The sequence below is a fragment of the Carex rostrata genome, chromosome 12 (assembly GCF_964058835.1).
Source record: "Carex rostrata chromosome 12, lpCarRost1.2, whole genome shotgun sequence".
In the NCBI taxonomy this organism is placed as follows: domain Eukaryota; kingdom Viridiplantae; phylum Streptophyta; class Magnoliopsida; order Poales; family Cyperaceae; genus Carex; species Carex rostrata.
Window position 1 is genome coordinate 4709463 of NC_135929.1, and position 70768 is coordinate 4780230.

At 34.9% G+C, this 70768-nt stretch overlaps 7 protein-coding genes across 10 annotated transcripts; 2 read left to right on the plus strand and 5 right to left on the minus strand.

The window, feature by feature from the left end:
- Positions 1–1886: 1886 nt before the first annotated feature.
- On the plus strand, positions 1887–5426 carry LOC144563494 (YebC-like protein). 2 transcript variants are annotated; one of them, XM_078312977.1, is made up of 7 exons: positions 1887–2070; positions 2160–2290; positions 2402–2463; positions 2899–3055; positions 3337–3623; positions 4831–4951; positions 5079–5426. In XM_078312977.1, exons 1-7 carry the CDS (start codon positions 1989–1991, stop codon positions 5169–5171), a joined length of 933 nt encoding a protein of 310 aa, XP_078169103.1. In that variant the 5' UTR covers positions 1887–1988; the 3' UTR covers positions 5172–5426. The 2 variants fall into 2 exon arrangements, with proteins under 2 accessions (XP_078169103.1, XP_078169104.1); XM_078312978.1 differs by having other exon boundaries at positions 1912–2070; positions 2168–2290.
- Positions 5427–6074: 648 nt separating this feature from the next.
- STT3A (staurosporin and temperature sensitive 3-like A) lies at positions 6075–14644 on the minus strand. Of its 2 annotated transcripts, XM_078312049.1 has the most exons (23): positions 14334–14644; positions 14148–14210; positions 13777–13832; positions 13592–13663; positions 13229–13334; positions 12931–12981; positions 12700–12795; positions 12469–12528; positions 12269–12382; positions 11837–11923; positions 11505–11608; positions 10663–10758; positions 10126–10246; positions 9893–9973; positions 9632–9781; positions 9028–9279; positions 8465–8608; positions 7782–7968; positions 7161–7258; positions 6965–7044; positions 6778–6865; positions 6468–6557; positions 6075–6377 (listed from the first exon to the last, which is right to left on the minus strand). In XM_078312049.1, exons 1-23 carry the CDS (start codon positions 14448–14450, stop codon positions 6318–6320), a joined length of 2373 nt encoding a protein of 790 aa, XP_078168175.1. In that variant the 5' UTR covers positions 14451–14644; the 3' UTR covers positions 6075–6317. The 2 variants fall into 2 exon arrangements, with proteins under 2 accessions (XP_078168175.1, XP_078168176.1); XM_078312050.1 differs by lacking the exon at positions 13777–13832 and having other exon boundaries at positions 14334–14522.
- A 3239-nt stretch (positions 14645–17883) lies between these two features.
- Positions 17884–26442, minus strand: LOC144562777 (nuclear pore complex Nup85-like protein). Of its 2 annotated transcripts, none has more exons than XM_078312051.1 (19): positions 26079–26442; positions 25376–25539; positions 25008–25107; positions 24268–24378; positions 23659–23742; positions 23504–23575; positions 23094–23150; positions 22892–23011; positions 22219–22419; positions 21701–21808; positions 21440–21477; positions 21005–21161; positions 20566–20667; positions 19947–20003; positions 19290–19436; positions 18937–19007; positions 18758–18845; positions 18596–18652; positions 17884–18271 (listed from the first exon to the last, which is right to left on the minus strand). In XM_078312051.1, the coding sequence occupies exons 1-19, from the start codon at positions 26307–26309 to the stop codon at positions 18077–18079; spliced, it is 2160 nt and encodes a 719-aa protein (XP_078168177.1). In that variant the 5' UTR covers positions 26310–26442; the 3' UTR covers positions 17884–18076. The 2 variants fall into 2 exon arrangements, 1 of the variants encoding a protein (XP_078168177.1); XR_013514205.1 differs by having other exon boundaries at positions 18140–18271; positions 18505–18652.
- A 4521-nt stretch (positions 26443–30963) lies between these two features.
- On the minus strand, positions 30964–33405 carry LOC144563146 (nuclear pore complex protein NUP35-like). The gene is made up of 3 exons (XM_078312553.1): positions 32687–33405; positions 32290–32401; positions 30964–31522 (listed from the first exon to the last, which is right to left on the minus strand). Exons 1-3 carry the CDS (start codon positions 33202–33204, stop codon positions 31232–31234), a joined length of 921 nt encoding a protein of 306 aa, XP_078168679.1. The 5' UTR covers positions 33205–33405; the 3' UTR covers positions 30964–31231.
- Positions 33406–34790: 1385 nt separating this feature from the next.
- Positions 34791–37441, minus strand: LOC144563144 (Peptidyl-tRNA hydrolase II (PTH2) family protein). Its single transcript, XM_078312552.1, has 7 exons — positions 37336–37441; positions 36905–37169; positions 36745–36781; positions 36204–36281; positions 35873–35945; positions 35547–35586; positions 34791–35305 (listed from the first exon to the last, which is right to left on the minus strand). The coding sequence occupies exons 1-7, from the start codon at positions 37399–37401 to the stop codon at positions 35256–35258; spliced, it is 609 nt and encodes a 202-aa protein (XP_078168678.1). The 5' UTR covers positions 37402–37441; the 3' UTR covers positions 34791–35255.
- Positions 37442–40176: 2735 nt separating this feature from the next.
- On the minus strand, positions 40177–41853 carry LOC144563217 (chalcone synthase). The gene is made up of 3 exons (XM_078312648.1): positions 41587–41853; positions 40754–41446; positions 40177–40624 (listed from the first exon to the last, which is right to left on the minus strand). Exons 1-3 carry the CDS (start codon positions 41762–41764, stop codon positions 40317–40319), a joined length of 1179 nt encoding a protein of 392 aa, XP_078168774.1. The 5' UTR covers positions 41765–41853; the 3' UTR covers positions 40177–40316.
- A 14502-nt stretch (positions 41854–56355) lies between these two features.
- GATA9 (GATA transcription factor 9) lies at positions 56356–58462 on the plus strand. The gene is made up of 2 exons (XM_078312053.1): positions 56356–56746; positions 57448–58462. Exons 1-2 carry the CDS (start codon positions 56486–56488, stop codon positions 58249–58251), a joined length of 1065 nt encoding a protein of 354 aa, XP_078168179.1. The 5' UTR covers positions 56356–56485; the 3' UTR covers positions 58252–58462.
- The last annotated feature ends 12306 nt before the right edge of the window (positions 58463–70768 follow it).

The following is a 70768-nucleotide window of genomic DNA, read 5'->3' on the forward strand; positions in this document are numbered from 1 at the left end:
AATATACAAACATAATATATCATTATAATATAAATTAAAATATGCTTCAAAATATTGAATGTGAGATAAATTTAGAAAGTAAAATATTGGAGATGGTGATTTCATTATATGGTTCGAAAAATCCATGAATAGAATATTAATACCAATTTGTTTCAATCAGCGAAGAGCGCAATAAATTTCAATAATCTTTGCAGAAAGATAGATATATGGTAAACAAAGATATCAAGAAAGGAATTAATTAGCTTCAAAAATTTATAGGCAAAAGGTGAACATGACATTTGATTTCAATGATCTGTGCGAAAAGAACAACAAATTTCATTTAAAAAAAAATACTGCAAATGATTGCCTTTTCATAGTTATTAATATATGTTTTTATATTAAATAATTGTAAAAGAAATGGTATTATTATTGTATTGGGTATTTATACAGGTATCGGGTCGGGTTCAGTTATGGGTCAGATAATTAAATAAAATATGTACCCTACCCATTACAATATCAGTTCTGGTTGGGATATTAAATTATTAATTTTGTAACCGTACTTATATTTTTACGGTTATGTTTTTTAAACCATACCATATCCAAATTAATCAAATCTGAGTCGGTTCCAGTTCAGTTCCAGATCAGATCCAGATAATTAGGTAAAAGTAGCACCTCTAGAAAAAAAAAATCACATAAAGGATTATTTTATAGTTTCTTTGTTGACGAAAGAAAAGTTGTTAAGAGATACTTTTCTGAACAGGTCCATCTCCTACTAGCATTGTTATCATAATCGAAACACACATTAACTCGATAAAGTTTTGGGTCACCAATTTACATAGACAAACCGGTAGATCAATCAATTCAACCGTTAATTTTTAAAATTTAATATTAAGTTGTTATCTCTTACATTAATGCAATGTCAATTATATAAATAATTGACATTGCATTAATGTGAGAGATAACAATTTAATATTATGTTAGAACTTAATTTTAACAGCATTTATTATATAAATAATTCAATGATACTATTTATATTTTTTACCAATTTAAATTAGTGTGGACCAGGTTTTTGATCCTACCCGCGGAGTATTATAAATTTATTCCAATCTAGTATCGTACCCGTGCGTTGCAACGAACATTTGATAAGATAACAAAATAATATTCTCATACAAAATGACATATTTTCATAAAAAAAAATTGACCAATAAAAAGAATACTTATTCAATAATGAAGTTAAATTAGCTCAATCCAGGCACCTTGTTTCATTGTACTTTTAATTTAAATTCATTTTTCCTAAATTTCAAAAATCAAATAAATAATTAAATAGAACTTTCTATAATATAAACAAAGCCAAAGGGTAAAGCATACAAATTTTCCACATTTTGAATAATATAAACCTAACAATATAATTTTTAAAAAGAAACAATACTTGCTCCTGCTGCGAGGCTTGCATCTCCAAATGCTTATACAACTTTTCATGTACATACTTTAAAAATCCAAATTCCGTGAAGTGCATTGACATCTCGGCTCTTATAAACTTTGCATTGGTGTTAAGCCAAAGTGTTAGATTGAATTAAATATTAATATTTGACTACATGATAGACTTGATACTAAAGTTTAAATCTGTGAAGTTTCATTTAAAAACAAAGAACCAATTTGCTATATTAAAATTGTGAAGTAGGTAAGATGGTGAAAATTGTGCAAAAACAATGAACAAAGTTCTAAAGTTAAAATAAAAAATAAAAAAAATAATTAAATATGCATAAAATCATACAGTGAGTATGATATTTTATGATTTCAATGCATTTTTTTTTTCTTTCACATCGTGAGTATGATATTTTATGATTTCGGAGCAATAGTGATATGAATTCAATACATCTCCTACTGATCGCTCACCGGTCTAATATACTTTGCCACTTTTGCAGCTAAAATAGCGAGCAAGCGCATTGTGACAAACACCTTGCGCGCACGGTTTTGAATTGAGCTAATTTCCATTCAAGGGAAGCGTCATGGCTTCCTTCGCCAGAGCTTTTCGAGCGCTTATGCGTAGAATCTCTATCTCTTCTAGCAAAGACCCCTATGTTATCCAGCGTAAGCCCCCCTAAAAACCTCTGTGAGATTTTTCTTTTTTTTATCACTAAGGAGAGTCTAGTGCATATTAATTTCTCTCGATTCGTTAGGAATTCAGTTCCTTGGAGGGGATTTGCAAAGCTTCGGAGTAGGCACTCGTTACGTGCAAAGCGTGAGGCGATTTCGGGCATCTGAACCCGTTTACATGGGGAGGCGTTCTTGTAAGATCGCTGGTAGAAAGGTGCGATTTCGTTTTATGATCTTTTCTTTCTTGTTCGTTGACTACATAAGATGTTGTATGATCAAAATTGGTGTTTGCTTCTATCCAATGTATATTGTATTTTTTTTACAGGATGCTCAAAATCTGAAGAAGATGAAAAGGAATAGCAAAATAGGGAAAGAAATTGTCGCTGCGTAAGTTCACATGCTTTCTTCTATGATAATTTTAGTGCAGTTGTCTGAGGGTATGGAACATTTTGAAAATGAAGAAACTATATACTCCTCCTGAGTCTTCGGTACAACCAGTACTGGTGCTGTGTCCTGTGTGCATATTTACCATTTGATTTTATGGTTAACAAAATTGATCCATCTATGATCTATCCATCCTTTTTGGTTTTTGGTTTTGGTTCTTAATTTGCTCCTTAATCATTTAGGAGGGCGTATAATTGCTGCTGTAATCGGCTATCTTGGCATTAGATAGCTGAACTGAGGGATAATTGTGGTTTGTTTAGTAGTTTTGGTTTTACCATTATTTCCCCTGGCCTCCCAGACTCCCACAACTTTTTATCTGTAAATGGAGATGGTGTTAATATGTCACATTGAATTTGCTCTTGTCATATGCTGATGCAGTGTTAAAAAAGGGGGTCCAAATCCCTCATCAAACACCAATTTAGCTGCGATTTTAGAGAAGGCAAGAGCTCTTGACATACCAAAGGAAATTATCGAGCGAAACATCAAAAGGGCATCGGAAAAAGGTCAAGATACATTCATTGAGAAGGTTTATGAGGTTTGTTTTTGTTCAAAGCAAAATGTTATCTGACCATTATTCAATGTAGAAGCGATGGCCAAATGACCTACTTAAGTTTGCTTGAAGTAAAACCTACATATGTAAGATACCAAGTTATTTTGGTAACAAACGTTTGTGTTTACATGAATAATCGCAATTTAATAAATCGACTTCTTGCAAGAGGAATTTCTATATTAAGCTACCAGTCTGACAGGTTTTGCATTTGTATGAAGAACATTTCCTTATGATTTGGAAATACTAATCACTATTGTCTGCACCAGGTATATGGCTTTGGTGGTGTTGGGATGATAGTTGAGGTATTGACCGACAAAATTACCAGATCAGTGGCAGATATCAGAAACGTGGTAAAGAACAGCGGTGCCAAGCTTGCTGTTCCGGGTTCAATTATGTTCAAATTTAGGAGAGTCCGGGTCGTGAATATAAAACCTGGAGATGCTGATAAGGATCAGTTGCTTTCTGTTGCTTTAGATGCAGGCTCTGAAGATGTCATCGAACCAACAAATATTGAAGCTGATGAAGATGACAATGATGATGGAACTGAAGAGAGGTAAAACAATGCTAAAATTACTTTTTGCCATTTTCATCCAGTCTGATGGCGGTACATGACCTTTATAATTAGATTCAGGCAGAAACAATAACTAGGTGTTAAAATTGCTTATATGAACTTTGTGGCTAACTAAAATGCCCCCGGACTAGGTATTTAGCTTTGGTCTTAACATTTATCTATTCAAATTGATATTTAAGGTTTTTAAGCATCACTGTCCTGATTCCATTATAGTGATTTATCATTTACTGCTATGGGATACTTTGCTTGGGTTATTAATTCAAAGGAATTACGATGCCCAAGCTCAAAGTAGAGTTAAAACAAAACAGCACAGCTACAGAGTGGATAACCCTAACAAGTAAAAACATATCCATATGCACAGCTGATTATTCGGTACCAATTACAAATACAGATTTTGTACAAATGCCTTAATTTGAAGCCACATGCCAGTTTATACAGATACAGAATGGACATCTAAGCTTACTAATTCTGGATTGAACCAAATAATATATGGATATGGTAATAACAAAGACACAGATAGAAGATTACAATCTTTCTTTATATACAAGTACACATAACTTTGTAATTAGATTACAAGCATGCATTTATGCTTTCTAACTTGTATAACAGACATAAGTGCACAAAATATTAGTCTTGCAATAAAAAGAATGATAAATTGATCCGTTCAAGGGTTGATAGAGATATGGATATCTGTCATGAATTCTGGATTAAACCAAGTAATATATGGATACTCATATGGTCCATGCGATAACAAAGCAGACATAATGTTACTAGCTTTTTAGAAAACCACATATAACTTCTTGAGTTACAGAATTAGATTATAGGCACTAATTATTATTTGTTACTTGCATAACAGATGACAAGTGCACAAAATATTAGTTTTGCAACCAGAATTAATGATGAATTAGGTGTTTTTGATGGTTTGTACGATATCTGGTTATATCTGATCCCAATTAAAGGGCCATAATATATCCATATCCATTGTTGCATCTTTCGCCAAATTTTATATATTTATCCGTATTTATGAAAATTTTCATATGCACAACCATACGGATGCAGATGTGGATTTGGTACGGACAACATCCATTCTGTTTTCAGCCCTAATTCAAAGTGAAGAAAGGAATTACCTAATTAAACTGACTTGTCTTTTGCAATTTTAAAATAAAACTTTTTAATCTATCCCTGCTAGATACTATAAGATAGTAACTTCATCAGAGGGTTATGAGGATCTATTATCCAAGTTACGAGAAGAAGGAATTCCTTTCGAACAAGATAATGGCTATGAGTTGCTACCATTGGACCCAATTGAGGTACTTCCAAAAATTGTATTTTCGAGTTCTTCTAATCCTTCCTTCTGTTTTGATATCTTCCAGTGATACAAAATATTAGAGGGACTTGCTCTTTTTTTACATGACTTTTTCTTGTTGTATTTACCAGGTTGATGATGAGGCTATGGAGCTAAATAAGGATCTAATATCCAAGTTGCTAGAACTTGATGATGTTGATGCTGTCTACTCTGATCAAAAATGATTTCACAAGGCATATGACCAATATATGGTTACGTCAGATCAGATTGGGGTCAGGTTGAACGGGGACTGCAATTTATTTTCAGTTTTTCCATAATTCAAGAATAATTTGATAAAATAATTGGATTTTTTTTTTGACAAAAATTGGGGCATACCCCCACTGATTTCATTGAAATCACAAGCGAAAGGGCTGAGTACCAACCAGCCAGTACCTCACCCTGGATACAGGATAGAGTTTATTATATGATGTAACATGTTTTTAATTGGTTCATCTATGTTTTTTGTATATGTAAATTTACAACTGTATTTTTTTTTTAAATGATTGCCTCAAGTAAATGCAAAATGCGAGAAATGAAAAGAAAGGAGAAAACAAAGGTGTAATTACTCCCATACCACCAGGATGTTCTATTTCTGGTTCTGCAGCATGGCTGCATAGAAATTTTGCTAGGTACAAGGCGGGATGGTCTTTGGGTGGGAAATAGTGCAATTTTAGAACAGCAGAAATTTTGGTAATTTTGTCTACGTCTTTTCATTTTCAATAATATACATAATGGTGTACATTTCTCCTCTCCGTTTTTTTTAATCTTTCGCCCTTGATCTATCTGAAAAAATAATGTAATTTTAATGATTCTAATCGGTCATATTGGATACCATTACTTTCAAAGAGACTGTCATAGTTTCATATAATATACATAGATATTGACAAACTTTGACGATTTTGTCAAACATTATTCACTTTGGTTATAAGCATGGATGTAACACTTAATGGAGTGCTGTAGGCTGATTTCTTCAGTGCCAAAAACGAATAAACATATTATCAGCTGTCAATAGTATATTTTTGACTCTGATGGTTAAACTAGGCCGCCCAGCATTTGATGATCTCAATCGTCTCAGAAAGCCTTTACCATTAGTTCGTATAATTTCATTAACTGATCATCTAAGAATTGCATTCTCCTCGATACAAGAAAAAGAAATAAGGAGAGAGCATATGATCTCTCTCCCTGTTCAAAGGAAAAAAGCTTAAATGAGAGAAATAAACATTACAATATACTGAGACTACAAAATTTGAATCTCTAATCTAATATTTGTCTTGCAAAGATGAATCTATGTCTCAAGTCCATAACAATCCTATTGTTAAACTAATATATTATTAGTTCCATGGGTTCTTGCGAGTGATTCCACCTTGCTTTGAAGAACTTGATTTAGTACCCTACAAGCAAGCACAAATTTGCAAATCAAAATAAAGTAAAAGCCTCCGATGCCAATATAATATTATGTAATTTTTGTTATGTTGACATACCAATTTTGATTTCTTGGACTTCCCTCTGATCCTGTTCTTTTGAGGTTTTAATTTGTAGATGCGAACCATCCAATGATGAGTGGTAAAGACCTGTAATTAATATCAGTAGTAGAAAAAATTACCATAGATATTCCATGCAAGTAGCCTTTTTTTTGTAATTATATATTCTGTTGTACTTGTCATTTGTGGAAAATACTAACTCGAACTAATTTAAAATTAACATGTTTTCTTTATCTGACTCAAAAAACAATTTCAGTTGTTTTTTTAAGCCAAAATAGACTAAATAAATCATAGGTGGAAAGTTCTTTACCTCCTCAAAATGAGTTAGCTTGAAATGCTTCTTCCCTATTTCATATCTTCTAACTCTATCAAATCCCTTCCCATCTGTCTCTACAAACCTACTCAACGTATAGATTAATTAATAATTAATTAGAGTTCCAGATAAGATGATATACTGTATTGCAGCTGAAATAGTTAAAGGGAAGAGATTGTCTTACCGATAATAAGAGAGCTTATACATGAGGCAGTTAAGCATGGTCTGGGTAGCCTGTGCATCAACACGATAGTGTCCATCCCTCTATATTTAGAAGAAATCAAAGTTATAATATACCGGTTAAATAATTACAAAAAAGTTGGAGTAGATTCAGCAGAAAGAGTCAGTGTGAACCAGAATCATATACTTGGGGAACTCACAAGATAATCAGCTTCCTTTATGTGAGGAAAGACGCCACCACCAATGCGAACCATCCATAGAAACTTATTAATGTCATCACTAGGATATCCGACAAGACCTGAAATACAGAATTGTTTTCAATACATGACAGTTTTGAAGCCTTCTATGCAGGGCACCCCTGCTTGGATGCATTTACCAAAAAAAAAAAAAAAAAACCAACAACATATTCCATGTTTTGCAATAAAATATCTAACATTTCTTTGGATTTCAACAACAGAACCATTAGGTGAGCAATAAAAAGGGCATGCTCCAATAAATATTGACAAAACGCCCTTACATCTTTTCAAATCTCAAAATAGAACTACAATCAAATCAGCAAGAACATTCCTAAGTTACAGGCATTCCAGACTGCTGGGTCTAAATGCGGACATATACCAGGAATTAACAGTCGTGTTGATAGTTTACAGGTAATGTAGCAACTTTTTGCTTGATTTAACCTCAGTTTTGCCAGTAGGAGTCATTTTCAAATAACCCACATGATATGAGCGTTGTTGCAGAAAGGTTCAAGTATTGCGTATGAACTTCAAAACCGAACTGGAAACATGGATTTTGATTCCAAAAATGAAATGAAGAGTAATCACCTCCAAATACGACAAGTACATATTTGACATCCAAAGAATTAAAAATCTCCCATGCAGCCTTCTCTGGAGAAGACATAGCTGTACCAACTGTGGCAATATGTGTGTTATTCCAAGTGTTATTGTCAACTATGACAGTTCTATTAGCCATGGCTGTTGTTTGGTAACCATAATCCCACCAAGAAGCCACCTAAAACAACAACATATAATCTTTATAGTAAAAACGACAAATAAATATATATATATATACACGAGAGAACCATCTGTTGGCAGCAGGTCAATGCAACATGGTTTAAAACTTAAAATGTGGATTGAGGGACTAATTTTAGGTCTGTCGTGTCATTCTAAGATAACAGCACAGATAGAAGTTAGAATTTTGCAAACTATTTGGCTAAACATTCTGTTGGCAGGTACCTCAAGGATAATTCCATAAAATTTTCACAACAAATGTCAGGCATTTAATAAGAAGCGAACAGGGGGGGCGGGGGTGGGGCAAGGCCCATTTGCTATTTTCATGGTTCAGACCTTTATTACATAAGACTACACACTGCAATATTAATAACAGTGAGCAACTTCAATTATATATCTCAAACTAGGATGTTTAGTCTGTCATTGCATACAAATTGCTGGAACACAGTAAAAACTATTAATCAGCATTTCTGTGAAATCTTATTATATGGTTGTACCTTGTCATCAACTTCTGTGTTATGTCGCAACCATGCATAGGCTTCACGAAAATCATCAAATACATGCATCCCATCATGTGAGTGTGATGTCAGGACAATTGATGGGGCAGAGTATGCTTCTGCTGCGGCCCACACACAGTGAAGCTGCCAAATGTAGAAATTAGAATTTTTTTTTTTTTTCTCTCTGGTGTAATCATAATTACAAGGCAAAGAGGGTGCTTTGGGTAAACTGAGCCATGAATTCACTTATGAGGATTAAAAGAAGCAAATTTGCTGGAATCCAGAACAAATCAGGTTTAAATTTTATTAAAATGTGTTAGATTAATTGAAAATACATAATTTTAAAATTGAGGGTATCTTGCTCAAAATGGTGACAAAAAAAAGTGAGGTTTTATTGAGGATTATTAGGATGAAATGAAAATGTTTTTAGTTAAGGAGACTGGCGCAATATCTTCGAAACCAGATCCAAATAAGCGTGATTTCAGCTGAAATTGTAATGCTTGATTGCATGCTTGGCTTTAGAAAAAGTCAACATAAATTAATATTTTCAAATGTTTGCATACCACATATAAACCCCCCAGCACAATAAGAAGAAGAATTGAGACGAACGATGCCTCAAAAGGCAACACCAATGGCCACTTTTCCTTCTTGGCAGGTACTGGCTTGACAAGAGCATTCTCAGTGAGTTCCTTCTCCTTCTTTTGTTTCCTCCTTGCAACTTTTTCTTTCTTAACAACTTCAGATTTTGCTGTGGTATCACTTTTCACCACATTTTGATGTGGTACTGAGCTCTCAGTGGAGGTGCTATCCCCTAACTAAGGACATACAAAAGTAGAAAGATAATAACTACCAGATACAAAAATCACTAACCAGATATCTTTGGCCAGCACAAACCAGCATGCATCTCTTTGATCTTACAATAAATTTAGTAAAAAGAAAATTGAACCGAAACGAGACACCAACAAAAGAAAGCAATGAAAAATATAGGTATTATGCATAACATAATGGCATTGAAACAAAGAAAACCGTAAACCATAGCAAAATATCTTAATGTCCCCATGATTGTCTCATTTAAGCCAGAGAAAGCTAATTTGCACGGGTACTTAACCAACTTAACTATGCAAATCCATACTTAAAAAGAATAAATAAACTGGCAGAATAACAAACCTTTGCTGTGGCTGGAGTATTGGTATGAGAGTCCACAAAAAAGTTATTTATATGAAATTTAATCGATCTTGTTAATACACCAAATGCTTCTGATAGTGCAATTCCAGACATTATACAAGCAGCAGGTGCCAATACAAGCATAAGTCGAACCTGAAAATTAGCTAAAATACATTATTTGTGACGGAATGGATTAATGAATCAGAATCAGGTATCACAAAAGTTTTGTTCTCTTAATATAAACGGGGAGAACATTTCACTTACCATAACTCCAGAGAAATACACAGATGTAACCAAGTACAAGACTGCAAACGAGCTTGCATCAGACAATGGCAAGAAACATGCCTGAAATAAAGAAAATGAAGAATTATATATATATATATAAAGCCCACAAACATTTTTCTGGGAGCTTTGTGAAACCCTTTTTTTTCCCACATGAAATTATCTACTGACAAGGGGTTACTGCTAATGTTATGCAAAAAGGACGTTGTACTTACAACTATACCAGCCGGAACTAAAAAGGCAAGTACATTAATATCCATGAAATAAGAAGGCCATGTGGGAGGCTGATGCTCACTGACGCTGGCAATTATTGGAATGTACTTGCTTGCGTACGTTCTGTCACACAAAAATCAAGATTGTTATTCACCATTCTACCCTTCTAGGATAGTATAAACATGACGTATCGGTTCCATGTTGGTTAGGTAGCACAAAAGAAGAATGTAACACAGTGGTGTTTATTGCACAAGAATGTTGAAGATTAATTGCATAACTGAAGTTTAATTCGGGCCTAATTACTCTTAAGAACTGAGCAAGCAACTTGGAAAAAAACTCCAAAACCTGAGATCATCACATTGCCTCATTTACTTTTATTGATTAAGTAGTTACATCTAATTTATGGTCACAACCCTTTTAACAGAATACTTTTTGTGCCTTGTTTGGTACACTGGCAATGGTTTGCAGACTTCCTATTTCAGATGTTACAGCTTTCAAATTAATATAATAATAATAAGTCAGTTTAAGAAAGCACTTACGGGTCTAGAAGGCTCAAACTACGGCCGCTCCATCCTTTGGTAGGGCTGGAAGCTACCAATGCTATTAATATAGCTATTACAACAGCACAAACAGCTCTGGAAAATAATTTGCAAACAGTAAGTTAATAGAGACGGCAAAAAAGCTTTCTATACAAGTCAATATGCTTTGAAATGGAGCTGGCAATCGTTGACCCAACCCGATCTAACCAAGTTTAGGGAATTTTATATGTCAGTAAGTCAGTTCTCAATCAGGATCTTTCAAGTTAATGCGATCAGGCTGGCTTTCGATATTGAATCTTTTAAGATAAGATCAGTTAAACAAAACACTAATATTCCAATTATCTCGAGGTTTTCATTAAGAAATGCATATTAAAAGAAATCAATATGCAACCAAGTTTTTCAATTTTCAACATTACCAATGCTACTTCAGGTCAACCAAACAGTACATGATAATTATTGGTCAGGGTTATTGGTCTGGTCAAGGTCAGTATTATTGACCGGTTGGCCATAAGGGAGTGACCCCATCCTACTTTAAATGAAAGAAATGCCAACGTAACTAACCTAGCTCAACTGGATAGTGGTGGCAATGGGTTTGAACAGGTTCAGATTGAAACTGACATTCTTTGTTATAGAATAATTTTGGATCAAGTAGTACATGAATTGACCACTAATCCAATGGTCAGTCTAAACCCGACAGGTCAGCTCAGCAGTGCCTGGTCTACAAAACCACTTCTAGTTTCAAATTCCAATGGCATCGAATTGAATTTAAAATGCCCTTTTGTTTTCATTATTAGTACTTCCAAGTTAAAAAGTAGTATGTAAATAGGAAATCAAAAACATACACCCCCACGGTCAGAACAAGTGTGGTAGCCATTTTGAACAGCCTTGGTGTCAGAATTCCTTTAATATAGTACACAAGGGCCACCACATGAAGTATTATAAATACCTACGAAATCATACATGAAAATTATGATAATTTTTTTAAGAATAGTTTTCCATGCTAAAATCATAACATATATCAAGAACTATTAGCCATCCACACTGGAGTTTGGTTGGATTATATTTGTATGTAAATTAAGTGGTACAAAGAAGATCCAGGTATATGATATAGAGAACAGGTAAAAATAGCATTTAATGAAGCTAAATTGTGGGAAAAAAAAAAAAAAAAACAAACCAGGAAAGAGCCAAAGTGCTCTGAGGTCATCACTGCATTAAAACCAACCACAGGCACCAACGCTGCAAGCAATGTACCCAATACAACCTGGTGGATAAGAAAGGGTACATTTTATTCAAACTTTAATAGGAACAGCTCAAGTGTAATCCCTAACCAACAATCCTCAAAAGTGCCCTTGTTTCTCCCTCACTTATCTGGAGAGAAACACTACGGGAAAAACTTCAGGTATCCTTTGAAAAAATATGGGGGAGCTTAAAGGTATACTTTATCTATTTGCTGCAGGTATATGTGGTATATTTCGCTTTCTCAGGTAAAGCAAGTTTCTTTTCTCGTTTCAAAGGATGTATGGATTTTTCAGGCATTAAAAGAGTTCACATTGACTTCTGTTTTTTTATATTGAGACATCACCTGATTTTGATATATAGTACTTACAAGTGGTGCATAGGCAATGTATAGGCGAGAGGAATAGCGACCTGTCACAATGCACAATAGAACATGCATTGGAATAAGGTTGATAATGAATGTGTAGCCTCCCCAAGAGCATACCTACAATTAAGAAACTATAAAACTAAAGGCACTACTTTAAAAATTGCTTCATAGAAATGATTTTACAAGATGAAAGTGAGATGTACCATGTAGAAGTAAGCGAGAGAATTGAGTGTAGCATAAAAGAGAGATCCTGTGTTCAGTGTCTGCATATCATTTTCTTACAGATGTAAGTTGGTGACATTATAGATGAAAAGTTTATAATAATGGTACTGATAAAGATGGTGATGTAACATTGCTTTATAACAATTGGCAGAGACAGTGATCATAATATAATAAAACAAATGAAGATGAGAGTTTTGAGTTGGTAGTGTTACCTTTATGTAAAGATAAAATGTAAATATGAGAGCAAAAATCGCAACAGCTTCATTGTCATAACTGCCGGCCACAGAGCGTGAGATATACGAAGGAACCTGCATGTGAGGAATTCTTAAGAACCTATGTATGAACAGAAACTTCTAGATAATTCATAGAAGCTAGAAGCTGCTCTTTAAAAAGAGCATACAAAAATTAAAATCACAGTAAAAGAAATAAACATAGAGGACTACCATTGCCAGAATAACAGCAGCAGTAATTCCAGCTCCAGGACCCTTAACTTCCTGTAAAGCACAAGATATGTAAAATGACAAAAAAAAGCCATGGACAAATAAATGGAACTTTTTCTAATATAAGTCTACAGAAACTTAAAAACTACCATATAAATAACCCTGGAAAATGAGAAATACTGTTTCAACCAAAAGAAATGGAAGATATCTTCAATATGAAACTACCTCTTGCATTTCCAAAAAAATTGCCTAAAGTACCCCCTGCTTCTAAAGTTTAGATCTTTAACTATGAAATATATACCTTTGTCAAAAGGTAAGTGGCCCAAGAAGCAAAAGCTGAGAAGACGGGAGCTGTAAATACACAGACTGTCTCCACCGACAGAGGTATATTCAAAGAATTCGCTAGCCTAAATCCAAAGGAAATTAAAAATATGAGATATTTTTGCATTCATTATAATAAAGTAACTATAGACAGACTAGTACTGGACAGTACCAGTAAGAATTGATGGATAAAGGCCCTGTACTTATAAAAGGGCTCTTATGGCTTTTAGTTTCATTGTGGTAAAATTAGAGCTTTTCTCTAAAGATACATTTTGTACCAGACAGGTTTAGTATAGTAGTACATGCTGACCATTACTACACTAAAAACAGAGCCTGAACGTACCACCACATGGTACCGGCTGTCAATGTCAATCCTGGATAAACAGTACCACCGATCACACGTCCAAGAGGATACCTACAAAAAGATAAAAAAAAAAAAAGTACAGTGTACCAACTACCAAGTAAAATTTTGAGTAAAAAAATGAATAATGTACTGATCATGAAAATATGGTTAAGATAATAAGATACCATGTGCGGTCATCAAACCAGTTCCAGAATTCGTATATACCATTCTTCGACAGAAACTGAACCAGATAAAAAATTCAGTTACCACCAATACAATGCAACACAATGAAACTCTTTGGCAATTGATACAAAATCTAAACCAAATTGCAATAAAATATGCAACATGTTTTTTGCATTGAGATGAATTAATCATGTCACCATTGGTTTGTAACAAAGTCGAAAACAAAAGGGACTAAAATTTGTCCGCAAAATAATTATCACATTTACAAGATTAATACAAAATTATTAATCTAAATAGAAATTAGAAAAAAAAAAAAATAGACATCAAGCTCGAAGATTATTGAATTTCACATGATTAGTATAAGAGCTCAGACCTGAGTGACTCTGTAATTGAAGTAAGGATCGAACTCATGGATCACACTCTCGTACTTAATCACCTGAAAAGCAAAATAAAAAAATGAAATGAAAATAGTACATTAGATACCAAGTCAGCTCCTGCAATTAATACTAAGATCTACGATATAGGATCTGAAAGAACTCGACAGAAACGGAGATCGTACGGAAAAGAGGCGGATCGAGAAGGCGAGAACTCCGATCAAGAGAAGAATAAAGACGCTTAGAACACCTCCAAAGGCGTTTCTAAGGGATCCAGATCCCTCCACTTTAGACTTCGCCATTGTTGCAATGGAGAGAGACGGGGAGATGGAGAGGGAAGGAGAGGAGACGAGGCGAAGACTTGTGTATTTCTGATATTCTGTGCGGGGTAGGGGTTTTCGTAGGGTCTACAAATCTATTATTACGTTTTACTGGATGGTATGGTAAGAGACCACTTTTCCTTTATTGCGGTTCGACCCTGAAAGAAAGAATGAAAATGTTGAACTAATTCGAGTGCAATTTCTTTTCTGTATTTGTGAAAATCAGCATATTGTTGGATTGGTAACTTGATATAGTAAATATATTAAAGTTAATTTTAATAATTTTAGTGTTAAATTGTTTTCAAATCAATATCTGCAGTGTAGGCTTATAAAAGGAAAAAAACGCCTGCGTAAACAAAACTAGCTAGAGGTCAATTCTGAAAGAGTAAATTTTGTTTTGGATTGTTGTAGATAAGTTCAATCTCTCGAGCTGAGCAGTCAAGTAGTGATATGGAAATATCAACTATCGAAGGTGCTGACCAGTAAACGCAAAAGATTGTGTAGGCGCGAGTCTATGTGAATGAATATGACTGGTTGGATAAATGTCATTGCCTCAATGGTGGATGACATAGAAGAGGAGAAAACGAACCAATGACATGCGCGAAGGGTTGTGTTGGTCTGGTTGTGTTGGTCTCAACACTCATACTGCCGAAATTTTTATTTTTACCATCTTGAAAAAATTAAATCAAATAACCGCGATTCGATCAGAATTATATTTCTAACACGGTCGTAATTAGAGGTGCTACTTTTACCCGATTATCTTGATCCGATTAATTTGGATAGGGTATGGTTTAAAAAATATAACCGGTTAAATTATGGGTATGGTTACAAAATTAATAATTTAATATTCGACCCGGATCCGAACCGGAACCGATACTGTAATGGGTAGGATATGGATTTCATTTAATTATCTGACCCATAACAGAACCCGACCCGATACCTGTATAAATACCCGATAAAACATATATTAATAACTAGAGGAGGGTTCCAATGCCTCATTTTTTTTATACCTCATCATACCTCATATTTTATATCTTCATTTTCTTCATATTCAAAGTCTAAATTGTCGATCCGAACCGTTCAACATGATATTCATACTAAAATATGGTTAGGGATGAAATTTGATAATTTTTGAAATTTTTTTACTATTTTTTAAGATGAGTAGAAAAGCACTATTTTTTGAACGGTTCAAAAACAGTGATTTTGTACCTATCTTAAAAAATAGCAAACAAATTCCAAAAAATATAAAATTTCATCTCCATGCATATTTTAGTATAAATATTTTGTTGAACAATTCAGATCGACAATTTGAACTTTGAAAACGAAAATATAAAATATGAGGTATGATGAGGTATGAAAAAAATGAGGCATTGGAACCCTCCTCTAATAACTATTAATATATAAAGATACAACTTTGCATATTAATTTTTGCACAAGCTGTGGTGAGTCCAGTACTTTTTTGAATGTGAGAAAATAGAATGCAGTGATATATTCGCTATGTTTATACACATAGATGGATGCCAAATTTATTCCTTCCATAACAGCCGCATTAATTTTTTAAATAAAATTTATTACTATAAATACATCTTTCAATATTTGCCTTGATATCCTCTGCATAATAATGGAAATTTATTGCTCTGATATGTCATTTCTATAAATTATTAGTATTCCATTAATAGAATTTTTGAACTATAAAAAAAAAAATCGTCATCTTTAATATTTTACTTTTTAAAAATTATATCTCTTCTTCAATATTTTTTTTTCAAAAATTATTTTCTCTCCATCTTCCTAATTTTTTTGTGACATATAACCACTCCAGATCCGAAACCGCCCCATATCCGAACCGGACCCGATAATCTACAAACAAGTTATGGGTATATATCTACCCATAACCGAAAGACTGGACCAGAAATATCTACGGGTAGATAGGTATCCAGATCCGGACCCGACCCGAATTGAAACAGATAAGTGTATGGATCGAAATTTGGGCCCGAACACTTTTAGAATACGAGTCCAAATATAATAGTATCTGGACCCGACCCGACCCAACCCGACCCGATAGCACCTCTAGTTGTAATGTAAAATTGCAGATAAAAAATGAGTTTCCGCAACTTCACATTGAAGACACATTTCATGATCCAATCCAATGATTTTCTTGATCAATCAACGCTGAAAATCGAAGTTTTGAGAAAAGAATGAAATGTGTCGTCAATATGAAGCTACATACACTCAATTTATGTTTGCAATTTCACATTAAGATTGTGTTAAAAATAAAATTCTGATCAAATCATTATTATTTGATTTAACTTTTTTTAATAGTATATTTAAAAATTTCTGCTCATACTGCGTTGCAAAAAATTCGGAGCATATGTACTGTAAAATTTAATAAATATTTACAGGAGACTGTTTAAATAATTTCTGTTTCTTTATTGTATTCTAATATTTATTTGTGAGGCTTATTTAATAGGAAGCTCATATGAGTATCTATACTTTAGTATCCACATCGTATCCGTATCTTAACTGTCATAAATATTTGGGAAACTATAAAAGCTACAATATTGAATTTTAAGTATTTATATATATGCACGGTAGTGTGTATACTTATGCACGGAAGTATTTATAATAAGATGAATAATTTTTACGTAAATAATTGTATCTCCAACCAAATCTCTCAAAACGTACCCGTATTATAAAAATCTATGGAGGACCACTCAAACTACATGGGGGAGTCATACATATTTTTAGAGGTGATTTTTTTTTCCGTTCAATCTCGTTCATATTTTTGACATTTTGTAAGGAATTTTGCGAATCTAAAACCACAAACGTCTTCTACGCAATTTTATCTTTCAAATGAGATCAATAATGACGTACTTTCAAACTCATTGTCACGCAAATATTTATACCTCGTCATATAAATATTTATACATATACTTGTAAGTATTTTTTTACATATGACAATGGGTTGATCTGAAAGTATTAATATCAAGTATTGTAAACTAAAGTATTTATACTTATGAGATCAACTATTTTTTTTAGAGAAAGGTTGACACGAGAACAATTTGGAAATGTTGATGCAGAAATATGAAGTCCCTACTACATTAGAGGAAAGTTGACACAGAAACAATTGGAATACTGAAAAAGGAAATGATCATATCATATTACGCATACAAGTATTAATATCATATTTTGCAAGTGTTATATCATATGTTCTAAGTATTTATACTTATGAAAGTTGACACAAAGACTGGATACAAGGACTGGAAAAGAGGACTATATAATTAGTAGATCTCTACTTTTCTAAAATATTTTCATTCAAGCAAAGTTAAACTTAAAAAAAAAATAATAGAGGTTCTGTTGCAATGCTAGCTAAAATATTTTCATTCAGCCGGTCAGCCCCATAAAAATCCTTCGTACGTAAACAGTGACAACGTTTTGATTATAATTACTCAGAAAACGTAAAAATAGTGTTACACCTAGGGCAAAGATCTCAATTACAAAACTCACAAGGTTAACTGATATTTCATATAATTAAAAACACATGTACAATGGCCCAAACCCTCTGTAATGAAGGCAAACAAAAATCATAAATATAAATTAACCCAAAAAATTCATGACTCAAGGATAGCACGTCCTAGGTTTTTTGCCAGAGCCAGTCGGATAGCAGCAAGTGCATTAGGCTTAAGTTCACCTCCATAAAAGTCAGGTCGTGACTTGGCCATGGATAGCTCCTGCAACTTGCCTAGCAATAGATTTGTCTCTGACACGCCCAGAAGAGGCCCACTTTTCCACTCGAGTAACTTCACCTGATTTATAGAGAGTAAATCAAACTACTTGAGCCAAGAATAATATTTTTTGTATTATTATTAATTTATTATGAATATAAGCGTGGATATTTTAATAAAGCGAAGTATAAAAGGTGCAGTGCAGCAGTATATTATCAATATCTTTTACATTGATCAAGTTAATTTCTGTTCTCGTGTTATTTTTTAGGATTATTGTGAAAAAAGATATCAATTATTTCTCCCGTGTACTGTACCAGAAAAACAACAGGATGAACCCCTGGTCAGCCGGTACTGGCACAAAATGATGGGTACATAAAGAGGACTCATAATTCACACCAGACTTACCGAGTCATGCAGAAGAGGAAGCCAGAATCGCTGTGGTGTTGAAGGATTTTTCATAAGCTGGGGAAAAATAAAAGTTAAAATTAATTTTTTTTCATGCAGATCATGTGAGATTTCGTAATATATTGTAAGAAAAACCACAAAATATTAAGGACAATGAGGCACCTGAACGAGTAATTCGGTACTCTTTTTACCAGCTTCTGTTGTCCTTCCATGACCAACTTGTTGCAAAGATTTTTTAAAATCACGATATCTATATTAAAAAAAAACCATCAATTTAAAAGTTCACACCTTGAAGAGAATAAAAAACATATGAAAACGACTCGAAGGGAATGGGCGAATACTTGTGAAGAAATTCGAGACCTCCAGCAATGCCAACATCTGAACCGAGCAATTCCATTAAACCTTCCCATTGCTGTCAGTTATTAAATTATAAGTATATATTTATAGGAAGCAAAACAACTATTAATAATTCTTTTCAAGTGTTCACCAAATGACTAGTTACGCTCAAACGAATATAACAACTGATTGCAGTCTTCCCAAAGATGCGCCCAAAAGAAAGAAAAGGAAAAGGAACAAACACAATTTCTGTTGCAGGGATCTGAGGTGCTCTATGGTAAATCCTTCATACTAAATTAATTAGTGTTGAAGGGCATATATGGAACGGAGAATGAAAGTAAATGCAAAATAGCACCACCTTGAAGCTATCATCAGAGAATGGCTTGCTGATATTATCAAATAGCTTATGCGCAATTTGACTAAGCCGAGTTTTGTCGCGAGACTGCTGAAACCAGTAAATCCCCAGTCCTTTATGCCCGTGTTTCCATTGGTACATTCCTGCCATCTGCCAAATTATTACATAAATGTGCAAGAACAATAAATATAAGGTCAAACAATCTCATAATTGGTTTCTTTTAACAAGAAATCCCCAATTCTGATTCTCTCAAAGGAATTTTCGAGCTGGAAATAAGCAATGACCAAACAATCCCCATACACTTGTTCTCTACTGACAATATGGAGCTTTTGTCTACTTTTGTTCATACATAACTTGTTTATATCCAATATCGTATACACCATTTTTCATTTTGAGTATAGCTCTGGTGGTGTTTTTGGGCATTCATTATGAAGCCCTTTCTATTAAGGCCACACAAAAGTTGAGGTATGAATATATCCAAGGGCAAGTCAAAATCTAGTATAGGAAAAAACACCACTACAAGGTATTGATATGATATGCCCAGTATGGGAGTACCTAGTACGCTAGCACAGACCTTGGATGGGATTGAGGTGAACTCAAGTTTTTCCATAGGTATATGGGAAAAAAAGATACAAAGAAAGGCGGGAGAGAGAGGTGTACCTTCATAATGTGGGTGCTAATGTTTGCCAGTTCATATAAATGGCAAATTTCCAAAGTCTGGTACCAAAGCAAGAATGAGAATCAAGCATAGGAAGTAAACAACATTTCAGTATTTTAGTCTAGCTTATACATTTTCTGCTTATATCTTCTGGTATAGTAGCGTTCAATTAATATTTTTAAAAGAAAAGTGGTAAAGTATACCACCTGCTTTGTTTTATTTCATGAAGTAGAGCATTCAATTAATATTTTTGAAAAGAATAATAGTAAAGTATACCACCTGCTTCCTTTTATTTCATGAGGTAGCATTCAATTATATTCACAAGTTTCAGGTGAACCATAGATAACTTTAAAAATGGACAAATTTAACCCTCCCAAAAGACATGACGATCTTTCAAAATGCCAATACTGGTTAAAATGCCCTAATTATTTGTTGCTTCTATCTGATTTCACAGTGAATTTAGTTATAATATGCGAAGGCATTTTAGCCAATTAATTGTGCTTTTCTAACAGCATTTGGAAAGGTATAAAATAATTTTCTTATTAGTGCTTAGAATAAACTTTTGAAGGTCAAATTATATATATCACATGACTGTATTAAACAACAACAAAAAATAATTACCTTAAGGACGGTGCGATAATTTTGCACAGGTTGCTTTAGAAGTAAAATCTCCAAGAGACCTCGACCTTGGTTTAAGCATGTCGAGAGATAAGCCGGAGCAACCTTAAAGGCAAGTAATAGAATAAGGTCAGGTAGGAATTCTAAATACCGCCATACAAAAGTTGGAGCTTATTCACAACAACAACTGCTTAAACCAAGGTTCACTCGAGCAAAACTAACTAGGTAAATTTGGTTGGCTTGAATTATATTTCAAACGGAGGTGGAAAGATGTTATTTGAGAACACCTCAAAGATATGAGGTCTTGCTGCGCAACTAGCAACAAAGCATTGATGAGTGTCAAAAAGGAATAGAAGTGACTCCTGGCGTAATGATGAAAATAAGTAACAACAAATTGAATTGAAGAGGCACTCTTATTTGGTTTCGGGTTTGGGAAGCTTACTTGCCAAGTCAAAGGATGAGAAGCCAATGCTTGAGCATAAACAAGCATGTAGAGCTCTCCTATGCTAGCACCGCCCAATTGGTACCTCTCCTCATTCAACAATCCATCAGTATATTCACTATTGGCTGTCAGCAAGTCCACAGCATGTGCAACTATCCTAATGTATCAAAAAAATAAGAAAATTACACTTCCATAATAAAATTGAAACACTACTTTACCTATGAGTTGCCTAATGCGATACATGAGGATAAACCATCATTAATAGAAACCGAAACAAAAAAAACATTAACTAGACTTGAGCCTTCAATATTAATTAGTGATGTTTCTGCAAAGAGTAGGCATTTGCTATCAAATTTTCTTTTTTCATTTCTGGCCCCCTCTTTTTGGATGATGTTCTAGCCTTAATGGTAAGCTAATTGGGAGAAGGAAATTTACCATGGTCCAAATGCTTTCAAGCAATCTGCTAAGACAATCTAAAGAAAACAAAAACAAAAACAAAAAAAAGTTGAAATCAAAATCTTGAAATATTAAACATCAAAATGAAACTACATAACAAATCCCTGAAGATTCCAAAGGATGATTAACAAGAATTTGTTCATTAAACTCAAAAGGCTAGCGTGAATCCAACTGAATTCTCAAATATCCAATATAGATATAAGAATGTAAGAAAGATTGAAAGCTTGAGTTGAAGCTAACCTCTGGATTTTCAGAAAGAATACCGACTAGAAGGCCCGTCAGTCCATTATTAGCTGATGGTTTCAGATGCATGCATTTCTCTGCTAGGTTGCTCATCCCTTCTAATCCCTGATTAATTATTGTTTTCCAAATTAAAAAGAAAAAAATATTCTAGAATGGCTAGGAAGTTTTGTTGCTCAGCAACCTAAATCATGCAATGCAGCTTCAGTTTAACCCAATTACCCTCACTAATGCAATTAGACACCCTAGAAGGCTAGAAGCTATAGAAATTGAAAAAGAAAAAATGGACACATATGGGTAGCATGCAACGGATTGTAATGCTGAAAATTGTCCCATATTGAAAACTTGTATCCCCGAACAACAACATAGTCACTGCATATGCTGGTTCAGACTTGTATGAGGTCTGCCTGGTCCAGTATGGGAAATACACAATAGGCACAGATATTCCTTTGTTGATCCCATGTCCATAACTATTGTATAATAGAAAAAGACCAAGAAAAAAATATCCAGAAATTTACATTTGTTAGAGGCCTTATATAAAGAAGGTGGGAGATAAACAGTTCCAACCAATGGCATGTTGCATCTGCAATATGTTTTGCATCTCCAAGTAATATATGAAGCAAATTGATTAAGCCATCTCGGGTTTTATGGTGGCTGCAATGTACCCAAAAAGGACTTGCCTCGAGACCGCTCACCTTGCCCCGCCATTTTTCCAAGCCCTAGACATGAAATCAATTTTTGACCTTTTGTAAACTTTACGGGCAAGTGGTTTGAATTTAGGAAAATTAACAGAACTAAGAGATTTGCAGTACTCTTCTCCATTAGCATTAAAGACAACCTTATGAAAAATTCAATCCAAAATCTGAACCAGGTTAATTAGAAAACATCCCATACTTCTGTGTAATTTATTGTGAAAATTTAGCAAAACAGACCACCAAATGCACATTTAATTTAATGTTTGTATAACAAATCTGTCCATACTTCAAAGTTTAATTGTGGATTACAAGTTCGCCTCAAGTGACTGAGTTGGAAATCCATTATTAATGGATTCCGTTACTATTTGGTTTACAGAATATGATTTTGTTGAACTAACAATTTTGCACGATAAGAGATGGTTCAATATATCAGAAGGGACTTTGTTTTGTAAAATACTTTAAAAACAGTAAAAAATATAAAAGCACAGTAAAAGACCTTTATATAATCATGTTTGGTCTGATAGCATATTCCTAATTTTCCATTTGGCAGATCGGGTCGCATACGGGGCATTTCAGAGACGAGAAGAACCACTGCCTCCACCAATCCATTCTCTGTCTGTCCAAGAGAGAGAATTAAATAGCCTGCAATGTTATGGAATAGTTTACCACATTCATTTAATTAAACTACAGCAACAAACCTCTCGCTTATCAAACTGATCAGGGTCGTAAGATCCATGTAGCCGCAAAAGCTTCACCTAAAAATCCAGCATAATAAGCTTGAGTTATCTCACCAACGAGCACCATCATAGAACTTGAGTACCAATTAAGTACCTTTCTAATATCTAACTTCCATCGAATTAAGGCTTAGAACCATTAGAAATTAAGATATGACCAGACAACTCCATAAGCGGAACTATCTTGCCAACAAGCACCATCATAGAATTTGAGTACCAGTTTTACCTTTTCCATATCTAATTTCCATCAAATTAAGGCTTAGAACCATTCAACATTAAGATATGGTCAAACAACTCCATAAGCTATGTCTATTTGTAATCCTTAGGGCTGGCACTGGCACCAATATGCCATGGCTAAAATTGTAGGAGCTTACCACCATATCAAGCCATCCCACTGCAAGTGCGGCAGCAAGTCCATTCCAGTAATCAGGTTCATTCTCAACCACCTACCAAAACAAACTTTCATTAAACAGCTCTAAAAAGCTTCAAAGAAAAGGAAGGAAAACAACATCACATATAGAAAACTCACCTGCAAGCTGGTGAGTTTTCTCTGAAGATTTGCGAGCTCTGCATGGACAGTAGACTCGGATTTGGACAAAAGGCTATCATATTCCTGCAAATTGTGAGTAAAGGACATAAAATAACACTTATATTATACCCTTCCTTTACTGATTTTCTTCAAATAAAAATAATGATTCCTCTCGATAAGCCTCAATCAATACACACTCTTTCTACACAAATCGGCTTAAAAAGTTTAGATTGGTGGTTGTGAAAGGATCCATAAGGGAGGTGTGCTTTTAACTTTTAATCCAATCTTTCACTGGTTTGCTTATTGGTATTTTTTTTTTAATTATCAGTATATACAACAGCAAAAAACACTGATGCATAACCCTATCTAATATAAGAGAGATGGCATTTAATGTTGCAAGACACAAAAATATCTTGCTTTTATATAATTTCCAAATATCTTCATCCTTGATTTCATACTTCTACGAAAATGGGTACTAAAAGTAGAATAGTCTGCAATATTTGTCATTTCGCAAGGATATAGTTGATTTTTCTTTTTAGGGGCACAAAGCAAAACCTTGCTCAAGAAAAAACCGATTTATAATATTTTAGGTTAGAGAAATAACATTACTTCTAACCAGTCAACAAGCCGCTCAGGAAGCCAGTTCAACATTTGCATATCTACATAAAATATCTCCATTAACTCCCATGCCGCCTTTGTACCAAATGGTTGCTCACGCTCCTGTGAGAGAATTGGTTTCCAAATGGAAATATAAAAGACATAGAATTTAGAAAAGATTCAGTGGTTGTATTAAGCCAAAATTATCCCTGAAACCGTGCAAGTATGGTCCGGTTTAACACCATATCACCTTAACTATACTTCAATTGAGCAATCAGTTATTATCTTGATCATCTGTGTTTGTTAACTCTCAATTGTGCTATAAACCTTTATATGCAACAATTACAAGCGAATCCAATATTCACCTCAATTCTATCCTAATCGAGCAATTTGGTCACCACCTTGCTTATTTTTACCTAAATTTGCTCTCAGTCATGAATAAAGCTGCCATCATCCTCAAATTTTCTCATTCGTAATTAGATTGTGCAGCAAGCAATAATTTGACCTGATCTTAACTCAACTATTTATCGCCTCGATTGTTCAACTTAGACTCAATATAACACAATTTTGCTCAGTTAGTCAAAAGCAAAAAAATTAAATCCCAAGTTAGATCGACTCAAATTAGATCTTAATTGGGCAATAACCACCAATCAGGTCAACTAGCCATGAAAAAAAATCAAGGAAAAAATGGCAACTTGTGAAAAACAGAACCAAATAATGGTGTTATCTAAATGTAAAGATGAAAATATGACCTTGAGAAAAGTTTTGGGGGCTTCTATTAATGAGCGAGGCAGTCTTGCAATGCCAAGCAACTCTCTTATGCTTTTACTGTACTCGAGAGTGTATTGCCACCTAAAATAAAAGTAAATAAAATAAAACTCTTAAATAAGAAATTGATTTATCAAAGGAAATACAAACAAGAAAAATTGCATTGCCGAAGAAAGGTCAAAATAAGTATTACCTTACCCCTTGTTCCTTACCCTTCTCTAACAAATACCAATCTAGGATGTTACAGAAATAGCGTCCAAAATAAAATAAACAAAAATTTTGGGCTTTCCTTCATCACGGCCAAGAAATAAAAATAAAAAGGGAAGGAAAGAAAGGCATTCCAGATTCATACCAGTAGGTAAGAGCTGGAGCTGACAGGTTATCCCCGGTTTCCATCTTTGCAAGGCTAATTTTTTTATCATGTAAAAATGCAAAGCTTTTGACTGACTCGTATGCAATTCTCCGTCTCTTATCTTCTCCTATATTTCCTTCTAATATTGCACCACCAAGTGTCACCTGTGGTAATCCAAAATGCTTCCAGGGATCAATTTATAGGTTTGTAGTTTCTTTTGGCAACGAGCCAACGAGTAAATATTCAAGTTTGGTGTAAATAGCTTGGTGTCAGTTTACTGCTGTACAGAAGAATTTAAAGGCTCTTATTTATTATATAACAAAAATGTGGTTACAAAAAACTTTCAGGTCATTTCATTTCCATAAGAGAGATTTGTCTTTCGGTTCAGGAAAATAAAAGGAGCACTAGTTTCAAGGGAAGAGTTTGTTCATCAAACATTCTTTTGAGCAGTTGAGCCTCACCTGCAATTCTACCCTTCATGATAGTCTTTCAGAATGGCAATTGAGTATTTGCAAATTAATTTTTTCCATTTGTTAAATATATTCTTAAAGAGGTTGACATCCGCGTCAGTACCTCCAGGCCAGCTTTCAATACACTCCATTTGCGGATGTGTGCCAGATGGCTTAGATTTCAAAAAAAAATTAAGGGACCTCTTCACAACTTTCATTTCTCGGAGTAAGAATGTTAAAATATGAAATATTACCTCGACTGCCTTCCCTCCAATCTCATCATCCTCGCTTACCATCTCCTCATCATGGTCCGGAGATGACCCGAGGCACGTGACATGGAGCAGGTTGCCACGTGACCAGGAGATGTGGATACGACGAAGAGGCGATCTCAGTCCATGCTGGAGAGGGTAAATCGGAGGTGGTTGACTGGACCCTTCCAGGGAGAAAGGAATCAGAGAGGCGGAGTCCGAGGGTATTCCGGGCATTCTTCACCAGAGCACGGAGCACTGAGCACTGAGAAAGGAGGGGTATTACCGTACTAGGGTTCGTGTGTCGTTATACCGAGGTTTTTAGGGTTTTGTGGACGGAGCCTGGTTTCAGTGGAGTGTTTGTGTAACTTGGGTTCGTGTTGTTGTCCCAACGATTCTGGCGGTTTTTGCTTTATCCTCGGAAACACAAACATTACGATTCCCTTACGTGAGATGGTTTATTCTGAAATTGTATATAAATGCACACGATGATTATTTTTTCATTTTGTGCAAGGTTCTAAATAGCGATTATAGCGGTATAGCGGGGAGATAAAAAAAAAAAACTATTGCGAATAGCGTAGCTATAGCGGAAGCTATCACACATAGCGATTTTTCCTTTTCAAACTTTATATTCTATATTTCTACTAATTATCAACATAATCAATATTAGAGAATTGATGTAACAACTAAATGACAACTAATCTAAGTCTATATTTTTTTATCAATTACACAAATAAGAAGGAAAAAAATCTAAAAAGTAACATTATTTAATAGTTTATACTTCATGGTATTACATATTATAATAGACAAAGAGCAATTAATTTTATAAGGTAAATGAAATCAATATACATATTTAAACATTTTATAATTATAATAATAATCAAAATAAGCTTTCAATTGAAACGAACGATAATAATTTTACAAATGAATACTATAAAAAGAGTAATCAAAATGAAGAATTAGTATTTGAATATTTCTCGATATATAATGATAGAATAAATTAAAAATAAAAATAGAAGCATATAGTTTGGTTTAGTATACTTATCGTAGAAGACCGTGTAGCATTAAAAATAAGAATAAAAGTACAGAAGTCCATATAAACTGCAAGAAAAAAAAACATGTAGCATAGCGGTAGCTATAACGGGTCTCATATAGCGGTCGTAGCTGAGTTAGCGCAATTTTATCTCATAACTTAGCGTTTATGGTCCGGAAAAGCTATAGCGTAGCTATAGCGCCGCTATAGCTAGCTATTTAGAACCCTGATTTTGTGTGATTAATAATATACATACGGTAACATATATACTACACATGTGACAAGCACAAAGGCTAAAAAAAAATTTGGTCGATTTAAAACAAACTACGTATTGCATAAAAAAAATATAGGGGGATTTCATGTATACGCTAAAAAAAAAGTTTCTCGGATTGATAATATTATTTATTTTTTCGAATTTCAAAAATTCACAAATTTACAATCTTTTCTGTCAAAACTCGTTTAAATTTATAAAGTTATTATTTTTCTGTAATAATATATATATATGTAGCACGTGTAATAAGTGTTCAATATTTAAGTTGACCAGTGTGCTCTTGTGAGAATAAATGATTAATTTCTATACATGTGATGCATATACAGTAACAATTATGTGTGTACTTTAGAGGAGAGAGGAGCGCGTGACCAAATCATGTCAAACTTCTAAACGTTAAATATTGAGGAGCTGAGGAGCGAAAGAGAAAGAAAGAAGAGAAATAAACTCTGTAATCAAATTATTCAAAATTTGCAACTCTCATATCGAAGTATAGAAAAGATTAACTATTTACGTTACCTCTCTTACTTTCTCTTCCCTCCGCCCTTCTCCCTCACATAAGTCAGAGAATTCAACTAATATCCAATCAATTGAACATTTGTACTTCTAGACAAAACGTTTGCGGTGCTAACTCCCCGTATTGTGGATAACAAATTAACTAGTACTTTGCATTGGAAAGGTGCACCTAAACTTCAGAGATAAATTATTTTGCAATTACTCGAAAATCTTTTTCTCTGAAGATAATAACCTTTGAATGAGATTACCGTAATATATACACATCAATCCATAATCCCTGTTATAAATCCATATCTCTATTTTAAAAATTCAAATATATATTTTAAACCATTAAATATGATTCTCATGTGAATATGTACTTGGAAATCAAATTTAACATATCTTTTTTTTAGAGATAAAAATGTGAAGATGTAACTTACCAACTGCCACTTAGTTGTCTAAAAAAGATCTCTATCCAGATTTTGAATTCATAACCTCCCACACAATGAGTGTTGCCTTTTACTCATAGGTCAAAGACTAATTTTTAAATTTAACATATTTTTTAAATAGATTGCGATTTTCTATCTTATCTAAACAAGTAGTAAAAAGTTATCAAAAAATCAAAAATGTAAAATTTGGTCAGTAAATATATTTTTATGCAAATAATCCTTAACGATTCAAATTATAGTGAAAAGGGTTTAGACTGAAAATTAAACTTCTGTATTTTGTTCTAATATTAAAACTATAGATCATTTAATCGTTCAATGTTCATTTGCATAGTGTGTGAACAGAGCCGATTATCTGACGGATATATCCGCTTCGAATCCAATACTGGATATGGATAATTACTTGGTATAGAGAAATAATTCGGATACTGGGTATAGAGAAATAATTCGGATACGGATAAATTCTGCGCGGGTGTAAACGGAGCGGATATCCGCATATATTCGGACCCGAAGTCAAAACCAGTTATGACCAGTTATATCAGGTTTGTTTCGTATGTTTTGCTTAGCGAGATATTATATAGAGGGCTCAACTTCCCTTTTCATTTTCATACTGGGACTAAGTTAAAGCATAGGAGTCCGGATTATTAAGTCAAGTCAACATTATTTAGTTGATCAAATATATAAACTGTTTTGTTTTCCATTTTACTTTTTTTTGTTCTGTTTTATTCTCTCCTTTTTAATTAATATTTGTATATTAAAGTTTATATAACTTAATTATCCGATAATTATTCGTTTTGTATCCGTATTTGTGAATTATCCGCTCTGTATCCGTATCCGTTTAAGGCGGATTTGGTTTTGAATTTTGACATCCATTTACCATCCGTATCCGCTAAATAAGATGTGGATATGGTATCAGCCTATGTTGCATGGATACGGATACGGCGATACGGCAATTTTAAAAAATCAAGGATACAATACGTTTATTTTATATATTATATTTTATTTATATTACTAACTTAACATTTATATTCTATAAATTAAACATAAAAAAAATGATGGATGTGTTAAGATAAAATAGTTCAAATATATATTAAATATGGATGCTACTAGGATTTAGCAACAAATGGAGAGTGGTGTGATGGTAAAGGGTCTTGGTTCTTGTTTCGCACGGCACAACCAGGGTTCGATTTTTGCTGCTGAATATATAATTTTTCCTCAACAATCGGTGTATGCGCGGTGTATAAGGTGTGTGGTGTATGTGGTCCACGGTCCTATTCTGCAAAAGTGTTGCTGGTGCAACAGTATCCTGACCGTATCCGGACGTGTCAGAACCTTATCGCAGCGAGTCAATCCGTATTTCCTCAACAATCAGTGTATGCGCGGTGTATAAGGTGTGTGGTGTATGTGGTCCACGATCCACGGTCCTATTCTGCAGAAGTGTTGCTAGTGCAGCAGTATCCTGACTGTATCCGGACGTGTCAGAACCTTATCGCAGCGAGTCAATCCGTATCCTTGACCGTATCAAGGGATTAAGGATACGTCACGTAGGCTGATATGCCAGCTGGCGTATCGTGGCTGTATCGGATGCGTATCGGTATCCGATACGGATACAGCGCCCAATGTGGAGTATCCAAGTAACATAGGTATCAGCACTATCTGCTCCGTTTTCATCCCTAAATTCACGAGACAAGATAATAGGAAGAAATAATACATGCAGATCCAATCACTTCATAACTTAGGTTAGACGAAGAAGTGAAAGATTGGGTAAGAGTTATAACCACATAATTAGTTCTAATTTCAATCGGTTTATTTCAGATTTGCATTTTCTTGAGATATCTCTTTCTGATCGTAAATATACATGGGCTCGATCTTCCACTTCTACTTCTTTCGCTTTGTTAGATAGGTTTTTTTGTTCCATCGAATGGGAAAGGAAATTTGGGTCTTATATTTTGTCTTCTTTTCCTCGAGTCTATTCTGATCATTCTCCACTCTTGTTAACTATTGGCGTAGATACAGTTGGTAGGACCTTTAATTTTAAATTTGATAGGGCTTGGTTGAAGGAAGAAGGTTTTTTAGATAGGCTTGAACAATGGTGGACTGAGAGTGTGATTATAAGTAACATAGGAGAAAATGAGATTTATGAAATCGGTGGAGTAGTTCACTATTATCAAAAAAACAAAAAGAAAGCTTTTGTGTAGGTAAAATGAGATTGCAAAAAACTGAGACACTGTCAGGGGAATAATCATCAAATTAACTATATCCAATTAGGCACTGTTCGGCCGCCCACTGAGGGGAATGGGTATAGGAATAGGATTTGTAAAAATTTGAACTGATTTTCACTGTTCACGTGGAAATTTTTTTTTTATTAAAATAATTAAAAAAATTCATTGAGGGCCTGTTCGACGGAGACTTGGGAATAGGAATAGGAATAAGAACGGGAAATTTTGAACTGAAAAATTACTGTTCCCGTGGGAAAAAAAAATTCAATCTGAGTGAATTTGTTTTTTTCCACATGAACAGTAAATGCCGAACAGGCCCTGAATTTTTTTTTTCCCACGTGAATAGTAACATCTTGGTTTACGCCGAACAGGTCCTTAGTGATTTCTTTTACCTGGGTGCCCAGTACAGTATAATTCCTGCACTAGTCCAATCTGGAAATGACATTAAAATGATTCCTTCTACCAGTACAGAATAATTCTTCAAGAAATAACCATCCAATCAGGAAGACGCACAAAACTGATTGTTGTTAAGTTCATAAAATACAATACATTCAAGAAATGAAAAGCTCAAATCGACCAATAAATTTCAATGAACCCTCAATTTCTAACATTCACAGTGAGGCTAATGTACTTAATGATCAAAATTTTAATTTCCAATCTTGCAGGGTCAGACTGGAAAAATCTCACACACCCACAATTTAAATCCCAAATAGGAGGTCAAGTGCCTTAGACATAACAGACTTGGCAGGAGCAGCAACATTTCCCACCATACGGGTCCCGTTGACAGTGGCTGTATTAGTCTTGCCTCTAGTAGCAGGAGTCTTCAAAGGCAACGAAACCATGAAGCCGTTTTGACCTGATTTGTTTTGGTTGAGCCTCTCATTTAAAATTTTCTTTTGCATATGATCGACTGGTTTTACACCAATTATTAAAGAACTGCTGATCTGAGTGTTGTTTTTTGCGAGGGCCCTTCTTGCATCGTACCGGCTCTACACAAAGTAATTGCTTGTTTATCATTAATGCATATCAAGGCTGATAAGGTAATAAACCAAACTAGGGGTGAAAACGGGTCGGTTATTATCTGCCCGTATCTAGATCCGTATTCAAATTTTTGCGGATTAAGATATTCTGACACAAATAGTCTGTGGATACAGACATGGATACAGTTTTGGTTTTGAAAAGCGGATACAAATACGGATAATTATCCGTATCCGTACAAATAGACATCCGAAAACTGTAAAAACCGATCTGTATCCATATCCGTTTAATATCCGGTCCGCATCCGTATCCATATTTGAAAAGTAAAAGCGGATACGACTATGGTTTTACAACTATCCAGTCCGTATCTGATCTATTTTCACCCCTAAACCAAACAACACGAGCAACTTTCATGTCTGATGCAAGTACTTCCAAGCCCTAATTGGACTAGATGAAATGAAGGATTATCCGACAGAACTGTGGTACCATTTTGGTCAGACCCTGTGCTATCTGTTGAATGATACTGTAAGGAATACCAGACAGATGGAATTTGCAATTAAAGGCAACTTAAGATAAGACTGCTCAAGTCAGAGTACCTGGGAAAAAACAGGAGGTAAAGAGCAAAAAGAAGCCTCAAATGAAGTTCAATTGCACAGTGGAGAGTTAACCAGGTTTAAATTGGCTTCAGACCATTCTCAGTTAAATTTGGGTTCATGATGAGGAGAGCAATACCTTACAAAAAAAAAATTCTAACATAAAAAGAGATTATGACCAGTACCTGGTACAAAATGTGCATCCAATTAGCATCCCTGGGGCCACTTATATGCTTTAGTATAACCCCGCATTTCTCGAATTCCCTCAACACAAGATTAGTATCGCTTGGATAGAACCTACAAAATGGTCACAACTTCTTTTACAAAGTGAATTCAGCTAAAACAACTGTTCTTTTAGCCAACTCAACTAGTAATTATAATCCAATTTAGCTGCTCTGTTAACTAGTTGTGCAACTATAAAATATATTAAGAATAGAAAACTCAGCTCGTCAAAGTTTCTACACAAATGTATGCAATTAGAGCAAAAATATCCTAACTATTCAAGTAGCTTAACCTCCTACGCATTTACAATAATAAGGTAAATTAGAGTACTTGGATATGCTCAGATAAATGAACACGCACCCAAACACAGTGATCCATTCCTCCTCATCGGGACCTCCATTCGGCACATCATCTCTGCTCAGCTCAACCCTCTTCAAACCCCTATCGAACGCGGATTGCACAATCAACGGCCCAGTTTCAACCACGCCATCCATTGGTGACCCCGGCCCTTTACCTTTATCTAAACTCCCAGATCCACTCGCCTCCTCCAACCTAGCCCTGAAGGAAGTAGGCATGGAAGGAGAGGAGAGAGAAGGTGACCTGGAGAAGGATCTGACAGGTGGGGTCCAGCTGGAGGGTGACGCATGGTCAGGGTGATCAGGGGAGAGGTCGCCGGATGTAGCGCGGTCGTCAAGGGTAAACATCGGCGGTGGCGGCGGATCGGCGGCGGTGGAGGTGGAGGAAGTCGGGATGCGTGAGTGGTGGCGGGAGGAGGAGGAGCAGATAGGCGAGGCGAGGTCTTGGTAGAAGGGAGAGAGGCGAGTGGTGGCGGCGCGGCGACGGGAGGAGGCTGGTGAAGGAGTGGATGCCTTATTCATGGCTTCGTTTGTACTTGTTCGAAAAATCTGAAGAAGTTGAAGGTTTGGAGAGAAGAATCTAGTTTTGAATCGGTTATCAGCAATTGGAGAGATAATATATTTATTTTGGAGGGGTTTTGGAGATTCGAAAACCTGAGAGCGGGTTTTGGGTTTTTTCAAGTTGCCGCCTTGGAGCTCGCTCACTTGCTTGCCTGCCTTCTCAGTTCTCTCTCACAGAAAGAACGAAAGAGAGATCGGGAAGCGCGGCTTGCGGATTGTTAAAGAAATTCAGATACTTTGTTTTGCTACACCTACTTACCTAGCGGGCGTGAGAACAACGCAACTCCGAGCTCGTTAGTTGTTTTGGAGTCTGGACTTGCGATTCGGGGCAACCAAATTAGTGATTGGCAGCTCGTTAAGCTAGTTTGTTTCTTTTTTGGGCTGGGTTATGTATGGATTCGACAATTCGAGTTGCTCTTTTGTGAGTTGCAGGATGACTCATATACTGCCGTCCGCCTACTACATGCTGTCTTTTATAAGTTGGAGACCAGGTCAGCCAGCCTGATTTTAATAACCAGGCATTTGATCTGAACCATTCCCGTGATACGCATACAGACCCTCGTTACCATCCATTTTTAGATAGCAGGGCAATTATATATGTATGCGTCGTGTTCTCCAAAGTCCATGACTGAAAACCAACTTTTACTGCTGCTCCTAATTCTAGAATTAATATTGAATTCAAACTAATGGTTGAGAAATAGAGATAAATGAGCAGAAACAATAATAAAAAAAATGATAAAAGAAAGATGAATTTCATTCAGTCCCATTGTTTGCCTCTCGTGCAAGGAGATGATCAGATCAACATATATTTAGGGGTAGAACAAACTGGCTCGGTCCGAGTTAGACCCTAGCTCAGCTTGTTAATTTTGGACCGAGCTACAATCGAGTGAGCTGGACCTAGAACATTTGAACTAAAACCTCAGCTTGAAATCACGACAATTCAGCCCAAACTAGCTCACGAGTTGACAATCTGGCTCGCCGAGTTTGACTAGATGTTGTTTTAAAAAGAAATAAATTTTTTAAATCGAACTGAACCGAGCTAGATAGTATTAGATACACAAATTCATAAAAAATCACAAATTGACAAGCTTGACCCCAATTTAAACTTGTTTTTTATTCTAAACCGAGCTAGTGACGAACTGACTCAGTTCGTTAATAGCCCGATCCAATAACGAATGAGCTGTTAGTGAACGAGTTAGATGCAAGTCACAATCGAGCCAAAAGCTACGAGTTTTTTTTTCCACCCCTGCATATATTGATGATTCGATCTGTTGGAGAAGAATCTAACGCAGCTATCATCTCCATTTTATAAGAATTCGTTCTCTCCATTTGTCATTAAAGGGTAAAGCTCAAATATTCTACCAAAAAATGGGCAAAGCCCAAACAAAAGAAAGAAAAAAAAATGTAGCCTAATCATCAGCAAGCCCAAACAACAACAAGCCCACCTTAACAGTTCCAATATGCAATTTATTCTCTAATATTCTCTGATAATATGAAACTTAGTAGAGAACAATTTGGAATATTCACAGTATGAAAAGCAGCTAAACAACAAAAGGAAAAAAGATTCCATTGTATAATTATGAAGCACAATTTAATGAGACGTGTTAATGCCCCAAGTCGCATGCGGAAGCCCAAAGTAAGCTCATGCTTAATAAGAAGGAACCCAAAATTTAGCAATTAAATGTATGAAATTGATAAGAGATACAATCTAGTCAGGTTCTTGTTAAAAGTACAGTAAGAACAAAATAACTCAGCTTCACAAACCATGTAGAAATTGCAATTCTGGACTGAAAAAATAAAAATAAAACATTAAATATAGAGTTTAAAATTCTTACCCTGCTAGCACTTAAGATTATAGTATATTTCAAGGAGCTAGGTTCATGAATTCTGCTTAATCAATCTACTGTTTTAATTTTGGTGACTGTCTGGCTTTCTAATAAAGAAACAAGGAATTACTTGATGCACTAAAAAATATGATGCGGAAGTAATCAAGCTTAATACCGCAAAAATGATTACAATAGTCGCAATTTTCCAGTAACTGAATCTACGTCTGCTTTCTTTCCTACAAGAAACAACACACAAAAATAAAGATGGTTTAAGACATAATAATTAAAAGGCAAAAAAGGATAAGATAGTTCATGCCCACTATTAAGTTTCAAAAAGAAGGCGCAAGCTACTCCTTCCACACTTGATTTTGATAAAAGAAAAAATAGAACTAATGAGTTTGAAAGAAATTGTATTATAGTACTTTTAGAATTCCTTTTTAAGAAGGGTTAAAAAGAGAGAGTAATTATAGTAGGAACCTGGTCCAATGGCAAGCACCGTTTTCGACCCAGATCGTACCTTTGTTTCAACAAAAAAAAATGAAAGAATTAATGAAATGAAATTCACATGCCGCTATAAAAATACAGTTTGTAGTAAAAAAAGGCTACCAAGAGAGAGTTCACTTTGAAGTTGGGACAGAAACAGTACCATTTAATATCACCAGTATCAAACATCTGGCATATAATTTTAATTGGCAAAAAAAATCTATATACCAGCATCGAACATCTGGCATATATATATTTATTTGTATTCTTTCTTTTAGAAGATTATTATATGTTTATTGCCGTGGGGGGGGGGAGGGTACCTGAGTACGCCCAGCATCTGAGACGACAAAAGTTGGAAGCCCACATCTATCTGCCATTTCCTTCAACTTGTTCCTAACATAAGTAATAATAAATTATAACAAGATAAGAATACATTAAAATGAGAAATTTAAACCCCTGCAAAATGAGAAATTTCACACCACATCCCTCCAAAATTACTCCTTTATAGCCATGTCATGGAGACAGTGAACAAGCCCACTAAAGTAAACGGGAAGCAGAAATATAGCAGTTTCCATGTCCTTGTATGGGTAAAGGAGATATTTCTCATTTCACAAGGGAATGTCAAGTGATTGTAGGACTTAGTATGTATACATCTCTTGCTGGTTCTTGCACGATACAACAATTTTTGCTTGACCGAACTGCTCCCACTGTCTCAGTAGAGATCGATTTCTGCATAAGAAACCAAATTTAAAGATGAAAAACGGATTTTTAAGCAAGTAATATCTTTGTTTGTTGATATTTTATTTTCTCGAATAAATTAGGTCAAGTGACCATTTTCAAAGAAATAATAATAGACGATAAAAACTGTTTGTAGAATTCATATCAAGTTTAAAAGGCTTTAGTTAGGCTAAAATCAACCTGAGTTAATAATTGAGCAAAAACGCCCAAGAAAAGATGGATAATAACTGGCATGGTCCGGATACAAGCCAGTACCATCCTGCATACCAGTAAAATCAGAATCCAGAATCTGTTGGTGATGCATACTTCTAAAAATCATTTTTGCCCCAAGTTATTCACTTTTGAATTGATTTTAGACAGAGAAATAAACTAAGTTACAAGAGGAAGATGCCTATACCATTCAAACGAAACCTCAATAAACAGAAAAGAGAAGGAAAAGAAAAAAGAAAAAAACCTTTGCGACAGTTCTGCATACAACCCAGTCGCAGCATCTACAAATCACAAATACACAAGTAGATATTAGCAAAGTAAATTTTCATATATATATAACCAAAGAGCAAAAGACTAGTCGATTAATTTAACTGCTAACGCTTCAAAAATCGTGCAATGCTTACGGGCACATTGAGAGGCTATCTTTCCTGCTCCCATCTTCAAATCCTGTCGAACTACTAAAACCACCTTGAGCTCCTCTCCAGTGGCACCTGAAGACAAGGATTCGGATTGCTTCCTGGATAAAGCGGGAGGCATACTGGAGTTGTCCTTTGACGCGCCTCTACTGAAGAAGGAGAAGTCGACGAACAATCCGAAAAGAAAGCCGATTACCACTCCTGGGAGGAAATTCTCTGGCCTTAAACTCATCGCCAGCCATGGCTCGTCGCTCTTTGCAGAGAGAATTTAAGAAAACAAAAGGAAAAAAAAAAAAGTGAACTGAAACGAGTAAAAAAGAGATTATAAAAGAGATGTTCTGTAAGAGGATGAAAAAGTAGAAATTGAATAGAATGATCATAGAGAAGATGTACTAGCTTCCCGTGTGGTTAATGGATACCTTGTTGCTGCTGCTTCTGGATAGATTTCTCTTAGGATTGTGCATCCTTCTTTTGAGTTGTAACATTTTTTTCACGGAAGAGAAGGGAAGAGGTTTAATGACGGCTAATTACATTGAAACCCTTCAAACTCCTCTTATTTATGTACAGGCTCTCTTAACTAAATAATTTCCTATTGGTGAGACCCCTAAGCTCGAACTTTTTTTAAAAACCATCACAAAACATTAAAAATACAGGAAACCAACTTGATTTCAGAAATGCAATCAAGAATTAGAAAAACCATCAGGACCAAACTCCATGTTCCATATTGGATTTTAAAAACCGAATATAAACCTCAGTATTCAGGCTGCATCCATTTTGATTTGTTATTCTCATACAATGTCACAGAAAATCCAAAAATGAATTTCGGTTTGGAGAATTTTGGTTTGAAGAGGAACGTTTCGGTTAGAATAAACTTCAACTGCAAACTGGAAACCGAAACCTTAGAAAAAACGAACTTTGAAACTTGGTTTGAGAATTCAAAAAACCGAAATCCTAATTTGGTTTGACCAAAAACAATCTGAACTTGAAACTCGGTTTTTCCCAAAAAAAATCCAAAATATAAAATAAAAGAATAATCATTTCTGTACCCGCGCTACAGTACCCGCATTTAGAGGAATAATGCATTATGGTCCCCACTAATTATATTGTGTCCACTAATTATTATTCTTAAAATATATTATATAGTCTCAACTAATTATTATTCTAAAATTCCAGCAGCACCCTTTCAAAGCCTCGGCACTAATTCCGCGTCAATATTTCTCTAACAAAAATAGTTGGCCTCATAAAAATAAATATTTCAGTGCATAGATATAAATATTTTCAATACTTAGATATTAATATTTTCAGTGTCATATGTAAAAAGAGGAGGGATCTAATTACAACATTATGACAGTTTAGGTCCCCACAAGCAGTTATGTAAAAATTATAACATTATTTACTATATAGATATAAATACTTGTGTTCTTTGAACTATATACTTCAAGATTTGACTATTAATATTAAAAAAAAAGTTATAGATATGGAACGATTGCGTCCCCACAAGCAATCATGGCATTTTAGGTGCGGATACGACGTTAAAAATTTCAAAAAAAGGTGCGGGTACGATTATTTAAAAATAATTAATTTATCATTTACATTGTTTACTATATAGATATAAATACTTGTGTTCTTTGAACTATATACTTCAAGATTTGACTATTAATATTTTAAAATAAAGTTACAGATCTGGAACAGTTGCGGTCCCCACAAGTAATTATGGCAGTTTAGGTGCGAGTACGACATCATAAATTTCAAAAAAAAATGCGGATACGATTATTTAAAAATAATTAATTTATCATTTACATTGTTTACTGAATATGTATAAATATTTGTGTTCTTTGGACTACATACTTCAAAATTTGACTATTAATATTAAAAAAAAGTTACAGATCTGAAGTGCAGTTATGACAGTTTGGTCCTCACAAACAGTTATGACAGTTTAGGTACGGATACTGTAGCGCGGTACTCATATCAGCTTCCAAAATAAAAATAAATTTAAAACCGAACTTGAAAATCGGTTTGAGAACTTATAAACCGAAGTCCAAGTTTGGTTTGCCTTTTATTTTTATTTTTTAATTGAGACGGGTATATTTGTGTAACCATTCGTGCAGTGCAGAATACCAAGATTTATGTTCGATTTTCAAAATTCAATACGGAACATGAAGTTGATTCTGATATTTTTCTAAAATTTCCTGCAATCAAATTGGTTTTCTATATTTTCAATGTTTCGTGATGGTTTTTAAAAAAAAAATTATGTAAAGTCATACAAGTACATAAATTCCAAAGATTTAAATAGCGTTTATCGTATCATGGCTAAAAAAATAACGCTATACGCATATAAGCACAGAATAGCGCGCTACAGTGCTGATAACGTCATAAATTTTATAATATGAAAATACTATAACAGTGTGCTATTTACAACTTTGATAAACTCACAAGAATTTATTTTTCTTTGGAGTACACAAACTCTAATGAGTTACAAAAAATTTGCATGACGCACAAAAATTGCTGTTACCTCCGTGATTGCTCTATTGCAAGGTGCGTAACACGGCCTAGACGTTTAATGAATTTTGGACTGATTATTTATTTTTATTTTTTTTATGAAGGAATAGAAGTCTAGTGTCTACTGTCTAGATATGTATTGAACTTGTAAATATTACACCGGTTTTTGTTTAGAAAACCGTCTGAATACAAATTGCTTTAACTCAAAAGATTTGACTTTGCAGTGTTCTGATGTGGTGAGGAAAACAAAGACTACGGAAAAAATAGAAAAATAAATTAGTACTGTCTGAGGGCAGCAGCAGCAAGCTTCTTCAGGTTGATTGCCAAAAAAAAAAAAAGCAACCTCTTGAGGAATTATATCATGTTATCAGATAATGCAAAGATGGATCAGATCATGGCGTTCGTGGAGAACAGCGTGCTGACTAGCACTGTTCCGAATTGAAATTAAGCTACCAACAACGGTCGCAGCGGACATAAATCTGCTGTTATTCCAAAGTAACAAGAGGAACCTGTTATTTAGATCCCAACCATTCAAATTTTTTCATGTGGGAATCTCAAAGAAAAAAAGTTCTTGTGTGAATCTCAACGAAGATCAACGGTTTGGTTGAGATCAGAATAACAGCAGATTTATTTCCTCAATGATATACTGGGTACACAAGGACTCTCACCTCAATGCAAGTAAATTAGTTACAGTTGGTGCTGACAAATCATATCAGAAGTTCATAAATAGTTGAAATTGAACACATGCTTTATCAGTTACATTATTTCCACGAATGAATGAAGTGAAGAATATTTTGCTTTTGAGCTACTGCTAATTACTGGGTGTGCTACTCATAAAAAAAATAAAAAATAAACCCATCCCAAAATTACAGTCGATTCAATTAGACCCAGTTCACTCGCTTTACTGGGCTGAGATCGGGACACTATGCAACACCACGGTTTCGACCGTGAGTCCCGGTCCAAAACCAAAAAGAACTCCCCACTCAAGCCCCTCTCCGGTGGTAGCCTTGCCTTCCTCAGCCGACCGCCTTCTCATCTCGTCTAGGATGAAAAGTACACATGCACTGGACATGTTGCCATACTCGCTCAAAATGTGCCTAGTCGCAAGCATTTTCTCCTTTTTAAGTTGAAGCTTAGCCTCCACCTGGTCTAGGATTGCCGGGCCTCCGGGGTGCGCTGCCCAGAAGATCGAGTTCCAATCAGATATACCTGCAAATTAAGTCATGTATATATATTAGAAATATTAAATTCAGGAGTAATTAAGACTTCAGCACATGACTTTTAGTGTATATATATACACCATTTTTGGAATCTAATGATTAGTTGATTTGCACATACCTATTGGAGTGAAAGCCTCGACAAGACTCTTCTCGATGTTCTTGGAGATCAACCCTGGTACATCTTTGAGGAGATGGAAGGTGAGACCCACTTCGCGAAGGTGACCATCTATCGCCCCCTCTGAGTCAGGCAGGATGGTCTGTTGAGCCGATACCAGCTGGAACAATGGGTGCTCTATGGTGGGGTCAGGATCCGCACCAACTATAAGAGCAGCTGCACCATCACCGAAGAGTGCTTGCCCAACTAACGAATCAAGGTGCGATTCTGAGGGGCCACGAAAGGTGACAGCAGTGATCTCCGAGCAAATCACCAACACTCGGGCTCCACGGTTGTTCTCAGCAAGGTCCTTGGCCATGCGAAGAACAGTGCCTCCGGCAAAGCATCCTTGTTGGTACATCATGAAACGTTTAACAGACGGACGGAGACCTAGGAGCTTGGTGACTTGGTAGTCGGCACCTGGCATGTCAACACCACTGGTGGTGCAGAAGATCAGGTGCGTGATCTTCGACTTCGGCTGGCCCCACTCCTTGATGGCTTTGACTGCAGCCACCTTTCCAAGTTTTGGAACCTCGTGGACAACAATGTCTTGGCGTGCGTCTATTGACGGAGCCATGTAAGCACACATATTGGGGTTCTCATTTAAAATCTCCTCGGACAAGTGCATGTATCTTTTCTTAATCATTGACTTGTCGCCTGAAATAAGAAAATTAGCAAAAAATTTATGTCTCATTAGACAATGACAAACCATCACATGTTCATTTTTTTTTATTTAAAAAAAAAACAGAAAAGAAGATGAATGTCTCATCTGTTAAGATTTAACAAATCACACTTACACATCCGCTTGAACTTTTCTTTCAGCTCAGTCATATGCTCGCTCTTGGTGATGCGAAAGTAGTAATCAGGATAGTCGGCCTGAAGCACACAGTTGGTCGGTGTGGCTGTACCGATGGCTAATATGGTGGCTGGGCCCTGTGCGCGCTGTGCCTGTCTAATTTCTTCCACACTGGCCATGATCAGTTGGTCCTTTTCCTAAGCCTTGAACAAAGAAATGGAGCTTGGTATGTAACTCCTGTCTGGTCACTGAGAGGAATTGACAATGTTTTAGAAATAACAGAACTTGTATGTTGTAGTGGTGAGAAGTGAAGCGATGGAACGCAGGATTTATAGGAGAGGTCGGAAAGATGATCGATAGCTGGTTCAAAAGAAGGTTGGTGCTTCCTGGAGGCCATGTCGGTCACAGAAACCGGCAGTTGCCACTTGCCAAAGGTAGGTGAACATTTTGAAGTATGGCAAATTTGAAGAGACCTACCTAGCGATGCTGTTTTGACTTGACTTCCGCGCGCATACCCAATGTTGCTTAATTTTCAACTGTAACAAAATATGTAATATTAATTAATGTATTGACGGAGACTTGTAGAAGGAAAAAATACGTATAGCAGTCCGCATATTTTTTTTTGTCTCTGTATTATTTAAAAATAATTAATAATATTAGTGTATTGAAATGATTAATTTAGCTACCTGTTTTGACTGGTCCCTCCTAGATTCTGGTTAAGCTGGCTACTTATTTTACATTTCTCTATTTTCTCACTATAGAGAAAATTTATTTGACGGGTTTCACTGTAGAGACAATGTTCCATTAGAAAATTATATATATATATATATTGAAATTTATTAAGCATGGCAGCAACTTTTCCTTGAAATTAAATGAACACATGTAAAACATCTCTCAAAAATAACTAATTATATTAAACTTGAAACTCATTTGGGTAAGGCTAAGGTGCTATGGGTTACATAGAGATCTACGGTGTTACGGCTTAATATTCTAGTTTTCAAAATCTAAACGGTCGATTCGAACTGTTCATCTTATTCTTCATATTAATATGTGTTTGGAGACCAAATTTTACATTTTTTGGAAATTTTTTACTATTTTTTTAGATAGGTAGAAAATCAAATATCTGAATGGTGCAGAATTTTTTAGATCAATTGATTTTCTACCTATCTAAAAAAATAGTAAACAATTTTCAAAAAATGTAAAATTTGGTCTCCAAACACATATTAATATGGAGAACAAGATGAACGGTTCGGATCGACCGTTTAGATTTTGAAAAATCGAATATTAAGCCGTAACACCGTAGATCTCTATGTAACCCATAGCACCTTAGCCTTACCCAACTCATTTTATATACTCATAAAATACCGGATGAGACTGATCGAAGCTGTCACTCCCGACTAGAATAAAATCCAACGAACTTGCACAAATTTTGTAGTTAGCCTGGTGCTTTGGTCAAGCTGGTTTATACTTGCAGCGGGTCGGGCCGACTCAAGTAGGCCGTCCGAATCGGCCCTTCCGGTCCGGCTCAAAGTTGTTATTCCTAAGTCTCAAACCCCAACAAACTTCCACAGATTATCTTATCAACCTGTAAAATAGCATTACCGCGTAGGCCCAAAATGGATGCATCAGCTATATGCCTCGATTCAACTGTTCCTTTCTTTAATTTATCTAATTTATCTGAGTAAGTCTTAGGTGTTATAAATAGTATAACGTCTTCCGTACTGTTGTTTTAAAACATTATTGTATAAAGTTCTAATTTTGATCTATGTAGTTCATTCAATTGATTATATAATGAAGTTGTAGAATACTAAATTTTATTAATTTTTGAAAAAAAAAATCACTACTCTTTTTATTTATAAAAATGGTAAAAAAAATAGTTTAAAAATAAAAGAAAATCATCAATGTTTTAAGTTATTTTTTATCATATTGTATAAATCATAAAAAAGAATAAAAGTTGATATTTTATAAGTTTATTATATATTATATAATCAATTTAGTAAGTTATTTAGATTGAAATTTGAAATTTCTAAAAAAAAATTTGAAACAATAACACATAAAAACTTATACTATGTACAGCACTTAAGTTTTACTTTTACCTAAGATCTGGGTACTTATTTTTGTTTGATTCCTATATAAATATCATAATTAATTGAACCCCAATTGGACTATACTGCCAGAACCTGGAGAATTGTCTATATGTAGGGCCCACGGATATTTTATAACCCATTTCATTTGCAGCTAGCTCCAGCTAGGCATTTGCTAAACCCGGAACGGGTAGAACCCGTTTTGCCCGGCCCGTACCCGTTACCCGTGGTACCCGTACCCGTTGCCCGGGTACAAACGGGTAGACGGGTACGGGTAATAAATGGACCGGACAATCTAATTTGAAAAAAAACCCGTTATACCCGTACCCGCCTACCCGTACCCATCTACCCGCATACCCGTACCCGTTACCCGTACCCGACCCGTTTCACTTCAAAAAAATTTGAATTTTTTTGAAAAAAAAAGAAAAAAAAAACCGGGCGGACCGGACCCGTACCCGGATCCGTACCCGGGATACCCGTACCCGTCAACCCGCAACGGGTACGGGTAATAAACGGGTAGGGTAGTGGTTTTGGGAAAACTACCCGTCTACCCATTGTACCCGTCCTACCCGTCTACCCGCCCTACCCGTTACCCCTAACGGGTTACCCGGAACGGGTCACGGGTAACCCGTTAGCAAACCACTAGCTCCAGCCTCCAGGCCCTCCACTCTCCACCACCGTTTAATCCGTTTTAGTTTTTTCTCTTTTAATTTTCTGGGGTCAAAAGCCCGTATCTAATCATTCTCTGTTTGTTTATTTGAACGCACGGAAAACCAAGCGGTAGGATTTGAACAAAACAAAAAAAGATTTATTGAAATTCGTGTCATCAGGATATAGTTTGCTGGCTTCCCAAGCAGAGAACAAATTCGTTATTCGGTCAGTTTTTCTTGCGCTTTCGCGTTGGTGAATTTGCCAGTGTTTTAACCACACGGGAAGTAATACCGATAGCGAAACAGAGAATCAGTACTCCTTCCAAAACTCCGACGAAAAATGCCAAGTAATTGTCGACCGTTCAAATTAATTACCAGCATTTAATCTTTCTAGCGGTGGATCATCCATTTGGTCCACTTCCGGATGAAACTAGATCTGATCCGAACTCAAATTGGACTTGATTCGATTCGATAATTTCAAATTCGAACCGATCTTACTTGATCTAAAATGACAGCGTCACGCGCGTAGCACGTGACATTATCACGTGTTTCCCTGCTTCCTTCTGTGCATGTGACCAAGGGTAAGGAGCACGTGCGAACGAAGCAAGATGGAAGGTGTGACTTGTGAGCGAAAGATGCAACAAGATATGGCCACGTGGTAGTTGACCACCGCTCTGGGAGACCTTTTACCTTTTAAGCCCATATGCCTCCAGTACAGTACAGCACTGGAGGTGTGATTTGGTATCTACAACAAGCAAATGTGTAAAACCAATAGCTACAATATTTATCTCTTATCATTTGTCATGATAATACGTACAAATTACAATAAACTAGAAAATAAATATTTCACAGGGTTTCGTTTCTAATATCAATTTAACGTGCCGGGTCACCAATGTGTCCAACCAACGTAATCGGTGGTAACACAATTTTTACACATTTTGTTTTAAATTCTGTAAAATCTGCCCAACAAAAAATATATAACTGATACGAAAATATCAACAAGTTTTATCCGAAATTAAAGTTTTTAAATATTATATTTCCGCTTCAGACTAAATACATCAATGTTATCTTATACTATTTTTGTAAAATAAAAATAGAACCGAACTTTATAACTTCAAATATTTAAAAAAAATCTTCGATCAGATTTTTGAATTCGTGAGACTGCCACCTCCATTAGATTAATTTATTTAAACTACATACATGCATGCATAATCCTCAATTAATAGAACAAATCCTATGAAATCTATAATATAAGGACGAAAAAATGTTTAGCATCTCTCAATTGTTAGGCGGTACCTGTATACCCACACAATGTGCATGCAACCACAAAGAAAAGAAAGGAGAAAAGGTCGGTCAATGTCAAAGCAATGACCGTATGTAGATGGAATTCGGATATGCTAAAATCTTAGCAGGATTTCAGCATATTCGGACATTGTGCAGATAGCATTTCGTAGTTTTTGAAGTTATTTTGTTCCGGTCATTAAAATCATGAATCGCTTGGAGCAGATATAAGCCTAGATTTTCAAATTATAAAGATTAGATACACATTAAAAATTAATTATATAAAATTTTTATACGATTATACGAGTCAATTTTATAGTACTTGTACATTTTGCTCCAAACATATAGAAAATTATGTATATATTGAAGTCAATTGACTCCATTCATTATGTATAGATCTGTTCTAGACTCTAAATATTGCATTACCACAAAGAAAATCCTCATGATCATTCCATGGCAAATAACACATGACGGCATAAGTTTTTAAATATTCGGGCATTTATTTATTTGAGGGTTCAAATGCCTCCATTTTTTTGTGTCTCCATCATGCCTTCATTTTTAAAAAACTTTAGTGAATCAAAATTTAAAACTTAAAAGTCAAAATAAAACCATTGAATATGATCTACATCATTTTATCTATGCACGTGTAAAAAATTATGACTTTTCAATTTTGTTTTGGTTGTCATCAAGAACTTGTAAAAAACATACTAATGTGGATAATTTTTATACATTGACTTTTCAACTTATTGATTTACATAAAAACAAAATCGAAATGTGATAGTTTTTTATAAGCACATAGAGAAAATAACATAGATCACATCTAACGGTTTTATTTTGACTTTTTAAGTTTTAAATTTTGAGTTATTAAAGTTTTAAAAAATAAAAACATAACAAAGACACAAAAAATGAAGGCATTTGAATCCTCCTCTATTTATTTTATCACCAATAGCATATAAGCCTCGCATTGTTTTTTACAATGTTGGCTACTTCGAAATTGAAACGTAGTTTTTCTTAGATAATAAATGAATGGATATTCTTAAGAGGCGATCTTAAATCTGATAATGTCTTTCAAAAATATTATTTTATGTCAAAAACTAAAAGCAATTACTAACTCAGTTTGTTTTTTATTCTAATTTTTAATTTGGCTAGCTACAGAAAATTAAAAATTCTTTACATACATCACCATTCAAAAGAAAAACAATACATAAGTGCAATTAGTACAACATTGTAAAAACACACTGGAATAACATCATCATTATTTTGAAACGATTTCAAATTATAACAAAAGTCAATTTATTTGCCTCACCATTAGCATCTCATAGGCACCAATGTCAATATACTAAACCAATAATATTATTATAATAATAAATAAAAAAAGACACAAATATTACCATAAATATCTCCAAACAATTGGCACGATTTTGCCCAACACTGATTAAGCAAAAAAAAAAAGTTCCATATCCGACACGTTGTGCCGTTAACTTTTGTTGAGAATCAACAATAAATAAATATGGAGCTATCCATATGGACAATGCAGGATTAACTTTGTATTATTTCATATATTGTACATGCTTTACAAAACGAACCAAAAATTAAAAAAGTATCATTTCGGATATTGTTTCTCGTGATATAGTGTACATTTATTCTAAATTGTACTTTCTAAATATCCGTTAATACATTTCTTGCCAACTATCTATAAAGAAATCAAACAATAAATGTGCATTAGTATGTACTACATGATATTCAAATGTACATTATGAAATTGTCGAGCATGTATTTTACGGGTGGTATGGAGATAAACAATTGTGCATTTTGATAATCAAATATGTAATATAACAGCAAAGTTAAAAAAAAATTAGGAATTCAAGACAACTATCAATAACTGCCAAATACATTTTGAATTGGTTGTGTTTAACTAAAATATGTACTTATATAATCACAATAATGGAATGTGCATTGTCTAAAAAATGAATTATATATTTCACAATAATGCGAGTGTATTTTATGGTGATTGAAATTCTACACTGAAGATATTTGAGAATGAATTACCGATCAATTATCTCTTTCTTTTATACTAGAAATGAACCATGGCTCACTATTAATTTTCTGATCCAATCTTAATATAATATTATCAATCAGAACTTAGTCCAGCGTAGTGTATTGAAAATACCCGCTCGGGTCGGATCCGGACCGGACCGCTTGTGGTCCGTACCCGGGTCTGGATTTGGAACGGGTAGGTGGGTAACTTGGGTAAGAGTTAAAATGGGCCGGGACCGGATTTTTGGGGAAAAAAAAAACCGTGATAACCCAGACTGTGCCAAACTCGGACCGGACCGTGAACCCGCGTACCCGCCCGCCCTACTCGGACTGTAAAATAATTCATAATTTTTTTTTAAAGTAATTGATGTAAACAACATTGTTTTAAAATAATTAGTAATTTTGTTTTATATTTTATTATAACAAAAATTATTGAGTTCAAATATGCAATCATGTCAAATGTATTTTAGTTTAAATGAATTTTAATATATATTTTATTGGTTTAAAAAAGAAAAACAGAAAAAGAAAAAAAAAAAAGAGAGGTCCTGACAGGACTGGACCTATACCCGTCCGAACCAACCCGCTGATCAGGATCAAACAACCCGCGGACCCGTGCTACTTGGAGGGTTGAGCCGGGTAAGGATAATGTTTTGAAAAATAAGCTCGTGCTACCCTACCCGAGCAACCCGTGCCCGTGCCAACTCCCGCCCACACGGGTTTGACCCGGACCCGCCCGGTCCGGCCCGTATTCAATACACTAGTCCAGCGTACTAGTTCATTTTCCTTATCAGGCCTCTCCATTTTGGTCTACACTGTAGAGCTGTACCATATCCAGCTTGCATCACGTGCCTCACGAGGGTCCACCGCCAAGTCCTCCTTTATAACTGGGCCGAGTCCAGCGTGTGTCGCATTAAAACAAAAGCCCGTTAAAGAATGTAAACTTACTTTAAACTCACTTGAACTGAAAAAGGAAAAGGAAAATAAAAGAAAAATAAGAAAAATATAACCTGTACGCTAAGCAACAACCGAGTGCTGTGCTCTCTTCTCTTTCCCCACTTCTTCTTCTTTTTCCTTTTCCAGACTTCCCTTTTAATCCAAGCAAAAAATTTAAAGGACCACCTCTATCAGGTACCAATGCTATGAGAGCTTATATTCATTACTCAACTGCCAGGATACTTTTTCAAACAAACGGAAATACCCAAAATAAGGGGTAAATATTTAGTGAAAAAGAAATATTAACCTTTGAGTGACTGTATGGTACTATCCATAGCGTACTTTGACCCGTACTATCAATTACTATGGATACGTTTACGTATTCCATTTTCAAAGTCTAAACAATCAATCCATACCGCTCGACAGTCAACATGATCACCATATGCTAATGCGCTTGGATAACAAATTTTTTATTCTTTTAGATTTTTTATTATTTATTTAAATAAATACAAAATCACTTGATCTAAAGATTTCAGACCATCTGAAGATTTTCTACCTCTATAAAAAAATAGTAAATAAATCCTAAAAATATATAATTTGATCTCCGAGTACATTTTCATATGAAAATTGTGATAAATATTTTGGATCGGCTATTTTAATTGTAAAAATGAAAATATGAATATGTAGTTCGGACCAAAGTGTGTTATACATAGTACCGTAGCTTCACTCTTAACCTTTTCTACGACGGTTCTACCGTGTAAGTACAAATCTTTTTTATAGACATTATAATAATTTAAGCAATTGGACCTATTTTATATTGAGCTGGGATTCTTGATAATATATATATTCACCATCTTAATAATATATTTTCAAGGCAAGCTAGAAAAATTACGGAAAGATCAAATTTTATAGACATGTTATTGACAGTATTAATTTGTTATTTATCATGTTTCATACAATTTGAATAACACTTGACTTAAACAGTCGTTAATATATATACAGATCATTATAAGTTTCGTAAATTTTACATATGCACGATATAACTATAGCGTATATTACGTGTCAAAAGTATAATTTTAAAATTGTATGTTGTTTAATTTTTATTATTGTTAAAATTGTCAAATTAATGTATTGTCAAGGAATTCCAACTCTTTGTATACTAAAATCCCCATAAGAAATACTATTTCACTTTGAATATATAGTATAGATGCTATCCGACATTGTAAGTTTGTAACATCTTGATTTATGACAAATTAACCAAATGTCATGAAAAGGACAATTTATAAAATAGACAGGGTAAATTAATTATTATTTATTATCTCCATCGCTGAAACTACCCTTAAAACTACTGCAATTAAAAAATGGATCAAAATGTATCAAATGATGTTAATTATTATGATTGATACATACTGACTACTTATGCAATTTATAAAGTAAAGCAAATGAAGATGAATAAGAAATACATATAATGCCTAGAAGTTTATAACATAATCAGCATTAAGTGCAACTGTAAATATTAAGATTTGGATGGTGAAATTGTAATATTCTCGGAGTCAACTCACGTGGTGCAGTACATCTCTACCCATTAAATATCTCCAAGCATTTTTTTTTTTAAGATATGTCAGAAAACCAATTATTGTCCACAACAAACGGATTATTTATTTATAATTTACACTATTGAAAAGCAATAAGCAAATTAATATTCACAAAAAATCAAGGGTGGCTTTGACCCTAGTTACCAGGTCATCAGTTTAAAAAAATACCTAAATAAAAATAAACTAATAGCATGAATTTTTATAACTCTACTCAGAAAGAAGTAGGTTCAGTGCAGAGGCGGAATTTAGTACAAGTAATGGGGTAATTGATTCTCATTTTTTTTAATTTTTTAATTTATATTATATATAATTTTGAATAAAATGTAATAGTACTGTGAACTAGAAAAAATTATATTATTAATCCTCATATGTATTTAACCTTCATAGTTTAACAGTTTAGTTTTGCCCTTGTTCAAATGTATACGTTTTGAGCTTTATCTTCAAACTGGAAAGGAAAAATCACCAAAAGATCTTCACGTGATGGCATTTCATTCTTTACATACTTATACAGCATCTTTTAATTTTATTAAGATCTACAAAAGTAAAAAAAAAATATATATATATATAAATGTCAACAATATTTCATCAGAAGGCCTAAAATGCTTAATATGCACGCGTAGATTTTTTTTTTAGATTTCACTAAGTGACTTTATTTTGTTATTTAAGTTTTGCTTTATTCATTTTTTAAAGAACAAAAACGAGATGGTGGTTAAAAAAAACACAGAAGAATTCAGCCTAGTTGTTCTTTAAAATTTAAAGTAACCAACAATAATTCTTCAAAATTCTGTGTGACAATCTCACACACCAATACATGACTTATGGAGCGATCAAATATTTTGAATACCATCGACCAGCATTTTGGAATGCTGTCGTCTATGAGGCGTGTCATCGTTTATGAGCTATCTGCTTTTCAGCTATGCAAATATGCAATTGATTCAGGTTTTTATCACTCGGTACATCTTTTGACGTTCCTCCGCTGCCACAGAAAACATAGTCTTCTTTCCACTCCGTGCTTCCCAGTTTCCACCGACCAACCGGTACGCACTACGCACTAAACTCACCGTCTATTACGCCTTTACACCGCCTGGAAACTCAAATCAGATCTGGACCGCACAGTTATACTTGCACGGATCTCAACTATGCAACATTAAAGATAACATCAATCACTGTTTGTGAGACATAAGGTATTAAATCGTTTCCGTTTGATCACAAAGATATTTTATAATCGTACATTACAGCGAATGTAATCCTTTTTCCAAAGCGAATCCGCCTAGGGATCGGAGCCTGGTAGGACCTACCTCTTAATCCCTGAGCAGTGCGCAGAGAGTCGGCGACTATTCAGCGATTGAGCCACGTGTCCAATCTCAGAATTCAACGGTTCGATATCACCAAAGAAGCGATCTTTAATAATATCGGTTCCATGTGGCGGGAGGAGATTGGAAACAGTAACATGGATATTCTCGGTGTCAGCGTGAAAAGTGGTTTGAATAAGTGGTGCTTTCCTGCGTGGCACAATCAGAGCCGTTGATTGTCCGATTTGAGCTGTAATTAACGTGCTTAAACGTGACTGGGGCGAATGGCCCTTTCAAGTTTCAACCGTTTATTTTATTTTCTTAATTTTTTTTTTTGTGTGAATAGTATTCTCGTTTTTATTTTTGTACTGTACTTTGTCAAAATCCAAAATAATTATCACTAACACAAAAATATTTGTGCGCGTGGGTTGCACTTATTTTTCTGAGAAGCTTATTTTAAAGAGAAAAAAAAATCAAGAGCATGGAAATGGTTCGGCATTGCATTTTTTTTTTTTATAAATTTAAATGTCAGTAAGTGATGGTCCACGTATCCAGCAAAGCCCTAAATCAAACATTGGCAAAACTCTGATTCTTATAGCTAAATCGTTCCTTTTTCAGTCTTTTCATAAATAGAGAAAACAAAGTTGGATTAGATTATTGGGTTAATATGTGTATCAAGTATGTTTAAAAAGGTGAACTAATAAGGAACAGCATAAGTGTCACTAAGATAAATACTTTTTTTTTTATCTTTTGAGAAAGTTAAAGAGAAAACTACGCTCTAGAAAAGTAAAAGAGGTGTAAACAAAGTAGAAACGGTATTCCCTAGGTGGGAGCTTAGCAAGACCAGAGAACTAATCTGGATCTTCTGTGGCGTTTGTTTACCGTGAAAAGGTGTGTATAGTATCCTCCATATGAACCATGCCGGAGTGGGTCACTGTTGCCTATTGCGTTTAGCGATTTTCGCAAGGAACTGTTTTGTAGTCTAGTTTACAGTATAAATCGAATGATTGTATTTGAATTTATATTTTTATTATTTTTAAACACAAATATTTCTAATACAAATATATTTTGACACGGAACAATGTTTTCTTCAATTTTCAACAACTCGTGTTGTAGTTATTAAACTTAATGTATGTTGATGTTCTACAAAATATTATTAGCGCTGAGATTTATGTTAGTTCATTTTTTTCTTATCATGCATTAAATCTGACTTTAGTACAGTAATAAAGAATAAGAAACTTTAAGTCATTTAGAGACAACTATGATAGAATAATAAAACTGTAACGTGTTTTGTAATTAAAACACAAGCAATTCAAAATAAAATAACAAATATAATTTAAATTTTACAGTTTTGGAGTGACGATATCGTTAAGCAGATGCGTAAATACTGATCATCAATGGTTTTTCTTCAGACGTGATGATTAAGACCTTAAACGTTTTTCTTTTATTTCTCTATTTCAAATGATGATGGACGGAATTTTTAGAATGGGCTGCGTCCAAATAAGAGAAGAAATATTTAATAACTCTGAGACAACCTCTGTGACCAATATATTTTATAAATAACAATGATTTTTTCCATCAAAAATTACCCATGCCTTTTAATTAATTTCTGTTAATGAAATTAGTGCGCAATAATAACATAGGTTACGTAATTAAATAAAAACTAACATTACTGTCATGTATTATTAATTAAGTTAATTGTCATCATTTTAAGATCATTATGAATTTTGTTGTTGTTTTGAATATATACTTTGAGAACATTGAAAATTTATTTTTCAATTAAAAACTGTGATGCAAGATAACATTCGCAATAATTTTTTTTTCTAGCTCTCATGGTGACAGGCAAACTGCAATTCAAAATATTGAAATCAAGTAGGCAAAATTTTTGTAGAGAAACTTTTGTGACTTGAACTCGTTGAGTTCTTATAAATTCTCTGAAAATATTAATGCTTTTAAATACATAAAATATGTTTGTTGCATCAGAACAAATAAGATTTAAATTAAATAGATTCTTTCTACAAAGTTTGGGCTCTACAGAATGGGGATGGAGTGTGCCATAAGTGAGCTTGTCACTCTTGTACATGTCCTACATTATTTAAATGTACAGATGTGTCAGACCCCACTCGTGAGTTGTGATAGAGCCTCTGCCACATGAGATCCAGGTAGATTTAGCGAATTTAATATATCACAGAGATCATACAAAGGCTAAAATAATTACACTGTGGAGGTCTAATAAATTCATATAGATGGTACATAAATATACGAAACAAATCACTCTTTTTTATCTGCACAATGGCAGGTTGTGATTGCAATCATAGTCAGAGCGGATTTAAGTTATATGAATAAGGTTTAATTGATTTTTTTTTTATATATATCTGTGTATGTTTTTCTATATAAATTAGAGTAAGTCGTCATAAATATTGTAAATTTATTCTATTCTTAACATGAAAAATTTAATTATATGATTGACTTCCAATATGTATTTGATTTGCATAGTTTGAAATTAGTCTGGCTTTGCCTCCTATCACGGTGACAAGTTTGTGTTTCGAATATATTACAAGCATAATTTATTTTCTAAATACGAATAGTGTATTAATGTTGATTTTTTCTTTAAAACTGATAAAAAAATATATAAAATGCTCAAGTTATATAAGTATTAAATCCATTATACTCGTAAAACTTGTAAAGTTGTGCTAATACATATATTAAACGTAATTTTTTTACAAAAATATGTTAAATTATTTTGTTCGTTTGGACTTTAGAGGAATGCTTAAGAATATCGTCAAAATATAAAACAAATATTATTTTAAAATTCGTCATCAACTTGTCATGGTTAGGTGCACAAATTTGTCAGATTTTATACATAAAAAAATGTAAAAAGTGAAAAGACGAGATGATGATTTATTTTTTATTTTATTTTTTAGCAAATGGATGAGTTGAAGAATTGATCACCTCTACACGGAAGAAAAAAACTATGAAGCACATGTATCTAAGCACTTCGCATTTATAACTCAGTTTCTTTGATGCTTTACTCACGTGACATTTAGAAAACACAAAGTGAAAAATGTGAAGAGAACTCAAGCAATTCATTTAATTTGCATTTAATTCACGGATTAAACAAAATTTTCGTTTAGTTTCATGCTGAAATACATACAATTCACAGATACAAATTTTGTTTATGATTATAATATCGAGATGGGATGCCATCTTTTATCCTCGCACATATAAAGCATTTTTGTAATAATGCCCTTGGATAATGATTCACATGTTCACCGTCAGGGAAAAAAGATTAAAAAATTCCTCTGTGGATTAATTGTGGAATTGATGTGTTTGTGTGTTTCTTTGCTTTCTCCACTGTATTGCAACCAAATAAAAATACTTCGAGTCTACAAAAAAATAACATGATAAAAAGATCAACGTTATTAAATCAGCTATTGTTAGAAGTACTTATTTTGAAATTATAAATTCCTATACGAAGGATAACATTTTCGTCAATTATGTTAGTATTGGAATCTCCTCGATCGATAAGGAAACTTTGTTTAGTTAGAAAATATCATCCCTTATAAATAACAAAGTGGGTCACTTATGGGTCGCAATTTAGATTGCATTCTAATTTAATTATAATTTTAACCACTATTCTATAATTTTTGAATTTATCATAATTAAGTTATATAAAGTTAGTGTTATTACTTACTTTGACTTTACCATAACTAGTATTTCCTTTTATTCGAAATTAAAGACGAGTTAAATTTCAGTCTCCACCGTATTATTTAATCTATAATATGAAGTAAAGTACTTACTTCATCGAATATTTACCGATAGTTTGGGCTTTATCAAATGTTATGGATAGCTTGAGCTGTAATTTTCCCTTCTTTTTTTTTTCGCTCTTTGCTTTTTTATAATATTGAGGCATTCTATTTCAGATTTTTTATATTTTATAATTAGATAGATAATGTGGAGGGATAAAAAATAATCCTTATTATTAGTTTTGCATTTGATAAGGACTATCCGTTTATTTATTCATTTTATCTTTCCGCTGACATCAAAGCGTAACTGCCTGTAACTTAACTCATAATCATTAAATCGTAATAAATTATCCTATTTTAATACCCTAAAATCGAAACAATCCATTTTTCATAAATAAATAAATAAAACTCTTCATGCACAAAGTCAAACATTTCGGAAGGGTTTTACTTTAAAAAAAAAAAATAGTGTATGAGAGGGAAAGAGAGAAGCCGGCTGGAAAATTGGACTTGCTCAATTCCAAAGAGCAGGCAGAGTTGAATATAAATTAAAAGGTATTTTAAATTTGAACTTAAATAATTATGTACCGTTATGAAAAATAAATAAATCAGCCTACCCTTACTTTCGTCTCGGTTTCCAATAACTTTAGTTACTTTACATTAACCGGAGAAATTAACGGTGAAGTTAATTCCCGGTTACTTCACAAATCCTGAGCTTTCCCTCCATATTACGATTCTGCCTCTGAATTTTGATGTGTCGAATTTACCCCTATCAGCTCCGCACCCGACACAACAGATCGGCTGATCCCTTTTAGTTACAGGGGCATTTACGTCACTGTACGGTCGCACGAAAGAAAGTAACTGCTGTCAGAAAAGCTCTCCATGCGTTTAGACGAAAACCTACGAGCGGGCACCGCATAGCCGGTAACCGCAAGCCGAATCTGGCTTCGAGCGAATCTTACCGTACATCAAACGATCCAACGGATAAATATCGTCTGAAAAATCAATGGTAGTACCGTAATTTTATTAAAATCCGTGGGTAATAAATAATAATGCGTCGATTCCGCGGTATGATTGAGGTTTTTCATTTCCCTCTTTATTTTTTTTTCCCTTCCTGAGATAAATTTAATTGTACATACGATTTTTTTCACCTCCTCTCCTTAGCTTTATTTACTCCGCCAGTCTTTCCTTTGTCTCCCTCCTCTATCTCTCTTTCTCTCTCCCAAAATAAACCCTTAGCTTTCTCTCTCCATATACATAGTGAATTGGAAACGCAGCATAGCTTATGGAGTTGTACGATATTGAGAAGAAGGTGTCCTGGAACGGGGACGAGTTCATAGACGAAATTCTCGTCGACTTCTCAAACGAAGGGGACGAGGAGGAGCTAGGGCTTGGCTGTGGAGGCGATGACGTGGAAGACGGGAATATCTCAGCTGACACGTCCACTGTTAGCACGGCAGTTGATAGCTGTAACTCCTCCTTCTCTGGCGAGCAAGCTGTTCGTGGCTTTGCTGGAGCTGGATTATCAGGCGACCTTTGCGAACCGGTAAAAATACTGATGAGACATCCTTTAATTTCACCTGAATTATGAGTTTCCGTGCTGTAATTTGAGTGTATCTTTTCTCGAATCTCCTTGACGGAAAAAAATAGGATTTTGAAGGTTTGACTTGAATGAATTATTTTCAGAGGCATTTTTTTTATAAAAAAAAAAAAAAAAAAATTCTTCTGGTGCATTTTGAATTGTGAAGGAACTGGATGTCATTTTCAGCTGCTTCTTATGAAGCCGTTACACAAATTTGTTACTTAATTTGAAATTTTGAACTCTCCGATTTTTTTTTTTTTGAATTTCATAATAATAACACTGCACCTACAATTGAGCTGTTTCTCGATTAATATTATTTCAGCTATTACACAATTCTGACATTAATTATCCGGACTACAATTCTCGGGTTCCATGCGTTCTATTTTGAAGCTTTACTGCCTCCAAATTAATTAAACTTTTTGTACATAATAAAAGATGAATTAAAGACATAATAAAATCATATAACTTATATTGTTCAGTGCATTGTCGATTTTGTTTTGACCAGGGACTTTTCATGCATTTTCAGAATTCTCGATTATAATTCACAATTCTAGCATTCTAAAACCCATTCCAGCCATTTAACCGAGCTGCCAATTTTTCCATTTCTAAATCTCTTATCCACTTAAGCAATTTTAAAATTAATCAACATTTATTGTCTCAAACAGCAATTAGACGAGCTAGCGGAGCTGGAATGGCTATCCAATTTTGCAGAAGAATCATTCTCTAGTGAAGACCTACAAAAGCTTCAAATCATTTCCCCCTCCGGCGTTAAATCGAACACCTTATCTACAAATCCTGTAATTAAGACCGAAACCATCTCCACCTCAATAAAAGTCGAACCGACCTTCACCGCGACCACCATCCCCTCCCCTTCCTCCTCCTTCACGAACCGCCATTCGGCAGCTGCCACATCTCATCCTGGCCATCTGATTCACCTCCCCTGCAAGGCCCGCAGCAAGCGGTCCAGATCCTCAGGCGCAAGCAGCTGGTTGTCAGCACCTATCCTTGGTCTTGGCCCTGCGGAACCTTCGGACTCTAACTCTACCAATCCTATCCTTGTAAAGAAACTTGTCAATAAACAACCGAAGAAAAGGGAAATGCCAATGTTTGCATTGGCCCCGCCATCAGCTGGGCGGAGGTGTCTTCATTGTGAGACTGACAAGACGCCACAGTGGCGCACTGGGCCCATGGGGCCAAAGACTCTTTGCAATGCCTGTGGAGTCCGTTACAAGTCAGGCCGGCTCGTTCCGGAGTACCGACCAGCGTCAAGCCCAACTTTTGTGGTATCTAGGCACTCAAACTCGCACCGTAAGGTGATTGAGTTGCGGCGCCAGAAGGAAATGCACTTACAACATCTCCAGCAGCATCAACTGCTCTTGCATCATGGCCCGTCTCCGGCGCATGAACGGAATGGTGACGACTTTTTGATCCATCATCAGATTGGGCCCAATTTTCGGCAGCTTATTTAGACTGTGTACCTGTCAGAGGTTTTAATTTGCAGAACTAAGCTTCAAATTTAGGACGTTCTTTTTTGGTTGTTTATGTTTTTAGTTGTAGTTATGACTCCTGAGCTGGAGGTTTAAAATTTTCGTGTTATTTTTTAATTTTTCAGTTCTTTCCTCTAACCCTTAGAAAATAATTCTAGGGAATTTAGCATTGTAATTGAACTCCTTTTTTCAACTCCTGTTGTTTTTCTGTTTTTCCTTTTCTTTGAGAAAAAAAGTTCCAAAAAGATTGGAAATTATAACGAAGCATGTCTCTGGTTGCATATTTCAATTTGTAATATCTTTTAATGGTTTTGTAAGATAATAGAATTGTCAACTTTCCCTGGGGTCGAGTTCATATAAATAGTGTGTACAACCAAACAAAGAAGGGGTTGAAGCATGTTGTCTGTACCATAGAGAGCACGTGATCGTTTGAATCTATGTTTCTTAGCTTCATTACCAGGCTTCTCTTTTTACCGAAAAAAATAGGTCATACGGGCCCACTTTCCAGGGAATGTAGGCTGGATACCACTGTGCAAACCTTATCCATTGCGGGCTGTCACAGTCTCACAGATGGATCCGGTTTAGATAATACACTTCTGATGCTCTTTCGCTCAGCTGTGAAAAAATAAAATTGACTGAATTGTCTGTGTCAAATTTGATGATATACGATATCTGTGCATTTTAATTTTCGTAACACTAAAAATGTTCATGCTTAAACCACTGATGTGAGCTTGGTTGTAAATGAATTGTCGGGTTATGGATGCACAATCCGCCTAAATATATAATTGTATCAGAAAGCGAGATGGTACCAGTAATTTACCAGCATGCGAGTTATTTTATGTTGTACGATCTGCAGCTTCCTTATTTGAACATTAATCCCTACCAGGGACCATGTGGGGATAAATGTTAACTTTTTTGCCAGTGAGTAAATTTTTCAATGGTCAGAGTTCTGGCAATGATTGTTATTATTATATTTTCAGAAAAAAAAAAATATATAGCTGATGGCAGCGCGATGAAAGAGAAGATAGTGCTAATCTAATATATGATTTAGTTACACATCTGATGCTCTGAAATTGGAGCATGGTGATTTTCTTTTTGTAGTAAGATACTAGTACCACCAGCTTTCGATTCCTTTTTGCATGCAAATTCTAGCTAGCATGATAATTATAAGTAAAACTAATTTTCTATTAATGATGTTTCCTTTTCTATAGATTTATGTACAGCTGTTTTACTGTGTAGGAGATTTAGTGTATTTTCGACTCAAATATACTTCACGAGATGTGCTGATCCACTAATTTGTTTTCTATTCCTCGGCAAAATATTATTTTCTATTATGATTTCTTTCAATTGCTGGTATTCACTATCTTTAAATTTTTTAAATCATCCCAATATGAGGCCGAGCAACAAAGAAATTCACCCGTCATAATCAAATTGCGGAGACTTTAAAATGACCATACATAGAAATTTACCATTGTGCAGTAGATACGCATCAACTAGTCCGAAATTTTTAAATGTATCATAATCCAAAAAAAGATAAACCAAAACAACACGATATTTGATACGGCCGCATCCCCAATGTGTGGTCACTTTTTTGCGGACCGCATCCTCTAAATGCGGCCATCCACTTTTTTTCGTTCAGATTGAAGTGTCACACAAGAAGGAAAGAACAAAAAAAATAAAAAATGGGCCGCATGGCCCGCATCCCCTAGATGCGGCTCGCAAAAAAGTGGCCGCATTTAGGCGATGGGGCCGTGTTAAAATTCGAAATTTTCAGAAAACATGATAATTTGGTTTATCTTTTTTGGGGATACGATACATTTAAAAATTTCGGTCAACTAGCATTGTTCAGACAGATATGTTAATAGATGCACATTATTTACCATATGATAACAACGCCAAATTAATATTAACGTGTGACATTTCGTGTGTAAGTAGTGGGTACGTGAGAGAAATTCTCAAAACAAATTAACGATTTATTAAAGAACATAGCGTTAGCGTACGGCATAATAAACTCTGCCTGGCCTGGACTAGACATGCACCGGCTGCATCGTAGTCCGATCCGGGCTCTCAATACCACATGCTCCCCCGCCTACATTTCTCTTTTTTAAATACACCCGCGCTTTTTTAATCCGAAGATACACAAGAGTTTAGGTTAAATTAAATTAACCGTGTTTAAAAAACAATTTAACATAGGATAGAAGAAGGTGAATGGACTATAATTAATAGAGAAGGGGATCGAGACCTGCAGCGAACTAACTCGGCGAAATGGGCGCCTAATGAGAGTGTCACATGGGGGTGACGACCCATGGAGGAGGAACTACACTCAAGTCTTTGAATTCATCATCATCTAGTTTAATACACCGGGTCTATAATTTAATGCTTGTGTCAAACTCTGTGAAGCACAAAATACCACATTCAGATGTCTAATGTTTAGAAACCACATTACTCAATACTGTATATTAAAAAAGTTTCACATATAAAATTAATAAAAAGATTAATTCGATAACATCAAAAGAAAAAAGAAAAATTAACTTCTCATCGCCATATCATATGTATATGATACTCGTCTCTAAATCTTCTATTACACTTATATAAAGAATCTAAAAAAAAACTATTGAGAACTTTCTCGATAGAGAGAAAGAGAAAGGGGATAAAATATTTTTAGTATATTATTAAGATATATTCTCAATAAATTTAGGGAAAGATTCAATGAATATACTCGTATGAAAGGATATAACTTTTTTTAGTATATTGTTAGGATATTTTCTTAGTAAATTTAGAAGGAGTTCAGATTCAATGAATATTTTCGTATAACATATTTCTCCCACAATTAGACCGGATAATTATCTTTAGAATATTCCATTATGATGCATATTAATTACTAAATATTTAGATGCTAAACTATGACATTCTCAATGTAAAAAATAATTTATAAGAGAACGAAAATTATTAATGTGATATTACTACATAACTAATATAATGCATACGTGATACGTGCAATACTTTTTTAAAAGAATTACCATAATTCCTAATATATAATTGAATATAATTATTTATAGACAATACATTCAATTTTCTTATTCTAAAACAAATATATTGCATATGTTGATTTTATTAATTGATGTGTAGGGTGTACATTTAATAGAAAGATCAGCCATGTGAATTTGAGAAAATTAAATTAAATGAACCAAAAAAGGGGGAATATGGAAAGGAGAATCCTTGAGGTGTGTGTCCTCGTGATCCCAGACACTGACTTTGGCGATCCATAGGAGCTGCTCCCTCTCTCTCTCTTGGATTTTGGGAAGATAATTTTATTTTAATTAATGGTTGCGTTTGGATCGTGCAAGGATTAGTGCAAGAATAACGATTTTTAAGTTAGTGATTGATAATAGTGCTAACCCAAGAGATTCAAGAATAGCACTAACTTTGGCTATTCCGGATTAGTAGAAATGTTGTTTGGATTGTATGTTAGGAATAGCAAAGGCATTCAATATATTTTTTTATTTTTTTCGCTAACCCCAACGGGTGCTAAATCGCTAACCCAACATTTTCACGGAATAGCGGAATAGAGCTATTCCTACGCTATTCTTAATTTCAGTTTCACGTTTGGATGACTCTGCTATGAGAATAGCTCTATTCTCTGAGCATCCAAACGCACCGAATATAAAGTCAAGGAGGATGTATTTGAAATATTTAATCTCCTAATTTTTAAACTTATGAGGACCCGTACAAATAACATATGCTACTGTAACCGCTACTTATTATTTTGCTGTCAGATCAAGTTTTTCTACTGCGCCCTTCAAATTTTGTAAGTTTGCATATTTATTGCTAATCTCAGTAGTACTTAAAATAGAACCTTGGTTTTAAGAGCAAGTGATACTTACCTCTTTTGATATTTTCTGTTTAGGAAAAAAGAAATTCAACTTTTTAAATGAATATTTAGTAAGTGATTAAAATTTGGTTTCACCTGCTTGCATGCAGTAGACGCGTCTAGGACTTTTATTGATCAGTCTGGTTCAATTATATTCGAACTCAAATTTGTTTGATCATATTATTTTTTATGTTTGGTTTGCATAAATATGAATCAATTGAATATTCGATCACAAACCAAATTTAATTAAATCGAATCAGTATATATAACTCAATTTATAATCAATAATACGACTACCAACTAAAAATAATTATTGTATTAATATGTGTAATATTACAATACATACATATATTTCGGTTTATTTGATTTATTCTATGTATTTAATTTTAAATAATCAAAATTGAACTGTAAGCAAGAACCAAACTATCATAATTTCTAAACTAAACTGAACTATTTAAATCGAGCAACGTAACTACATTATGATGAAAAAATAGACGGTGAAAGGTAGCACCGTAGGATCATAGACGTAGGCATATTTAAGAAATGAAAGTTGTCGACTCCGTTCATGTTTGCAAATTTATGTACTTATACAAAAAAAAATTATATATATTTAAGAGTAAAATGTTATGAATACTGTAAAATTTGATCATAATTTGACACAATTTTTATATAATTGTTCTTCATTTATGTTTGATTTTTATAACTTAAAAGTCTGATTCTACCTATGCATAGGATGATGAAGAGTAAATGTAATTTTTTTTTTGGAAAAGAAGGTACTTTTTGGGTACATATGAAAACATTCTTATTATTATAAGTGGGGTACATATTTTAGGTGAAAATGGTGATGAGGAGAATGCATACGCAACGGGGAGAAAGCACATGGGGAGCGTTGGAGCAATTGATTCCTCAATAGAGTAATTTACTAAGTAAATTCCCTTGGAATGTATTTACTTTTATCTTTTAACATGATTTTCTTGGTGATGCTACAAGTTTGAAGTTTTAAAGTCATGTGACATGGTGCCCATTTTTGAAGAAATCGAAGGGGCAGAGAATTGTTTATATTAAATTAATAAAATCCATTTTGCATTTGTTGACCAGTTATATTGCAAAAAGCAAAATTTTACATGCTATTGTTTTTGTGAATTATTTATATGACAATGAAGACTAAAAATGTAAGGAATTCATGTTTGATAAGTCCAACTCATCATAAATAATATCAATATGTATGGCATGGTGCTCTTTTCTCATTGCAATTGGTAACATACTCAGAAAAATGAAAGAGCAATTATCAATTTTTGTATCGACAACCCTATGAAAAATATATTGCATTAGGTCTATTTTTTTATAACCGTTGAAGAATTTTATTAAAAATGTATATATAATTTTATAGTTCTCGACTGTTTAACATACACTTTACGTAAACAATACAAAAAAAACATATACATAATTTTATTTTTATCCGAATAGTTCGTTATTACGGTTCAAATGAGCTACAAAATTGAATATATGTTATAATTATTCAATTTTATTATAGATCATAGATTATCAGTCGGCCAGACAATATGACTACACTGTAACCAGGGCTGAATATAAAGGCCGTTAAATTCAACACAATTTATTGCAAGCTTATTAAAAAAATATTCTGCCTCTGATGATTGCAGAGGAGGGGGGCCTCCAAAAAGGGGTAGATTAATTGGTTGGTACAGCAATTAGTAGTATGTTAACTCTTTTAACTGTTTGGTATAATGTGAGAAGGGGTGTAAATGTAATTGATCAAGAGGCAAATAGTGCGGATCACGTCTAACTGCACGTGCAAGCACGTGCAAGGGGGTGGCAATCCACCTTCTCTCTTTATAATTTTTTGGGTTTGCAACAAGGGGTAAGGTTAAGCATCATCATGCCATGATGTACACACACATGAATGGATGGATGGATGGATAAGAGTTGGTGAGATTTGAGTGGTTTTAATTGCATGTGTGCACCTTTTGTCCGGACATTTTTATTAATACCTTAAAAAAAAAGGTAATTTTAAAATTAACCCTGTATTTAATTTTTTTTCAAATCTAACCTAACCGCCAGGCCCACGGGCGGCCCAGTTAAATACCAAACAGCCTGGCCCGCGGGCGGTTTCCTTGGGACCAAATCGCTCCCCCCACGGGCGGTCTCCTATGGGGACCAAACCGCCCCCCCCCATGGGTGGTCTGGTAGCGAACCATTTAACCCCAACCCGTGAGCTTCCTCTCCCTCTCTGCCTTCGTCCATAACAGAAGAAACAAAAAAAAAACCGAAAAACCCTAGCTAGCTGCACCCTAGCCCAGTCGGCCGGCCACCACTGCCATTGCCATCCTAGCGGCTCTGCCACTCTTCCCTCCGCCCGACAGCCCCCTCTCACGCTCTCTCGCTCGCTCGACCAGCTGCCACCCTCCTCTCTCTCTCTCGGGTAAGTTTTCGATTCGATGATTGAATGTGATTAGGTTATAATTGTTCGATTCGATTGGATTCGATTTGATTGAATGTGATTGAATGCGATTGAATTCGATTAAATGTAATTTTGATTGTGATTAAATGTAATTGTGATTGTGATTGTGATTAAATTAATAATTGTGATTAAATTGTTCGATTCGATTAGTTGGTGACATATATAATAAAAAACTAAAAAAATAAGTAGAAGAATTTGATCCCTCATGATTTTGGTGTTGATTATCATCAAATTTTGGTAATTTTCGAGTAGAAATAATTATAGTTGGTGACAAGAGCAACATTGAGATTTTTTTTCATATTATTAATGTTTGCATGCATGTTATAAAATGTTTGCATGTTTAACCATAGAAGAATCTGACCATAAACCCTAGAAATAATTATGTTTTTTTTTCATCTTATTAATGTTTGCTTGAATTGTGAGATGTTAATAAAAAATTAGAGTTAGGATTTATGGTTAAAAATTATATAATTATTATGTTGTAAAATTATAGTTTAAGTAATTATTATAATAATATTGTGATTATTATTTGATATTATTAATATATAGATAGTATATAATTAGTATTTTATTAACAATATATAACTATATAATTAATTTATAGTTATATAATTTATATCGTATTTTGTTAATATATATTATTAATTTTTATTAACAATATATAACTATAATAATTAATATCCCATGTTGTTAATATATATAATTAATTATTATAATAATATTATAATATATTATAGTTATATTGTTATAATAAATTACAGTTTTACTGTTAAAATAAGCTACCAGATCAATATTATAGTTATATTATAATAATTATTATTTGATATTATTAATATATAGATAGTATATAATTAGTATTTTATTAACAATATATAACTATATAATTAATTTATAGTTATATAATTTATATCCTATGTTGTTAATATCCTATGTTGCTTAAGTTGTGATTGATTAATATATATTTTTTTTGTAAATGTAGTATGTCCAGGGCTAGACGGTGGGGAGTACGAGCTGCGCCTGCAGCAGATCCGGCTGCAGCTGGTCCAGATGTCGTGGATCCGACTGTAAAGGGCACCTCCTCGGTAGATCCGAATGGAGAGGGCCCGTCGTCATATGAGGATACGATTGGTAAGGGATTTGAGGATCCGATTGGAGCGGGTTCGTCGTCTTAGGCCGGTTTTACATATGGCACGCATGATCCTGACACATTTAGTCCTCTTCTATGGACCCATCATGTTAAGCACCGCGTCTCATTGGCATCTCTTGAGGTACGTGATTTTTATACTTAATGTAAAAACTACTAAAAAAAGACACGATTTGAGTCCGACAAATTGGTAATAAATACAGGATGCAGAGATGCTTACGGTGAGGCACCGCATGTCTGAGATTCCGTTCGTTCCCCATAAAGAAATGGAGCGATCCATCTTGAACCTTGGGTTGTATCAGCTTGCAATGATGCCGCAGAGTAAGATCGATCAGTCTCTAATGCACGGTCTAGCGGAGAGATGGCGACCTGAGACCCATACATTTCATCTCCCGGTCGGGGAGATGACAATCACCTTTGGTGATGTGAGCACCTTATGGGGTTTACGTATCGATGACGACCCCGTAGGTGGCATCTCAGACCATCCAGACTTGCAGAGGATGATACCGGAGTTGTTAGGGTGTGATCCGTAGACACTGCAGAAGAAATTGAAGAAAAAGAAGAAGAAGAAGAAGAAGAAGAAGGGGAATGATGAGGAGGAGTTCCGGTATTCTGGGTACTGTATTTCTCTAAAGGCACTCCGGTCTCACTTCTTCCAGAATCAGATATTCCCTGAGACTGATGACATTGAGGCGGTCAGGAGGTACCATTGCACTCTTTAAAGTATACTAGGGCGTATGTGCTAGATCTGTGTGGAGCTGTTGTGTTCGAGGATTCCAGTGGTGACGCGGTTCCGATTATGTTTCTCTCCTTGCTGAGGGACTTGGAGAGAGAATCGAGATATAATTGGGGTGGAGTTGTCCTCGCCCACTTATATAGAGGCCTGTGTCATGCTTGTCTGGTAAGTCTCTACTAATATAAGTTGTTATTTACGGTTGGATAAGAAGCACCGAGATCTTATTTTAAGTTACATTTTCAGGTGAGGAACAAACAGATTTATGGACTGCTTCTTCTGCTCTAGCATTGGTCGTGGTCACATCTGCCCGTAAATCGGCCAATTATACCATTGCCACATCCCCGGTGGGGAGAGCCTGACTCCGACACATGCCCCGCGTATGGTGCCATATGGGGCCGTGATCACGATCATGAAGAAAAGGGCAAGGGGATTTCTTACGTACGGGGTCAGCTCCAGATGCTCCGAGATGAGAATATCGACTGGTTTTCGTATCGCGCATGGTACCAGCGTAGATGGCTAAGCCGATTGACATTAGACCATACACGGCTATGGTTTTATCGGGGACCGGTCATTTGTTTCTGGATAGTGGAGTACCACTACCCCGATCGGGTGTCTCGACAGTTTGGATTGGATGCTTTCATCCCGGAGCACCCGCTGATGGGTAAGGATGATACCAACAAGTTTCATAAGTAAGTACTACCTACTTCATTTCATTATCACTTTAATAATGTCATCGTTTGTCTCCTTTCTAATTAATTATAATTGCAGGACGTCACATAGTAAGCCCAAAATCGACTGGAGCCAGCATTCAGCTTCCAATACGGCTGGGCTCGACATCCGGAGCAGCACTTATGGAGCCCGCCATCTACTGCATCATTGGGTGCTGGTCCCGGGAATCTGAGATACGCCGTCTGGTACCAGAGATGGGGCATACCGTCAATCTACCTGACGGGCCATTACGGCGACACCCTTAGACGTAGACTGATGGATTCATCTGGCAATTACATGCCTTGGGGTCCGATCAATGCTCGCGCGGTAAGTACAACTGAAACATACTTTAATTAAAAATTGCAAATTTTAATTACTTACTGCTATCGTAATCATGTTGTGTGCAGCTGTTGACAGCTATGAGAGGAGTTGGACACAGCCTGGTGTGCATGGCGAGGGATGCTTGGCGATATATAGGATGCCAAATGCTCGAGCACACTGCACCAATCGTGGAGACAGGCGGTTTTGAAGGCCACCTCGTTGTCATGCTGCGCGATTCTGGAGAGAACATCAATTGGCGGGAGATACAGAAGACACCGCAAAATCCGGATTATCAACCAGAGGCTATCTACGCCCATGATATGCCGCCACCTCCTGCAGGTAATTAGAAGTTAATATTAAAAGTAGGACGCACACAATGGTTTTATTTTTCTCGAATTGTTTGTTCTAACTCAGTTAACTTTCAATTATGCAGATGATGACTCCGGTTGGGCGTTCCACCACTGGGTGTTATCAACTAAAGGATGGGACGCTTATAGAAATAAATATGGAGTTCCGGTAGAGCTTGGGCCGGTCAGTTACCGCTTTATATTATTTATTGCAGAGTTCCTTGTATGTAGCAAATCTAACATTGTTTTAATTTAGGATGAAGCACCTCGTTGGAATGCTAATCCCAGTTTTAGCGTGAATGATCTGCCCCCGTTCGATACAGATGCAGAGGTGACTGGCTCCCACTGTTGGGTTTTGACTGTTCAGCGCCGCTATAGCGTTTTCCGACCAAAAAAGCTATGGCGCTATGCCCAAATAGCGCCGCTATAGCGCGCTATTCCGCGCTATAGCGCCGCTATTTGAGCATAGCGCGATTTTTTTAACCCGTACGCTATTTCGCGATAAACGCTATTTAAACCATTGGTTCAAACCCATTGATTAATAGTGTTGGGGTTTTGACTGTTCAAACCCATTGATTAATCATGTTGGGGTTTTGACTGTTCAAACCCATTTATATGCTTAAGGTGCGGAAAGAGTAAAACAAAACTTTTACATCTACCTTAAGCTACGGATTAAACGAATCAAGAAGATCCGTTTAATCCTATTTACAGATCTACTCCATAATTGATTTTCTAAAACATTAATTCTATTTATCAATTAAATAGATTAATATAACATGTTTATACCTTGTTTCCAAATCACAGTTGGAATGCAGACCGAGCGAGTAGAGCCTCACCAGGGAAGGAATCGACTCGGAGTATCACACGTGTGATACCTCTATTGGTTATCCACCAGGACTAACCAGAGAGCGGTTTATTTATTTTGCCAGAAATACTATAAACCGCGGTATTCTGCAAAAATACTATTCACCGAAAAATTCGTTTCAATCAGATTTGCTAATTAAACCAAATCTGAAATACTGCGAAAATTCGGTAAAACACTATTCACCAATCGAAAAACCGTAAATAGAGAAAGAGAGAAATCCAATTAACGAAGTAATCAGATTAACACGTGAATTAGTGGTGTTTCTCTTTCACCTATGCCCCTCTATTTATAGGCAAATGAGGAGGTTCGCCAAAAGACCGAAATACCCCCGTACTTGACAAAATTACATTTTTGCCCTTTTGGATGAGGCATCCAATTTGGATTTTGCTATTTCATATTGGTTGGATTTGTTTAATGGATTCTAAACCTATTAACCCAAAGGAATAGTAAATAGTAACTATCCAAATCAAATATGTATAATTGTCATGTACAATTATATTCGTTTACGGTTTTCGTTTGGTAATTTTTATACAACATGTCAAACACGTTTATAAAAAAACCTGTGTTTCTGTTTGTCATTCTAAATGACGTACAATTAATTATAATTAATTATACCAAGTATAACTAATTATAACCATTAGTTTTTGCTTCGTCATTTTTAACATGACAAATATAATTTAATTATAACACGTATAATTAATTATAACCATCTTAATATTGATCATAACCAATTTATAATCAATCACAATAAGATTCCCCGATTAACTCCTATATGGTGTGACCCAATAGGATCTGTGTTATGTTGGTAAATAGAATTAAAACTGTTTTAACTTCTATAATCATAGGAGGCATCTGGCCGTATACACTATGACCATCCAATTACATAGATGATGATGTACTGTACAATATCACGATCCAGTAAACAATTTACTTGTGTCTGTTCTTCTGTCTCATAGCTATCAGATCAGTTTCAAGGTAGATGTGTGTCATCCTTGCTAACTGTATCTTTTCTTGATCTTGAGTAGATTATCAAATATAATTACTCTTGTAATTATACCGCATGCAGATAATCTAACTCTACCAAGGGGCCCAGTGATGCTATAGCTCGTATAGAGATACGAGGGACAAATAATATTCTTGGCAGACTATCACTTCCTCAGCTAAGCTATACATATGGAAATGCTACCGTTATGACTGCTTTTTACGGACAACGTTAGATAACACTCACACATACATATTTCTTAGTGGGAACGATAAATACCTCATACTGTAGAACTTTGACACTGAATGAAAACATAAATGACACGAACACAATTCTATTTAATGTTTCATTCGGGGTCTGTCAAATACCATGTTCCTAGAACATGTATCCATGTGATTAAAATGACATCTCGTGTCAGGTGGTTTGTAAAACTTAACCATCTTTTAATCCACATGCTAACCTTATCGCGGTAATTAGTGTTCCTGCTAATTACCTTGGTCAGTGACTTTTAAGAGTATATATTATCTATATTATGGAGTTTCACAATTTCAGTCATGAACTCGAAATGATCCATAATTTCAATAATACTCAAGGCAACAAAATGATATATAAATAAACATTCAATTCATGAACAAAGCTTTATTATAATTTATCGTATTATTGACTTTTAGATTATTACAAACTAACACCCACAAACCGCGATATGGAGTGGAGATGGAGCACGACTTTGAGGCTGGTGGGAGTACATCTCAGACTGCAGATGGCTTTGTCTCTGCATTATTTGGCACACCGTCTCCTTCTTCGTATCCTCCAACATGGGAGCAAGATACATGGGAGCAGCGTACAGGCCCGGCTGATGCACAGTCAGTCGATTTCTTTGATCCATGGGCAGCCGGTACAGATACGCAGCACATGTATGCAGAGAGTCTGGGTGGAGGATATGAGGATATGGGAGAGAGGGAAAAAATTGCAGCACATGAAATGTTTAGTTTACTGAATGGTTGGAGTGGGCGGGGGGCGGTTTCCTCCCTAGCAAACCGCCCATG

Bases quoted from the DNA above. Each gene is read 5' to 3' on its own strand.
- GATA9 (XM_078312053.1), top strand. From the start codon at position 56,486: ATGGAGTTGTACGATATTGAGAAGAAGGTGTCCTGGAACGGGGACGAG. The intron at 56,747-57,447 runs GTAAAAATACTG...TGTCTCAAACAG, and splicing joins CAGGCGACCTTTGCGAACCG to CAATTAGACGAGCTAGCGGA.
- LOC144563494 (XM_078312977.1), top strand. From the start codon at position 1,989: ATGGCTTCCTTCGCCAGAGCTTTTCGAGCGCTTATGCGTAGAATCTCT. The intron at 2,071-2,159 runs GTAAGCCCCCCT...TCGATTCGTTAG, and splicing joins AGACCCCTATGTTATCCAGC to GAATTCAGTTCCTTGGAGGG. The intron at 3,624-4,830 runs GTAAAACAATGC...TATCCCTGCTAG, and splicing joins GATGATGGAACTGAAGAGAG to ATACTATAAGATAGTAACTT.
- LOC144563144 (XM_078312552.1), bottom strand. From the start codon at position 37,401: ATGTTACAACTCAAAAGAAGGATGCACAATCCTAAGAGAAATCTATCC. The intron at 35,946-36,203 runs GTATACATACTA...TACTTATGTTAG, and splicing joins TGCAAGAACCAGCAAGAGAT to GAACAAGTTGAAGGAAATGG. The intron at 35,587-35,872 runs GTACCCTCCCCC...GTTGAAACAAAG, and splicing joins CAGATGCTGGGCGTACTCAG to GTACGATCTGGGTCGAAAAC.
- LOC144563217 (XM_078312648.1), bottom strand. From the start codon at position 41,764: ATGGCCAGTGTGGAAGAAATTAGACAGGCACAGCGCGCACAGGGCCCA. The intron at 41,447-41,586 runs GTAAGTGTGATT...TTCTTATTTCAG, and splicing joins AGAAAAGTTCAAGCGGATGT to GCGACAAGTCAATGATTAAG. The intron at 40,625-40,753 runs GTATGTGCAAAT...CTTAATTTGCAG, and splicing joins CGAGGCTTTCACTCCAATAG to GTATATCTGATTGGAACTCG.
- LOC144563146 (XM_078312553.1), bottom strand. From the start codon at position 33,204: ATGAATAAGGCATCCACTCCTTCACCAGCCTCCTCCCGTCGCCGCGCC. The intron at 32,402-32,686 runs GTGCGTGTTCAT...ACCATTTTGTAG, and splicing joins GAATGGATCACTGTGTTTGG to GTTCTATCCAAGCGATACTA. The intron at 31,523-32,289 runs GTACTGGTCATA...TACTTTGTGTAG, and splicing joins GGATGCACATTTTGTACCAG to AGCCGGTACGATGCAAGAAG.
- STT3A (XM_078312049.1), bottom strand. From the start codon at position 14,450: ATGGCGAAGTCTAAAGTGGAGGGATCTGGATCCCTTAGAAACGCCTTT. The intron at 11,924-12,268 runs GTAAGTACTATA...CTTATCCACCAG, and splicing joins ACATTGCCTATGCACCACTT to GTTGTATTGGGTACATTGCT. The intron at 6,866-6,964 runs GTAAGACAATCT...TACGTTGAGTAG, and splicing joins TATAAGCTCTCTTATTATCG to GTTTGTAGAGACAGATGGGA.
- LOC144562777 (XM_078312051.1), bottom strand. From the start codon at position 26,309: ATGCCCGGAATACCCTCGGACTCCGCCTCTCTGATTCCTTTCTCCCTG. The intron at 25,540-26,078 runs GTAATATTTCAT...GGATTACCACAG, and splicing joins TTGGAGGGAAGGCAGTCGAG to GTGACACTTGGTGGTGCAAT. The intron at 19,008-19,289 runs GTGGTGCTATTT...AATAACTGACAG, and splicing joins TCTCTGATGATAGCTTCAAG to CAATGGGAAGGTTTAATGGA.